General features: G+C 35.7%; 2 protein-coding genes across 6 annotated transcripts in view; one reads left to right on the top strand and one right to left on the bottom strand.

Annotated features, from left to right (window-relative positions):
• Positions 1–24,884: 24,884 nt before the first annotated feature.
• GPR180 (G protein-coupled receptor 180) lies at positions 24,885–53,753 on the bottom strand. Of its 3 annotated transcripts, none has more exons than XM_081046803.1 (9): positions 53,491–53,753; positions 49,852–50,010; positions 43,222–43,422; positions 35,589–35,769; positions 35,398–35,447; positions 32,190–32,347; positions 30,281–30,472; positions 28,231–28,308; positions 24,885–27,051 (listed from the first exon to the last, which is right to left on the bottom strand). In XM_081046803.1, exons 1-9 carry the CDS (start codon positions 53,633–53,635, stop codon positions 26,893–26,895), a joined length of 1,323 nt encoding a protein of 440 aa, XP_080902929.1. In that variant the 5' UTR covers positions 53,636–53,753; the 3' UTR covers positions 24,885–26,892. The 3 variants fall into 3 exon arrangements, with proteins under 3 accessions (XP_080902929.1, XP_080902930.1, XP_080902931.1); XM_081046804.1 differs by having other exon boundaries at positions 53,509–53,699; XM_081046805.1 differs by lacking the exon at positions 53,491–53,753 and adding an exon at positions 51,432–51,456.
• A 3,657-nt stretch (positions 53,754–57,410) lies between these two features.
• TGDS (TDP-glucose 4,6-dehydratase) overlaps positions 57,411–72,089 on the top strand; it is a 23,178-nt gene continuing 8,499 nt past the window's right edge. For 2 of the 3 annotated variants that reach the window (XM_081046258.1, XM_081046256.1), the window contains exons 1-5: positions 57,430–57,605; positions 59,720–59,786; positions 60,805–60,873; positions 62,133–62,223; positions 69,962–70,104. In XM_081046258.1, coding sequence (XP_080902384.1) covers positions 57,520–57,605; positions 59,720–59,786; positions 60,805–60,873; positions 62,133–62,223; positions 69,962–70,104 — 456 coding nt within the window. In that variant the 5' untranslated portion in view covers positions 57,430–57,519. Of the gene's footprint in view, positions 57,606–59,719; positions 59,787–60,804; positions 60,874–62,132; positions 62,224–69,961; positions 70,105–72,089 lie in introns of all 3 variants that reach the window. The other variant, XM_081046257.1, reaches the window with a different exon arrangement.

Here is a 72,089-nt window from a genome sequence, read left to right on the forward strand (position 1 = left end):
TCTTTTTCTCTTTCTACTCTCCTCTCTTTTTCTGCTTTTCGCCTCGCAGCACGCCAGCCTAAGCTGAGAGCTGTAATGTCATTAAATTGCAAATGCTTTTTCATTTCCGACACACACTGTTTACTTATCTGGCAAAAACATATGTTGGAAGGAATCCGTTAAATTCTGCCCATTGCCTTGGGTAAAAGTGCAATGGAAACGGACCCACCGAGCGTCCTCTTTCTTCTTCTTTAGCACTCCCCTTATCTACAAGACGGCTTCGCAGAAAACTGGCTAGTTCAATGAAAAATGAAGATACAGCGGGAGATTAGGGAAGAACACTGAGCACAAAATTCCTGGAGAGAGGGTCACTCCATTGCAAATGATTTCATTCCTCTAGATCTGCATAAATTACTATTTTTAAGGCATCTCCAAAGTCTGTATATTTTTCTCACTCTGTCAAACATTTAATTTCACGCCCCGTGTTCTGAATATGCTAAAATGCATATCTCTGATGCACCTTTAAGCCAGAAAAACGAATGCAAAATTGAAGATAAAATGATGTGATTTGCACTACAAGCCTATTACTTGAGGTATTTACATATAGTTTACCTCTGCAGTTCTGAGGATGATTTATTAAAAAAAATCTGGATTAAGCTCATATAAATATGTATAAATCTTTGTTTAGAAAATAGATTTTTGCAGCTGTTGTGTCAAAAAAAGTTCTTTAAGATTCTGTGAAGAATTTTCCTTTTAACACGCTTTAAGAGGGAAAATAAGGGGGACAGAATTTGACATTCTGCTTGGCGGGGGTGGGGGGTGGGAAGCATATTCCACCACCCAGCAGTTATAAAGGCTCCTTTATTGCGCTTCTTTGCCCACAGCAGCTTGACCCCTCCTCGATTTTTTATTATACTTATTTAATTTTCTTTTTTCCCCCTTTTTGCTTATGCCCAAATAATGGTGCCCTGGATTACTAAACTCAAATTAAATATCGGTGTTTGATGACTGAAACAATCATGAGCGTTTTGTACACACCCCACCCCACCAGCCCCAGTCCCTTCTCTTGCCTTTTCCAACACATTCTCCAAGGGTCCTTGCTGACACCAAGCCCTGGACCTGCTGGAAACGACGTCTAGTTTACTGATTTGAAAACGATCATTAACACACTGCAAGAATGATATCTTAAACTTTGGAAAAGCAATTTTTAAAATACTGGCATTTCGTTTAAACGATCCCCACATGTGCATTTTAGTCTCTCTCTCTCTCTCTCTCTCTCTCTCTCTCTCTCTCTCTCTCTCTCTCTCTCTCTCTCAAATCTAGAGTTTTGCTTCTTTGTCTGAAAAAAATACTTCATTTAGTCTGGCCTCTCGCATTCCCCTCTGATCCCCATCCTCTGTAATCATTGTGGGGGAATTACTCTTTTGCTATTTTTTTGTTAGGCTTTGGGTTTAGGAGAATTTAGATAACAAAGTTGACTAATTCAGAGCTGAACACACATTGGACTCTGCAAATATACCTTCTGCTACATAAGGGCAGGGCCCAGCTTCTGGCTGCACCTGCCGAGATGCTGTGGGAACAGCTGCTTCTGGAAGCAGGTAGTGGGAACAGCTATGTCTTCAAAGCCTGCATTAATCCTTTCGCAATTAAAACAAGAAAGGCATGTTTACAGGCATTTGATCGCTTCTGGTGGAGATAGGAGTTTGCTTACAAAGATTGAATTCCAGTTCTGGTGTGCTGCGCCTACTTAAAGTTGACTAATGACAATTTAAAAGAAGGAAACCACAGTCGTTTTCACAAGTTAAGAGTCATTCTTTTGCACAAAATGGCTTAACAATCCCCCCTAGTGGTCTGTTTCCTGTTACTGTGATTTATGAACACTCTACTTTCCCGAATTGTCCACTTGGTTCGTTTATAGGTTCATTGCAGAGAAACTGAAGGGGGAAAAAAACACACAACAAAAAACCGCCAAAACCCAAAGTCTGGTTAGTTAGAGTTTAGAGGAGCTTTCACTGAACTCCGCACTCTCCTAATCCTAGACTGCCTGATTTCTCACATAGTGATTGGACTAAATCCTACTACAAAGCCAGCTTTATGTCTTGAGGGTTTTCTCAAAACTGACGAACAACCTCAGATTTCTGGGTGTTCACATTCTCGTCACTGAAATAGACTAGGAGTGTGATGCCCTTGGTCTTTTCAATATTTTCAGTGGTGGTTTTGGGTTTCTGAAGGGAAAGAGTAAATTATAGAAATGGTCTGTGCCTTTTTTTCAGGAAGGTTTGGTCCAAACTAGATTACTTCAGTCTTTTAGAATAGAATTATCTTTACATGATGGAAAAATCCTATGTTTTTCAAGTGTCACCACTAACAAAATGCCTGGTCATCATTGTCATCCAGTGTTCAATCCTTTTCTTTACTCTGCAGACAAAGGTGGGAAATCTTGTTTCCTTCCATTTTTTGCAGAGAAGGTGAACTGCTTAACAATCCCCTCTGCTTCTTTCTAGGCCCCTGCTTACATATAGGCAGGCTCTAACTGAGTTGAGGCTACCTAAGTATTTCAAGCTTTGGACATTAAGACAAGGAGCCCCCCTCCCTCCCCTTTACCTGAAATTGGCTTTGTTTCCCTTAGGCAGGCTCCTAGTCATGCTCCTTTCCTGGACTGTGTAGAAGTAGAATCTAGCACATGTGGTAGTTTTGACCCTTGAGAACTCAGAGGGGGCAGTGTCAAAATTTTTTATGTGACTGGATGTCTTAGTCTATTTGACCTGCTGTAACAAAAATACCACAGATCTGGTGGCTTATAAACAGCAGAAATGTTTTGCTCACAGTTCTGGAGGCTGGAAGTCCAGGGTCAGGTGTCAGCGTGGTCAGGCTCTGGTGAGGGACCCCTCAGCCTGCTGACTTCCCACTGTGTCCGCACAAGGTGGAAGGGGTGAGGGATCGCTCTGCAGTCTCTTTTATAAGGACATGAATTAGAAATTCAACATAGGAGTTTTGGGGAGACACAAACATTCAGACCATAGCATTGGAATATGTGAGAAGAATAATGTTAGATATTTACTAAACGTGCATCTACAGAAAACAGTGCAAAATTATCCTGAAACCCTAAGCCCCGACCTCCAAGAAGCTTATATTGGGAAAAGTAACATCTAAAAACAAATCCATTGCTGACCTCCTTGTCCTTCAACCTTGAAGACTTTCAGAACTTTAAGTCCAGTTTTCCCTCAAATATTTATACTATTTCCTTCAACAACATTTGGATTTGTTTCATTTCCTTTCTTTCAGTTTCTCCAGTCTCCATCTGGCTCCTGAAGTTATCATTTCTTGCTAGAAATATCTCTAGGAGCCCTAGTACCTCCTTTTTACTTATTAATTAATTCATCTTCACCCCAGCAGCAAGAAATATTTAATTAATTATGCAATTTTCCTTCTCAGAAATGTGTTCTAATTCCCAACTACATCATCATGAAACTACACCTGGCTTTGAGGCCCCTGAAAAGGACTAGTCTTTTCAATCAACCATTTAGTAACACAATTGCCACCTTCCTCTATATGCTAGACTGCAGGTAGTTAAACCTTTTTCCTGCACCTTGAACCAAGACTCAGGGTTTTGCACCTACACACCCCGCTCCTGCAGAGGCATTCAGCATGAAGTTAGTGAAGCCTACAGTTTGAGGCCCATGGCTTGTACAGGCCACTTCTACGGCCTTCTATCTAATTTTCCATTAGTTTTCTTAAGGAGCCCCCACCCCAGTTATATAAGCTTCAGGTCCCACATAATCGGGACCTGCTTCAGCTTTCACCCTTTTTTATTTTTCCTAGATGTCGGCATCTACTCCGTCCAGAACCTTCTTAGGACTTGCACACATGCCTGCTCACGCTCTCTCTCTGAACTATAGATTGTACTTGTGTGTACTGTTAGTTTTAGGAGCTTGAACTTTTCCCCCCTTGCAATCATATTATCTTTTCCATTAGATGATATAACAAATGACTCTGCAATAGGAACTATCTCTTCTTTATACTCTGTACCAGAATACAAGCATTTTGGTTTAATATTTTTAACGTAGTGAACAAATATTTTGACCAATTGCTTCCAAGGAAGTTTGAAACTGTTGGTTTATTTCTAAGTATATCTATATGTTAAAGATCATTAAAGGCTAAAACTATAATTTTCCAATACCAGGATCACTCAAATGAAAATAAGTAAACGTTTATGGAGCATATTCATTGCTGTATCTTTAGACCCCAGCAAGGGTGTGTCATAAATACTTCCTGAATAAATCATAGGTAAGTCAGGACTGGGGGTGTAGGGTAGAGATTGTTACTCATATCCCAGGCTTATATCCCTGAAGAAGCCAGGGGAACTTAACTGGCTTCTGACATGGGCTGGATCCAAAAATCAATCTCTTCCTGTATTGGGTTCTAATTGTTGTGTGTTGGATTTACTCTCAGGCAGCTCTGATCCACGCACTTGCATGGCCTTCAGCATCTCGAAGCATACATCCTATTAGCTCAGAAGCCCCAGATTAAAAAACCCAAAAGCTCTTTCCCCCCTAAATTTCCAGCAAAAATTGCGAAATGATGTCCCATTGGGCCAAAGGGAGGCACAATGTGAGTCACCTGTCCCTCCTGACTTGTGCCTGGGGAATGGACCAGGACTGGGCCACGTGTACATCTGGGGAGAGGGAAGGGGCTCACTCCCACTGAAACCAAGTGGGCTGAAAAAACAGTAGGAGGTGGTTTCCTAACAGAAAATCAAGCAGGTCACTTCCATGTCTTTATAGAAAAATGTGAGGAATAATTACAAAGCAATGGAAATCTTTATAGACTGCTGGCTGGAGTATGATTTGGTAGAACCACTTAAAATATAGTTTGAAATCACCTTCTGAAGTTGAACATGTGAGTTGTCTATGACCTAGCTATCCTACTTCTCAAGTGTGACCCAGAGAACTGCTTTCACACATGTGCAGGAATGTCTATGGCGACATTATTCAGATTATCTGTTAGTTATTTGGAGTTATAAAAGGGGGTGATAGTCTATCATCCCAACCTCTCTTCATTGATAAGCTGGGATATTTGTATAAAGAGAAACATCCCCTCATCTACTAGTACAGTTTATATAGAAAAGACAGGGTATATATTTGATTTTTTCCCCCTTTATCAATGTTCAACATCATGACTTGGTTTCCTCCATGGTGACCAATTTTTTGGTATCCTTATGAACTCATGTATTTAATCATATTTGATGCATTTTAATTTATTGCCATTACTATTCTAATTTCACTCAAGTTATTCCATCTTTGGCTATTGGGAATCTTGTCCGTTAGATAAGACTCTAGTAATCTTTGATAGTTCCTTTTCTTTCTGGTTTGACAAGATGCTCTGTCGTCATCTTATACATTTCATGCCCCAAACCTGCAGCAATTTATCCAAGGATCTCTAATTTGAATGAGAAATGACAGAGGGAGATGGATAGAGGTACTACTGGACTCACCATTGCTTCTTGGCTCTTCCAGTGGACAGCACTAGAAATGTATACATATTAAAAACAAACTACATCAAGAATTCATAGTGATATATTTAATTTAAATTCAGTGCTTACAGGGTTTTATTTAACTTCTTTTATATTACATTGTATCTCTCTTCTCTGACATTGAGAATGTTAGTTCTCATAGCACTCAATATTTTATTAAAACAACTTGCTTTTAATAGTTGATAATTTTTACTAATTGAACAATTTAATTGGCAATAATGTTTCAATTGTTCTTACAGCTCTATTTATGCTCACTCAAAGAAAATTATCTTAAAGACATTGTTACTTTCCTAAATAAAATTTTAAATTGTAGTATTTAATATTTATCTAGTTCAAAACATTATTGGGATATTTTGTTTCTCTTCTAGTAATATGTAATGTTGCCAATGTTAATATTTTCCTGTTTGGAGTCTGAAGTCCAAAAAACATGACTTTTGACTTTTGGAAGGTGAAATTTAGTCAGATATTAGTCTGCTCACACATTTCACATGTTTTGCCAATGTAAAGCATGTGATACTAAGTTAGAGCAGTGATCATTTAGTCTTGCATTAAAGAATGTTTTGTGAGAGAGCCTGGGGATGGCTTACGATGGCATCAACATGAAAAGACAGACCCAGCCTTCTAGGTCCTCATCAATACGATAAAGATCTCATCAACCTACCTACTGTGTTTTCCCAGAAATAAGACCTAGCCAGACAATCAGCTTTAATGCATCCTTTGGAGCAAAAATTAATATAAGACCCGGTCTTACCTTACTATAATATAAGACCAGGTCTGTATAATATAATATAATATAATATAATATAATATAATATAATATAATATAATATAATATATATCATACCTGGTATACTATACTATATTATACTATACTATAATACCAAGTCTTCTATAATATAATATAAGACTGGGTCTTATATTAATTTTTGCTCTAAAAGACGCATTAGAGCTGATTGTCTGGCTAGGTCTTATTTTCGGGAAAACATGGTAGCAGGTTAGTGAGGAGTTAGGATTAAATGTTAGGATTAAATAACTTGTCTGAAGTTACATCATCAAGTGATAGAGCTGCGTGGATCCTTGAATTATAAGAGGCCAATGTCCATACAAGTTTCCACTAAGATAAACTGTTGTGATTTAAAATATGTGAACTATATACAAACCTAGCGCTCTGTATACTCATCGTTTATCTTATTTGTATATTTGCATACGTGTGTGCACATGTCCGTATGGGCATAAACTCATATACACATATATATGCTTATGTACATACACACATATGTTTATATATAAGTAAGATAAAGGATAAATGTGTAGAGAACTAGGCATATATATAATTCACAGATATACCCAATACAAATATATGGCTGACACAGCTTCTTCAGGTAATGAGTTTTATATATTTACTACATGTTTTAACAATTTGTCTTTTTAGATAATAAATCCAAGGAATAAGTTAGCCTTCTAGTCTTTAACCTCAGTTAAGTTCTCATTTGTGCTTAAGAAATATTAAATTGTGACCATATTATTATAGAAAACAAAATGAACAATTCAAAAATCAAGTCATATCAAGGGGAAAATTAAACTGGTCATTTATGAAAAATAAAGTCAATAGCTATTCTGATGTCAACTCTTCTAACCAAGATAGACTATAAGAAAAAGAACAATTTTCCAAGTAGCTTACACATTACAGGAAGTGTTCTGATTTCTGTAATCGTTACTTCTCTCAGAGTCTAATAGTGTAAAATCTGGCCCCTATAGTTTACGTTCCTGAGGTAGGGTGTGTCACTTTAATTTTAGCATTTCAACTGTAACTTTAAATTCCTTACGATTCCAATATCTACTGGATGAACTTTTAGGAAAATCTGTTGGTTTTTGTAATAAATTAGATTTCACACCTAGTGTATATTAAGACTCATTTGCTGCAATCTGGCCAAAAAAGAAAACACAAAAAAACCCCTAAGTTTTATATTTCTTGGTAGATGCAAAGAAAGTGAACTAAACTATATACTTCCAACACACTGTTCCACACATGTGGAAGCCAATGGATGAATACAAAACAAAATGAAACGAGACATAGCTGAAAAGTAGCTGCTTATGTGTTAATCACACCTCGAAGCATAATATTGTTCACTTTTTTTTTAAGTAACAGAAGCAATAAAATCCTATTATGGATTAATCTTGTGCCAAATTTTGTTTTTTAATCAAATCTATTTTGAGCTAAAGAAAATACAAAAATGCAAATGAAGGGCCTGATGCTCTGAATCTTGTGAACATGTAAGGGCTGATACACTTCAAAGATTTTTTTTTAAAACTCATAAATTAAAATCATCATACGTTACAGCAAAACATTCTTATATGTAAACCTTTAATTTTATATTCCATGTAAAGTTTCAGCCTAATAAAAGTCTTTAGGAGGAAGGGTTTTAAAAATCCTAAAATTAGATGTTTTCTAAATAAATCCTGGTCTAGTTTAATTTCTCACATGTACCAAAGTCAGACTGCAAGTGAGAACTCAGTTGTTTCACACAGCAAACAAAAACGACAACAAGAAACCATGTTTGAAAAGAGTCAGTGCTCTCAAATACGCAGCCCCATCCTCTCCAGTTACACACACCACTTGGACACACAGGGTGGGTGAGTTCATAGAAGGGCTGTTTGTACAGCATTCTCCTGTGTGCTTTTTCCATCTGGGATGAAATATTCATTAGGAGACCTAAACAAACTCTTCAGAACATTTTTATCTCAAAGTGAGAACATGCTATTCAAACAGGCTGCTAATGAAGCCATCCACCATCTTGTTTGATGTCGTTCCTGTAGTTAGAGGACGGTGAAAGGCTTCAGGCAATGCCTACTCTCGGTTGGCAACGGTTTTTACCTCTGTGGGGCAATTGTGTGGCATTGTGTAGCTGCAACACAGACTCTTTCTATAAAATGCCAACCCACATGCTGTAAATGTAAAATGCAGTGATATTCATGGACATCAAGTATATAATATCAGGTATCACATAAACTATATTTTACTGCATGAGATCATACTCTATAGAAGGACATAATAACATATCATTATATGGATGATTCTTCTTAGAATTCAAAGCATAAGAAAGAGTGTGCTTTTGACTGAGTCCTGAAGCCAGAGAGCACAGGAAATACTGGGAAATAAATGTATAGTCTTGATGAAATATGTAGAACAAGTAGTGTGTGCATACAACTTTCATAAGAATGTCTCACATGGCTTAGAAGTAAATATATCATAGGAAAGCATTTTATATGTAAAGATATGTTTGGGTATACACAAAACTATAAGTAAAATTAAAGTATATAAAATTAAAATTTTACATTAAAATGCAAAGATGTAATGATGCAAAAAAATTAAAATGCTCTTGTTATTTATGCAATTACTATTTTTCTTCAGTTGCATGAGTACAGTTATTCAGAAGATGTTTTTCAGTATTTGTGCTGAAGTGGAAAAGTGGAATGTGTGCTGAAGCCCATAGGTACTGTGTAGGAAATCACACCAAATACAGTATTCTACACCCAGGTATTTCAAACTCAATACCTTGAAAATTAAACTCACTATTTAACCCCAACAGAATTGTCCATAGTTATGTGTTTTTCTATTTCAATTCGTGAAATAGAAAACACATGATACATTATCTATGCTAGGCAGAATTCTAAGATGACCCACAAGGACCCATACTGTTGAGTGTGGGCAAGCCCTGTGAATATGATGGGAAATCAGTCCCTCAATTGTGTAACAATACAAAGCAAATGGGAAGGGATACTGAAGATGTAGTTCAAGTCCCTGATTGGTTGAGTGATAATCTGGTTGATGAGAAAGACTATGCTACCAATAAAAATCAGCCATATAGTGACCTAAGAAAATTGAATGCCCTTTCTTTCCCCTCCCTATAAGCCAGCACAAACAAAATCTGTGAAAGATTCCTCTGAACAAGTTTTTCCCCTCCTACTTCTCTCCCAAAGTGGCTATGAATGTGCTGGCAAGTCTGTCAAAGTGGCTTTTGCAAACACAACAGGCCCAGGATGTCCGTCTTCTATGCAGTACAAAATACTTCATTGGAAGTTAGTTTTAATTAAAAGAAGGGAGTAGAGTGTAGCAGCTAATAAGCTTTAGAGCCTGACACATTCAATTTTGTCAGTTAACTGTGTAACATTGGGTAAATTACTTAATCTATTTCAACTCATATCCTCTCAAGGTTGTTGAGAGGATTACATTAAATAAGTGTAGTTGGCCACTGCCTTGAACTCTATAAGTGATGAGTAAGTTGTCACTGCTAGTTTCTGTTTCAGATTTTTTCCAAAGTAAGTGAAGCGAATACTTATAAAACAAATATGCTAAAATAAGCACATAGTTTACAAATTCAGTGCACTTAAAATTACTTAATAACCATAATCTTCATCATATCCCTGAATGCTAGTAATATGAAACAGTGGAAAGGGCATATTAGACTGGGGGTCCAGAATCTAGTCTGGACTAGAATCTAGGCTCTGCCTCTATGTGACCATGTGATCTTCAGCAAATTGTTTACCCACAGACGCTCTAGATTTCTTATCTGTAAAACAAGGGGATTCTTTTAAGAAAATCTCTAAGACTCCTTTTGAATCTATGATTTTAAGATTTGACTAAATAATATAAGTGCTACTCTGCTCAGATCTAACTAGTAAAAATGTAGAATAAAATACTTCACATCCCCTCACTCCATTCTAGCACTTAGGGAAGGGGCCAAAGCTATGGCAAAGTAGGTGCCTGAGTCATTTAACCAAGCAGAAAGCTTTTACAGAAGAACTCTTACTAGCTACCCTGTTTCCCCGAAAATAAGATCTAGCCGGACAATCAGCTGTAATGCATCTTTTGGAGCAAAAATTAATATAAGAACCGGTATTATATTATATATTATATATATTATATTATATTATATTATATTATACCCAGGCTTATATTGTAGTAAAATAAGACTGGTCTTATATTAATTTTTGCTCCAAAATATGCAGTAGAGCTGATTGTCCGACTAGGTCTTGTTTTCAGGGAAACACTGTATAAAATGTTACACTTAATATGACAGAAACAGATGTTTCCAAACAGGTTAATTCAAGTGTCACTTGGATTAGCAGGAAGAAGTGGCCACTGATACACTCAGGTTTATCCCCCACCGTAATACCTTTATCAGTTGGACTAAATAAGTCTCCCAACAAATTATCACATAAAACCTTTCTACACTAATCTCGGTTGGAACTTCTACAATTTAATTGTTTGTATGGTGTAAAACAGTCTGGTTATTAAGGTTCAAATCCTGGATATTTTGTACAAGAAAGTCTCCTCATCCTTATATATTATATTCTCAGTTGAAGAGCATTTTATTGATTCTAAGGTGCATATATTTTTCAAATTTTCAGATCTTGAGACTGAATGCATCTAATGGTCAATGTGTTTGAAAAGCTTTGTGTCATAACTTGATTAGCACTTTCTTCATAAAATTAATGGCGAGTCTTAAAAGCAATCAAATCTTAGATTCAGTTAAATACAGTAAAATTCTGCCAACCTAATACAGGAATTTTTGTAAGGTTCTGAGGAAATAAAGGGTCTTCAAAAGGACTTGTCTATTGTAAACAGGAGAATGGACTGTGTCGTCTAAAGTTTTTAGTGTCTAACGTCTGTAGAAGTCCTATATGAACGCAAGATCTTATTAAATTGATTTCCCTCTGCAAAATGATGAAGTGTACTAACACAAGCTAAGGTAAAACCATATTGGCTGCTACAATTTCCTCATTGGCCAAGGAAATCAAATGCTGAAATATAGTTTCTTTTTATAAGTCTTCCTCAAATTGTATTTTATTCTCATAGATAAGTTAATATTAAAAAAGCAAAAATTTGATAAAAGCAGTTATAATTTAAATCAATATATAGATTGATTATATAAAATAAACAAATATTTATTTATAAAATATAAGCATCAGACAAAATAAAATTTATGTATGCAAGTGCATATGTCTTCATCTAATAAGCCATCTTCACAAGCTATAGACTTAATCTCATGATTTTGTCACAGTTGGAACATTTCTGGCACTCTTTTATGCACTGTTTAAAAAATAGTGACTAGAAATGAATGTTTTTTAAAATTAAAATTCTTTTGCAATTAATATTTTTTATTATAAAGGGTGATACATGCTTCTTGTAGAGAATTTAGAAAATGCAGAGAGGAATACATGAGAAATTTAAATCCCACCACCCTAGAATAATCCTCATTAAGATATGGACGTGTTTTTTTCAGTCTTTTATATAGTATTATGTACATTATTGTAAAATTGCAATCAGCCAGTATTGGTATATGTACACATATATAAAGCTTATATCAATGTTTTCACTCATGCTCATTTTATCAGGACCATTTTCTTATCAGTAAATATTCTTCAAAACAACCTTTGTGAGGTAGATTAGAATAATTTGGATAAAGAAAACATTGGATCTGTGCTTGACTTTTTACACAGTGGTTTCTGATACTGGATACATATCACAAATCAATTGCAGAAAAAGCTTTTAAATACAATGGCCAGATCCCATCCTCAGAGATTCTAAACAACTTCATCTGGGATGAGATTTAGGCAGAAATATTTTTTTCTTATGTAATTTTAATGCATAGCCCTGAATGGAAACTATTGTTTTACACCAGGATAAATAGATTAAAAAATAATTGTTAAAAAGAAGAATTAATGGGCTGGCCCGGTGGTTCAGGTGGTTGGAGCTCTGTGCTCCTAACTCCAAAAGCTGCCGGTTCGATTCCCACACGGGCCAGTGGGCTCTCAACCACAAGGTTGCCGGTTCAATTCCTCGAGTCCTGCAAGGGATGGTGGGCTCTGCCCCCTGCAACTAGCAATGGCAACTGGACCTGGAGCTGAGCTGTGCCCTCCACAACTAAGATTGAAAGGACAACAACTTGAAGCTGAAAGGCACCCTCCACAACTCAGATTGAAAGGACAACTTGACTTGGAAAAAAGGCCTGGAAGTACACACTGTTCCCCAATAAAGTCCTGTTCAAAAAAATAATAATAATAAAAATAAAAGAATTAGTGAATAAAATATAACTGCATAATTGTAGGGTTCTAAAGAACACTAAAGGAAGAAACACCAAAGGAAAATATTCATATACATAACTACATGAAAACTTTAAATTTCTGAATGGTAAAAAAATCACAAATAAAACTGAAAAGTGAATCACAAACTAGGAAAAACATTTCCAATATACACTATACACAAAGTGCTTAGAAAGTATAAAGAAGAAATAGAAAAGGTTAGGTATAGGTAAATCACCCAGAAAAAAAAAAAGTCACCATATATATGGAGATAAAAAGCATTTCCTTTTTAAATGAAAAATAAACTGATCTTCACTTCAGAATGTATTCCTCCTTTCCTGACTCCTCCCCTGCCACTCATAACTCACGGGCTACACAGTAACATTTACATTTATACCATGAACCTTTATCTCATTTAAAAAAATCAAACTCTAAGCAAATATATTAAAACTAAAGTATGAATACATAAAGAAGAAAATCACAGTGACACATAAAGTTCTCATAAAATCAGATGCAAAAGAACCTAGCACCACTTTATTACTGCCTGGGTCCAGCCCAGCACAGGTTCAACTTGCAATAAAAGGAAGTCTTTTCAATCTGCTGTGGTGACTTCACCCTTATTAGAATGCATACTCATTATTTTCTGATTACTCTTCTACATAAAACATACCATTTTGTACCTTGGTTTCCACACCCCTTGTACAGTATTCATATTTTATCCCTAAAGATTGTAATAAATCACTTCAAACACAATAACCCATTTAAGAATAGATTTCACAGGCAAAAAGGCACACTTTTAGTGATGTGTTTGCAATCATCAGATGCTCTAATTCTCCTCAAGCACGTATTATACAGTGTGTACACAAATGATACAGTAAAATAGGAGAAGCTATTACAGGCTAAATGAGTCAACTCAACCCGATGTGTACTTCCTGGTTGCAGGATGTATCCATAGGAACCCTTTGAAATGTTTTGTTTTATTAATTTGGCTCCTTTCTGTTTTTCACCAGTGCCAACCCTTTCAAGATAATGCAGTTTAGACATGTCACAGTTGTTGAAATTCATAGCATAAGCTTGAGCTGACAGTGGTGTATCATCAAGAACAAGAAACACCAAAACAATGTTATGATAAAGAGTAGAAGTATGAGAAAATAAAAAGACAGAGGGCAGAAAATATTGCCTTACCAACTTAACACAGAGCCCTGAAGAAAAACATCTGGTTTAGGGCAAACACTGATTCTTTGAACACTGAAGGGTTCACTGGACAGAGTGAGGAGTGGTCAGATGTGAAAGATGGGTTCCTGGAAGCTGAATAGCAGGCAGTGAAATGCTGATCTCTGTAAGGGAATTGATATTGAAAAAGGTAAGAGATCGATGACCTTGAAATCTAAATAGGAGCTATAATTTGTGATTTTTTGCTGTTGTGTTTAAAACTAGATCTTACCATGTCAGGAATGCTTTCCATCTTGAATTGTCAGCTTAACTTTACAAACCAGTCTATATTCTTTGAGGAACTATCATGGAATTTACAGGAGTTTAAAAGGATTGTTAGTTTAGAAATATCAAATTTCGACAACTATTGAGTATCGTTTATTTCTACAAAACTTGATTTCTTTACAAAAGGAAATAAAAAGTATTATCGTTTACTAATTTGATGAAGAACTTCAGTCATAGAGATTGGTACCTGGAAAGAAATCACTTTCCACTTTAAAAATCCACTCCCCCTCCTCCAAAAAAACCCTGTTACAAACACTAACTTCTGGGTAAGTCTTAAAAACTAATCTTCTGAAAGATCTATAAGACTCACAGGCTAGGCAAGAGATTTAAAAGTTTATTTTGTGTGGGTGTAATTTGGAATGTAGTCGTGTGTGAATTAGATAGAATCTTAAACATATTCCAATTACACCTACTTTCTGCTCTAACCACATATGTATGATCATTTAAAACAAACACTTTCATCTTATGGACATTTAAATATTATCTCCATAAATGAATGGATTAGGAATAACCTCAGGTTCACTGAAAGTTGTGCACACAAGCTTCAGGTCTATAAATAAAAAACATTGTACTGAATAGGTACAAGCACCACACATAATCTGTACAACCAGCCTATGAGTTAGTCATATTGAAGCCCATCTCTCACATCTGGCCCCTCCTTACTCTATTCAGTAAGACCCCTTCTCTGTGCTAAAAGAATCACTGTTTGCTCCGAAACCCAATCACATGAGAAAAATCACTGAAAAATGGCAGAGCCAGGATTTGAAATCATTCTGTCTTGCCAAACATCCATGCTCTTTCCAGGATGCCTTCTATATATGAAAGACTTTGGTAATTTTTATACCTAACCAGCTATCCTCTAAAACATCTCGTGGCAATAAACCTGAAATATACGTGATGCATAAAGCAAAAATTCAAAATAATACAACTTATTTTAAATACGTTTCAGAACAAATGCATGTGAGGCTTGTCTATCTGAGACATCCTCAAGGGATGAGAATCTGAATTATTTTCATTCTCCAAACTGCTAAGGTTTATATCCTATGAAGTACCTCAGATTTTTAAAAATCTCATTAGTTTGGGATAGTAAAACTTTCAAAAATATTTGAATATTGGTTCTACATCAGGAAATCTACTAATACTACTCACCATATTAATAGAACAAAAGAGAAAAATAATATCACATTTTGGATGCTGTAACACATTACACAACATCCTACATCTTTTAAAATTATTCTAATCTTTAAATTATGACACAGAAAATTGACTTTTTTAGTGTACAGTTTTTAAATTTTTAACACATATGAGTATATAGACGGATGTAACCACAACATAATCAGGATACAGGAAAGTTCCATCACCCTGGAAAAACTCCTTGGTGTTACTCCTTCATAGTCAGACTCTTCCCCCACTCCTGGCAACCACTGATCTTTTCTCCATCGCTGTAGCTTTGTCTATCTGAAAATGCCATCTAAGTGGAATCACATAGTATATAAACTTTAAAGACTGTCTTTCTCTTATTCAGCAGAATGCCTGTGAGTCTTATACAAGTTGTGTGAATCAATAATTCATTTATTTTCATCACTGATAGTATTTTTGGTATGGATATATCATACTTTGTCAATTCAGGACATCTGGTTTTCCAGTGTTTTATGATTGTGAATAGAGCTGCCATAAACATTTGTGTACAGATTTTTGTGTGAACATAAGTTTTCATTTCTCTAGGGTTAATACCCAAGGGTGGGATTGCTGTGTCATATGGTAATTTATTTAACTTTATAAGCAAGTACAAAACTGTTTTCCAGAGTGGCTGTACCATTTTGCATTCCCACCAGCAACACAGGAGAGTTCCAGTTGGTCCACATCCTTGACAAGACTTGGTATTTTCAATGTTTTATTTTAGCCATTCTGACAGATTTGTAGTAGAATCTCACCATGATTTTAACTTAAATTTCTCTAATGGCTCATATTGAACACCTCTTCACGTGCTGATTTGTCATCTGCAAATTTTCTTTGGTAAAGTGCCTATTCAGTACTTTGCTCCACTTTTAATTGGATTGTCTTCTCACTACTCAAGAGTTTTAAGAGTTCTTTATACATTCTTTATATAGAGTCCTTTATTGAATATATGACGTACAAATATTTTCTCCCAGATTATAGCTTGTCTATTCAATCTCTTAACAGTGTTTTTGCATAACAAAAGCTTTTAATTTTAATGAAGTCAAGTTTATCAATATTTTCTTTTTCTTTGAATTAAAGTTCATTGGGGTGACAATCGTTAGTAAAGCTACATAGGTTTCAGATGTCCAATTCTGTAATACATCATCTGTATATTACATTTTGTGTTCACCACCCAGGGCCAGTTCTCCTACCATCACCATATATTTGATCCTTTTTACCCTCATCGACCACCCCCCTCTGGTTACTCTCTGGTAACCACTAAACTGTTATCTGTGTCTATGAGTTTTTGTTTCTTCATTTGTTTTGTTCCTTTGTTGTTTTCAGTTTTATACCCTACATATCAGTGAAATTCTATGGTTCTTGAAATTTTCTGTCTGACTTACTTTGCTTAGCATAATAATCTCAAGATCCATCCATGTTGTCACAAATGGCAGTATTTCATCTTTTCTTATGGCAGAGTAGTATTCCATTGTGTATATATACCACATCTTCTTTATCCAATCATCTACTGAAGGACGCTTTGGTGTTCCCATGTCTTGGCCACAGTAAATAAAGCTGCAATGAACATTGGAGCACATAAATTTTTACGGAAGAATGTTTTCAGATGTTTTGGGAGTAGATACCCAGGAGAGGAATTCCTGGGTCATATGGTAATTCTATTCTTAATTTTTTGAGGAACCTCCACACTGCCTTCCATAGCGGCTGCACCAATCTGGATTCCCACCAACAGTGTATGAGGTTCCTTTTTCTCCACATTCTCTCCAACACTTGTTACTATTTGTCTTGTTGATGATAGCCATTTTAACTGGTATGAGGTAATATCTCATTGGAGTTTTTATTAGTGATGTTGAGCATTTTTTCATATGTCTATTACCATTTGTATGTCCTCTTTGGAGAAATGTCTATTCAGGTCCTCTGCCCGTTTTTAAATTGGATTGTTTGTTTTTTTGTTGTTGAGTTTCATGAGTTCCTTATATATTTTGGATATTAGCCCCTTATTGGAGGCATTGTTTGCAAATATATTTTCTTTTATGAATTGCACTTTTGTTGTGAAAGAACTCTTTGCCTAACCTTAAGTCACAAATATTTCATCCTATGTATTCTAAAAGTTTTATAGTTTTATGTTTTACATTTAAATCAACAATTCATTTTGAGTTACTTTTTGTATAAGGTATGAGGTTTAGGTTGGGTTTTATTTATTTTTGCATACAGATGTCTGCTAGTTCCAGCACTGTTGAAGACATTAATTTTCCCACTAAATGCCTTTGCACATTTCTCTCCCTTCTCTTCTATCTTTTTTGGAAGAGATTGTGTAGAATCAGTGTTACTTCTTTAAATGTTTGGTAGAATTCTCCAGTGAAACCATCTGAGCCCGGAGATTTCTATTTCAGAAGGCTTTTAAACAAGAATTCTTTAGTCGTTACAGTACTACTTTGGATATTGAGGTCATCTTGAGTGGGTTTTGACAGTTTGTGGTGCTGAAAAAATAATCCACTATGGGCCCATCCCTGCATGCTCTGGCTGGGTATGTCAAGAATGCATGCTCCATAAACGACTCTTTATCTGGGGCAAAAGCCCTTTCTCAGGGCTATTTTTGCAGAGAGCACGATGAGGCAATATATCTCTCTAAAAAAGCCAATTATAAAAGAGGTAAATTCCCTCAAAATCTTCAGTGTTCCTTGGGGGCTATATGACCCCATTGCATGTGTATAGCATCTGTCTAGTCACAGCTGCATTGCCCCATCAGGGGGATGTGTAAGCCATGCCAATCAACATGACGCTCACCAAGCTTGCTGTGCTGTGATAAAATCCTTCATCGCTGACCAGGAGTCTTGTGTGCTCTGCTGCCTTCATGAAGTAGTAACAGGTTAACTAGTTAGCTTGCAAGTAGGGTAAAATCTGATCCTTTATAGTTCTTGACATAGTTTCTAGGAAATTGGTTATTTAATCTAGATTGTCATACGTATGCTAGTGGAAGTTTTTCCCCCCCAATATTTCCTTACTGTCATCCCGTTAATGTCTGCAGAGTCTGCTATCTTCTCTTTGATTCCTGATATTAATTTGTGTTGCCCTTTATCCTTTGTCAATTTTGCTAAAGGTTTATTAATTTTATTGATCTTTCTAAAGAACCAGTTGTGGTTTCATTGATTTTTGTCTGTGGGTTTTCTAAGTTCATATCTGCCCTCATCTTTGTTTCCTTTTGCTGCTTTGGTGTTATTTTTCACTTCTTTTTAATTTTCTTAAGTTGGGAGCTTAGGTTATTGATTTAAGACTTCCATATAAACATTTAATACTATAAATTTCCTAAGAAATACTTTGTTTCCTTTCACAATTTTTGAAAGGCTGTATTTTCATTTTCAGTCAGTTCAAAATGGTTATTGGTTATTTTAAAAGTTTGGTTATTAATTTAAAGGTGGTTTCGATGTGCTTGTAGATTTTGCAGTTATTTTTTCCCTTTACTAGTTATAATTTTTTCCATATATATGGAAAAAATTACACATATTTTGTATAATTTCAATTATTTTAGATGTTGTTTTATGATCCAGGATATGAACTATCTTGATGAATGGTCCATGTGCAACCTGAAAAGAATGTATATTCTGCTGCTATTGGGTTGAGTGACCTAAATATGTCAACTAGCTTCAGTTGATAATGTTGTTCAGTTGTTCTGTGTTCTAACTGATTTTCTACTACTTAGATTACTGAGAGAATTATGTTGTGGTCTCCAGCTATAATTATGGATTTGTCTATTTCTCCTTTCAGTTTTGTTTTTGCTGTATGTATTTTGAAGATCTGTTGTTTGGTGTATATATTTGGGATTCCAATGTCTTCTTGGTGAATTCACCCTTTAATCTTTTCATTCTTTCTTTTATCCCTGGTAATTTTCATTACTCTGAAGTCTACTTCATTATTAATATAGTCTTTCATCTTTCGTTCGTTTGCATGGGTGTGTATTTTATTTTAGTCCCATTATTTTAACTTACTTATATCATTATATTTGAAGTGAGTTTCTTGTAGACAGCGTACAGTTGGGAGATTAAAAAAAAATCTGTTCTGACAGTTTCTCTTTTAATTGGTGTATTTAGAACATTTACATTTAATGTAATTATTGATGTGTTTTGATTTAGGTCTTTTGTTTTCTGCTTGTTTCCCTGTTTTTAATTCCTGTTTCTCCTTCCCTCTCTTCGTTTTGCTTATTTGAACATTTTTTAGTATTTCACTTTAATTTTCCTACTATAAGTTTTTATAAAACATTTGTGCAGTTTGTTTTGTTTTGTAGTTATTACTGTAGGGATTATAATGTACATGTTTAACTTTTCAAAGCCACTTGGAACCACTTCATGTGCAATGTGGGAATGTTACTGCATGTTACCAAAACTAACACTATTTTGGAAATACTAGCAAAAGAGGTAAAAATGAGATGTTAAAAATATGGAGAATAAAAGTGATCATTATTTATAGATGACATAATTGCTTACCTCAAAAACACAAGAGAATTAACTAGAAAATTATTACAACTGTTAGGAGAATTCAGTAAGGTGATTGGGAGCACAAACAAAATACAAAAATCAATAGCCTTCATGTGTAAAACAACAGGTGTATGTGAAATACAATGAAAGAAAACATTAAACTATCTGGGGGTATCAAGAAATGTACAAGAGCTACCTAAGGAAGTCTTTAGAAAGTGACAAACACATGCTCACATTGAAGAAGTGGAAAGGTATTTCATATTAGATTCTTATATCAGATCCTGGTATTTCATATCAGGATCACTATGGAAGCAACCACAGACTCAGACAGTTGATGATATGCTTGGCTAAGGAGCCAAAATGAGCTGCCATTTGTGGTATTAACATTCAACATGTTAAGAAAGCTGAATCTCCCTAAACTGATTTTGAAATTTAGTTAATCCCACTAAAAATTATAAACAGGATTTATTTTTCCTTTGAAAATCAGAAAAACTGATTCTAAAGTTTACATAAAAATAACAAGAATAATCAGAAAAATTATGAGGAAGAGCACTAAAAGGAAATTATCCATACCAGACAGTAAGGCTTTTTTTGTTTTGTTTTGTTTTTTTGTTTTTTAAGTGAGGCTTATTTTAAAGCTACAATAATTAAAAGTGTGGTATCAGATCATGAATTAATAGTTCACTGGAACAGCCTTAAAAGCCCAGAAATAGACTGACAACAAATCAGTAAAGAAACGGTGGATTACACAGTATGTGATGTTGTAGTAAGTAGGCCATCATTTGGGGAAAAAATAATAATTACATTGAATCCCTAGTTCAGATTTTACAGCAAAATAAAGTCCAGGTGGATCAAAAGTTTAAACATGAAAAATAAAACATAAAACTACTAGAATAAAATATGGGTGATTTAAACATAATTGCAAAGAGGTAAGGCTTTCCACATGTGATCCAGGTAGAACATAGAAGCCATTAAAAAAAAAACAAAACAAACCCAAAAACCAAAAACAAAGAACCCTGATAATTTCACCTGTATTTAAAGAAACAAACAAAAATAATCTACAAGCTCAACTGAGCTTCAGTGTGCAGTTTTATTGGAGTTTCATTACGTAGGCATGATTGATTGAATCACTGACTACAAGGTGGAACTTAATCTCCAGCCCTCTTCCCCCCCAGGTCAGGCTGATATCACTGTGACTTAAAGCCCCAACCTGCTAATTACATGGTTGGTCATTCTGGTATGGCTGGCCCTCATCCTGAGTTATCGTATTAGCATAAACCAGGTTCCACCATGAATAACAAGATACTCTGTCATTCTGGAAGTTCCAAGGATTTTGATCCTGGGAAAGGAGAGGGGGAGATCGAAGAGGAGAGTACAGAAAGAAGAGGTAGAGGGCCAGGCAAATTTTTCATTCCAAGGGTTTGGAGGCTACCTGTAATAGCAAAAGACTAGAAACCAACAATGTCAAGTAACAAAGGACTGATTTAAAAAGTTAAAATACACCTATATAATGGCAGTTTTATGCAATTGGTGAAAAGAATGGGCAACTCTGTAGGTAAGGATACAAAATAAACTGCTTAATGCACAAAACAATCCATAAGGTCTGCTATAATTTGTGTTTCATATATATGTATGCTTATACGTCCATGAGGCCATCTGTAGAAAAATAAACTAGAAACTGGTAAGAGAGGTTAGATTCAGAGAAGAGAAATGAGTGGCTGGGAGAAGGATGTTTTTACCCTTTTCAACCTTCTGAATTTTGTAGTGTGCCTGTATTACCTGTAAACAAGACTGAAACACTACAGTGCATTTGCACATTTCTCTGAGGATACTGAATATAATTTATAATTTAATCTTTTGATTAACTAGGCTATTGTCATGTATTATGTTAAACAGTGAAGCTCTAAGAGTCTATTAGGGCACACTATGTTGTTTTCATCCACACTGAATGACCCCAGGCTGCTGATTTGAGTGTCATTTTTAGTTCTTCTGTCTTCTTCCAGCTGCTTGACTACTGTCAACTATCCTTCCCTCCAACAGACTCAAACTTCACTTGAATTGGTGGTTTTAGTGTGGTGGGCTGAGAAACCAGACCAAAGGTCTTAATACACTATTATATAAAATAGGAGGAAACTGCCTCTTTGACAGCTCTCATATTTGTTGAGCTTTAGAGATTAGACTTTATAACAACTACTTGACTACTCAAGAGTTTTACACATTTTCAGTTCCACATGATTGAATAAAGAAAGATAAGGCATTATGGAAGTCACTATGAGAGATTCTGTTATTTAATAACGCTATATTGCTATGTTTGGAACTCTTTTTCCATTCATTCAAAAATATTTTTGAGCATCTAGTATGAACCAGGGAATGTTCTAAGTATTAGGGATACAGCAACAAACAATACAAGCAATGGCCAAACTCCCTTCGAGTTTACATTTAAACTTGGGAGAGAGGCAACAAACAAAGACAAAGCACTAAGTACTATAAAGAGAAAGGGGATAATGCCATAGAGCAATTAGGATGGGGAAGCAGCATTAGACAGGATGAAATATCAGTGAGGATGTGATCAGAAAGAGAACCATTAGGATAACACACACACACACACACACACACACACACATCTTTATTTAAGGGATTTGTTATAGAAATTATTGGAGGCTGTTCGTTTTGTGTCTGGTAGGTGGGAAGGGAAGATGGCTGTGAAGTGGGGGGAGCAAGGACACATTGGAACCGGCCACGATGAGTAGAACGCATGAGGACGAAATGGCACTCATACTAGTCTGTCGCCAAGTCTCCAACCTCAGCAACGAGGTTGTCTTGCAGAACCTGGCATCCTTGTCACAGAGTAAAGCACGCACCTGGCCCAGGAGTCAGACAGCTGAAAGCAGCAATCCAGCAGGAGCTGGTATTCCTGTGGGCCTCTCTGTTGGCCCAAGGCCAAGAAGATGAGCCAGCAGATAAGCAACAACGTGGGTGAGCAGCAACCATGTTCGCCCTGCTTGGACCTTTCAAGTATAAAAGGAATCTTGGTCTAGCTACCTTACTTCCTCCTTCTAAATCTCACACCAAATATCTCTTGTGACCCTCACTATCCTGGAATTCTGCAGGGTGAATTCTGAGGAACATATCTCCAACTGAGCTAAACGTGTACCATATAAATTCACAACAGCTGGTTAGAGGTCTCTGAAAGAAATCTGCGCTGAGAACCTGACGAATGAGGAGGATTCAGCCATGCAACCATGCCAAGATTTAGAAGAGAATATTGCAGGCAGAAGAGCTGGTGCAAAGGCTCTGAGGCAGTGACATAAATGAGGTGCTTTTTGATGATAAGGCTGGGGCCTGGTGAGAGGGAGAGTGGTATGAAATGATATCAGAGATAGAAGCAGGAACCAGAGCTTGTAGGACCTTGCAGAACATGGTAAGGAGCATGGATCACTTTTTTCCTAAGTGCAATGGGAAGCAAATGGAGTTTTTAACAAGGCAGTAAACATTTTTTGTTTACGCTATTGTAAAATAATATCAAACTTTAAAAAAAGACGTAAGGTTAGCACGAAGAATTCTATCATTCAGCTTTGCTTTGCAGAGCATGAATGAGCAGGGCCACTTTTTCCACGACTCCAGGCGTGGTATTGTATGGAAATGACATTCCTAGAGGACAAGGTACAGGACACCCTGGCAGTTGTGCAGAGTTGTGCATAGAGATGTCAAGTAGGGAAGCAGTAATCTACTTAGAGAACTAAGAGTTCAGGCTAGCATGCTCTACACTAGTTTTCAGATCTCACAGATAAACCAATCTCATTAATTTAGTCTCAATTCACCTCATGTTAAAAGAAAAAATGGTATTATTAATACTTCTTCAGATCCGGTCTCAATTGGTTATCACATCAATTCTCAAAAACAAACAGAAAAACCTCAAAGATGACATCACTAAGCTATTTAAAGAAAATGTTTCACAAATAATTTCAGATTTTCCAAGACTTTTCAGACAATATGCACAGTCTCGTTAGGGCAACATGTGGAAGGGGCCAGTGTTCATGATGATGTACAGGTCCTAGTCTTGTTATGTTAGAATTGGCCTTAGACTAGCATATCTTCTATTTTCATCAGACTTGTCTTACTTTATGTGAGATCATGAAAAATGTTCCTAAAGCAAGTTCTTCTGCATGGATTCTCTCTCCTTGCTAGCTGTCTGGCTGAAAGCCAAGGTTCAAATATTTAAATGTGCTGGGGTGTGCACTTATAGATATTCGAGCTCATTTCTGATTTTTGCATGATTCCAGGCTTAATGCTAAAATTAACCATTCATTCTCACTAAAACACACACACCTCATAGGTGCTCATTAAATCATGAGTAGAAAAAGGAAAAAGATGTCAGGTGACTTCAGAGGCATCATTTGTTCTTTCTTTTTTTAAAAAAAAAATTGACTTTTTTTAAAAAAGATTTTATTGGGGAAGAAGAACAGGACTTTATTGGGGAACAGTGTGTACTTCCAGGCCTTTTTTCCAAGTCAAGTTGTTGTCCTTTCAATCTGAGTTGTGGAGGGCGCAGCTCAGCTCCAGGTCCAGTTGCCGTTTTCTAGTTGCAGGGGGCGCAGCCCACCATCCCTTGGGGGAGTCAAACCGGCAACCTTGTGGTTGAGAGCCCGTGCTCCAACCAACTGAGACATCCGGGAGCTCAGCAGCAGCTCAGCTCAAGGTGCCGTGTTCAATCTTAGTTGCAGGGGGCGCTGCCCACCATCTCTTGAGGGACTTAAGGAATTGAACTGGCAACCTTGTGGTTGAGAGCCCACTGGCCCATGTGGGAATCGAACCGGCAGCCTTCAGAGTTAGGAGCACGGAGCTCTAACGACCTGAGTCACCAGGCCAGCCCTGTTCTTTCTTATACTCAGTCAAAGGGGGCGTGGCTAGTGCAGTAGGGCTTGGTGATGAGTGTAAAGGGCCTCATGCACAGTAGGCACTCAGTTACGTGGGAGCTAACATTACTATAGATGTCATTAAAAATAAACATTCTCTATACCTTCCTAAGTTTTAAAAAACAAAATGTTTCTTAAGAAAAGAGTTCTGATGGACCATTCATCTTTAAAAAAAAAAAGTAAAAATAGATTTAAAAAGCATTAGCTGACAGAGAAAGAAATGTAGAAAAGTTTTGATCTTTAATTAGAGTTTGCAGTATACACGTATCTTCCTATAGTCTGTGACATATCTCAGTGTAAACATTCAGAAAAACGGGGATGCTATGTCATGACTTATGAAATATAAATTTGAGTTTTGATTACTAAACTTATATACATTCATTGTTAACAACTGTTTTTACTTCATTCACAATGGCTCTTGAATAACAATCAGCAAATTCAACCATAAATTAAAAAATAAAGAAAAAAAGGTGTTACAGTTTCCTAAGTGCAAGCACAGTAATGTATTTCATAATTTCCTTCCCATTGTTGCAAGTTCATAACATTTGTGAAAAGGCTTCACTTTTTTTCAGCTTAATTAACTGCACACAGACATTTGAACACAACAGACAATAATGGGTTATTAGTGAGATATGGTAAGGGAAAAAAGGTCAGCACCACTCAGCAGATCATATAAACCTAAAATATACCCCACACTTTCTAGTCTCAACCTGTAGCTTTCATTTATTAAATAATTTACAAAGAACTGTCAGAGATGATTTAATGAGTAGGCTGAACTTCTTCGTCACTTTGCCATTTTGCTAGTAACAAACACATATATTTTGCCTTTAAAGTGAAACAGAATGCTATTCATTTCCAATGGGACTAAATGTAAGGGAAAAGCAAAAATGAAGCCACAGTTATTTTTAAGTTGTGTTATGTTATTTTAACTATTTAATTAAAAAGTTTAATTGCCAGATCAGTGCACCATTTCTTGCTTAAAAATGTTAATACCTTTGAAAGTAGATTAAAAGATATTTTTAAAAAATAAGCCAGAGGTAAAAATGAAGACTTGAATAACTTGAAAAACAGAAACAGAATCATTTTCAATCTGACTGTCTGTCAATGGGAACACTCACTTCATACAGCAGGTATCAACAACCACTTAGCAATTCTCTAAATAGGCACTTGATAGAATATATTTTAGCTAGCATACTCAATACTGGGGCATACGTCCACAAAAAATATGGCTTTATTACAAAGGATTCAAGATGGTAACTACTTAGAACCCAGTGCCAATATGGATTATAACAAATCCAATGAGTATTTTGTTTTTCAATTATTCATAGAAAATTTAATCCTGATTAAGTATCCTTGGGCAGGAATTCATGGGTAGTTGATGACTGAAACCACATTTATGTGAAATGCTTCTGTTAATTTAATCTGTGTATGTGGCTTAATTACAATTGGGGATTCAATGTGAAAGAAATGAATTATATCAGGATTAAAATTTTAGTACCCTATCATATAGTAGTTTTTCCTTCTTTCATTTTAAACATGTAAACCTGTGTGTCTCTTTGCCTAAATGTTCATATATTAAAAAACCTTTGTCCTTAAAACATATGTAATGTATCTAATTTTATTTTTCATAAACTGTAAAAAACCCTTTCCTAATCAAAACTAAAACCTGAACTCGGGCCAAAGTGATAGAAGAAAATAGAGAAAAACCCCACCCACAAATATTCATTTTCTAAAGTAATTTCATTTGCAGTTCTTTTAAACTATAATATGAAATGCATTTTCTTTAATGCATAAGAAAAGCAATTTTTAATCAGTGTACTACACTGATTGCATAATTGGACTTAGTTTAGATATATGTAAGCAAGCAATCATTTAATTGATTACTTTTTATAAGACTATTAAACCTGAGTTAACTATTGAGATAAGATGAGGCCTTATAAGTGGTGAATCTCTTACCAAAATATCATAACTCTTTTTGATTTTTATTTCCATATGGAAAATGCATAAATAATCTTGTAATAACACTCTTCAAAGTTTAAGTCTATTTAAAAACATGTCATTTATTTTTTTTTTCAGTTTTGTTACTGCTTAAATGCAGTTGTATAAATTACAGGCTCTGCTTTCTCTGTTCAATTTTTCATACCAAAAGTATGAAAAAAAAGTCACTGTATTCGGATCCTTATTGCACTCTGTTCAATCAATCCACTTATCCTTTAAAGAAAATCAAGTATCAGAAGTGAGGTCGACTTTTGTGTCCAGATGATATGGTCAGTGGTAGTGTTACTGAGGAAAGTGAAGAAACTTCCCAGTACAGACTGTGGGATAGAAAGAGTCTGTAGAGAATAACCATGGAAACAGACTGGCAAAGGATAACACCTATTGTAATAACCTGAAAAGAAAAGGGAATGTTTTTAGTGCATGTAAAAAACAGAGAAATTATATTCAATTTATCATGAATCTATATATACCTCATATGTATATATTATATATACATACATATCTATTTTACATATACACTATATATATCAGGGATGCCAAAAAAAAACATATACACATGACTTGTACTCATCTTTTGTTATCGGTATAATTACAATTTTAATACAGTTTTTCCCTTTCTTAAAATGTGTATACATGTCTCTCTCTCTCTCTCCCTCCCTCCCTCCCTCCCTCCCTCCCTCCATATACACACACAAACACACTCCTCATCCTCTGGTTTTAGCACGGGTACATTTTATCAAATAAATTTTCAATTGGCAAACATGACTAATGTTCAAAACTGTAATTGTTCAAAGGTAAAATTCCATTAACAGTTTAGAAATGCCAAAATTAGGTGCAAAAGAATAATTTGCTATGTCATTCTCTCCTTAGGGTACACACACTACAGAAACAATAAAAATCAGTTTCTGGTTAATATAGTAATAGGAATAAAGCATGCCCCTACCTGAATCTTGAAGAGTACTCTAAAAGCCCTTTCAAAAATTCTTAAGTCACTTCTCTATTTTTGTAGACTACCTTCCTACCTATTTACCCTCAGTAAATACCTCAGGCTCAAGACACATTGGTGTGTTCATACTGCATTACTTGTAAAGGGGTCCTGGCAGAACTCTACTTTGAAACGATGGAGCTGTTCACCAGTAAGTAGGTATCAACGTAATCAAAATGAGGCATACTTGAGTGTGGCACTCTAGTCTGCAGTCTGTTAAAGTAACTAGATTGATTTTTATAAATCTATCTTGATCTTTACCATTACACAGCAAAAAATTTTAGTCATATTTTTCTTAACAAAGATGTGTTATGAATTCTCTAATTTAATTTATAGAATAGCATTCTGAAATAGTCTAAAATATGAGTAACAAAGCTATTTTCCATCATTTTGCTTATAACTAACTTAAAAATTTTTTTTTATATTTTGAACTTCTAATTTATTTAATCACCAATTTAATATTTTATTTCAAAGTTTTATTTTAAAGAACTCTAGAAATCTCTGAATGGATAAACAGGCCTTTCCTACTTCAATAATTTCTCAATAAAGACTACAACAAACTTTTTTATCATGTATATTACTTACCTTATCTCTTTGGTAGTCATTAAACATGAAAGAAATACATGCAAGACCTGGATGGCATAAAAACCACAAGATACAGCCCTGAAACAAATAAAAAATAAGTCAAATAAGTGCAGCGATATCTTTATTTTCAGAATGTAGCAGACCAAAAACATTAATAGCATATTTAGGAGATCCGGATAGATCTCAATCAACTTTTAGAGTAGAACTTGCAATAAAATATAGAAATAATTTGCTGTTGCTATGACATTAATATTTTGTTTCTAATCAAATGGGTATTTTCTGGAATATATAAAATCTTAAATATTTTACATACACACATTTTGATATACTATAAATACATTAAGTAACAAATTAATAATTGAAGAAAGCAAGGTACAAATGTGTAATATTTCTGTAAAAAAATAAGCATGTATATTCATATTTGCATGTAGATATACAAAGAAAATATGTGAGAATACACAAAAACTGATAGTGGTTACCTATTTGAGGGTTGTTAGTACAGAAGAGAGTGGAACTGGGCAAGTAAGAATGGAAAACATTTTAACATTATACTCTTCAAATATTTCTTTTCTATTTTTCCTAGAACCATGGCAATGTATTTTCTTTTCCAAAATTAAATTTGAAATAAAATAATAAGTTAATAAATAGTAGCTGTTGAGATGCTTAGAGTATTGAAGGTAAAGAAAAAAATGTGTAGAAAATGTGCTTAGCATGCATGCTACTATTTATATAAAAATGGAGGGAAATATATAGGATGTATATTAAAATTCTCTGGGAGGATAGATTAAAAATTAATAACAGTGATTATATGAGGAGGTGATAACTGAATAGATGGGAGAGAGGTAAGAAACACATTTTGTTATCCTTTATATACTTTTGGATGTTTGAACCTATTCAAAAAGTTAAATTATAACATATAAAAATAACTTTTAAATTCAAGAAAAATGGTACTATTTTAAACAAAACAAAAGAAAAAATTTAGTTTCTAAACACCTTACATATACACTAAATTTTAAAAAATAGGCACTATGATCCCTGTGAAAAATTCAAAAGCAAATGACGTCTTCTTGCCTCTTTGGTGCTCAGAAGCCTGAAGGGGGTTCCTAGGGCTGCAGCAGCAGCTGTAAAACGCTCTACTCTAGGACCAAAGAAGGAATCTGGCGCTTCTTCCACCGCTGCCTCTGACTGCTCAGACTTTGTGCACTAGAGTGGGCTGAATAAACAGCTTATCAGAATGCTGTTTAAAGTTCTCAAGATGAAAGAATATGGATTGTCTCAATCTGACAGAAAAACAACCTCTAGGGAGGGAGGTTTGTAATGTTACTGCCCCAATCTCTGTCCTGATCTCTTCCTTTATTAAATGGGTATAGAAAAAAAATCAAATTTGCTCTTACTGTGTTTCCCCGAAAATAAGACCTAACCAGAAAATAAGCCCTCGCATGATTTTTCAGGAGAACATCCCCTGAACTTAAGCCCTAATGTGTCTTTTGGAGCAAAACTTAATATAAGACCCGGTCTTATTTTCGGGGAAACACGGTAGATCACACTATCATAAGAGGGACACAGAGACGGGGAATACAGTGAACATCTTATACGGATGCAGTGAAATGGCTAAAACAATACACACTCATCCTCCTGGTTCTATCTGCTTATGCTGAAGGATAACTCCTCATGGTTTATTTTAAACCACTGTATGATTCTGAGAGTAACAATTCGTAGTCAATTAATATAACTGTCTTTTGAGAAATGTAAACTGTATTTTAATTTCTAAAAAAATTCCAGTACTATAGAAAAAATGTGGAATCCCTATTGATAAAGAAATCGCAAGCCAGGCAAAATTGACCTGCTAAAAATTACATGAAAACTATTCTATGGGTTTATCTCATAGGTTGTGAAGATTAAATGAGGTTGTGAAGCACACAAAGGGCTTACAGTAGTGCCTGACACATAATCAAAGTTTAATGTTGGCATGTGGTTGCTTATTAACTTCCTAAAGAAAGCAGAACAAAGTTGATGCTCAGAAGAAGCCATTTTCCCACCAAACCCATACTTTGGCAAACGTGATGTAGAACTCCCTTTTTAGTGTACTTCTCTCCACTGTGATGATTTGGTAGAGTCCGCAGCCTAGGGACAACGCTAGGCAAATTCTTAAAATGATTAGAAGGATCCCCGCTAAGCTGTGGTGTGAATGGTAGCTGTGAGGCCTGGTATCTTCAAACTGTTCCCAAAATAGCAAAATACTCTGCAAAAAAATAATACATTTAGAGAAAAAAAATCATACCTACTTATGGTAAAGTATTTTTTCATCCCTTTTAAACATCTCTTTAAACAGTATATAAACATGCCTAAGAGGTTCTAAGCTTTATCAGACTATAAAGTTGTCAGTTAATAAAGCACAGGTGGTCTTTTCCTTGTTGACACCCTAAACTAGAGAATAAGATTATCAAATGAGACCGCCTACAAAATATAAGAAATGCTATTGCTACTGTGACTCAAGTAAGACATCTCTAAGGATGAAAATAAGTTGAAAAGATTAAGAGAATAAATATAAACTTTTTTCTAACTCCATCTCTTTCTTACTTCAACACTTTATTACCTACATTTCTAAACTTAACTTTTATCAAAAAAAAAAAAGTGCTATTATAGAACTACCATTTCCTGCTATCTATGTGAGGTAATGGATATGTTACCAGACTTGTGATTATCTCACAATGTGTATACATACGCGAAGACATGACCCATGGAACATAAGTATGTATCTACACAGCCTCTGGTTGCCTGTGTGCTCTGCCTTGTCGGGCTATGGAGGACCAGGGCCGTCCCTATTGTATTCTTCACAAATGCTCATAGACACTCTAGGGTAGTGTCATGATCTCAATTCTTAATTTGTATTTGTCTATGGTAATAAATTTACAAGGAAATAATAAAAATTGAATTTCAAAAAGGTATGAATTGAAAAATGAGAATCTAACCTGCTATTAACACTATTCTCCACAAATCCTGAATCAAAAACATTAAGTTGGTATAATATTGCCCTTACTGTAATCACTTCTAATTCAGTTCTTTCTCATTAGCCCTCCCTTCCTGGCATTATCTTCTTTCTAAATATCACTATCTATGATATGATCTCTTTCTAAAATCAATCATGTAAATTTAATATACCTAATTCACTCAGCAACTACTGTACTAAATAAATACTAGAGGTGCACAGAAGAATAAAGCACAGACTTTACTCTTTACTAATGAGTTTGGAATTTATTTAATAATGCATTAAAACTTAAAGTATAATATCCTTTACAGAGCCCAGGTATATATTTCATTCTCATCTATAGCCAATGATGGGCACAAACTCAGTACAAAGTTTTATGTCTACATCTTTCTTTTTGATTTTTATAAATCCACTGCACATAGGCATATGGAGATCCTAGAATAATGTCTATACTATTGGTAGAGAAGGAAAAAAAGGCTTAGAGGACCTTTCCAAAAGACCAAATTTATTTTTGTAATTGTTTTCAAAAACAAGATCCCATTCTCTTTTATTCTACATTTGGCTTTTTCATTGAGCTCAGATATTCACTTGCATTATTTCATGTATAAAGTAGTAGAATTGGACCTAACAATCCTTGCCTATCAATGAATCTCAAATTCATTGATTCACTCATTTAATGTTGAATACTTACTATATGTTAGAAAATATGAAAGAAAGCTATTAAGTAGGAAATGAGAATCTCACCTAATATTAAACATATTGTGCTGGAATAAGCTGATAGAAAGCTTAAATTACAATTAAATTCAACACTCAAAAGAGTAATAGATTATCTGACCTGTCACTCTTTAAGTTCACACTTTAAAATGACACATATTCCTCATGGGCCCCAGGTTTCCATTGTGAAATGAGATATGTTCAATCACACATTTCTGAATACTGAAAAGCAGAAACATTGAATGTCAATACTCACTTGTGTTATGACAATGAACACAGCAATGCCAGTGGAAGCAGGAGTAGAATCCCACTGGAGAGGTCTGCTTTGAGACTTTTTCATTCTGACTATTGTCCAACCCATGCACAGACTCAGAAGTAGGTATAACATTTGAATTTGGGAAGCGATGTCAAAAACTAATGGAAATGAAAACCAAAGTCAACCAAGGTTTCATAATACAAAGAACGATCCTTCTGAGTTGAGAATATATTTTTAACCACAAAGAGAAGCTGAAGAAATTCAGTAGTAAGAGACATTCATGAATAACAATTCTAAAGAAGTAAAATGTTGCCATTAAATTTGTAAATTTATGAGAACAGTTAAAACAAAGGCAACAGTCTTATTTTATGTACATAAACATACATGTACACATATATATGTGTATACACATAGGCTATATCATATATTTATTAAGATAAACTTCAAATCTTTTTGTTTCCCATTTTTCTTAGCTTTTCTAACTACATAATCCTGTTCTCTATATCTTACTATTTATTAAAAGAAACAAATTTTAAACATAACTTCTACAATGTAAAGAATACTGATGACTTCATTTCTCTGTTGCTAATTTTTTTGATGGCTGAACTACAATGTGAAGAGTATTTTCTAAAACTATTAATAAGAAATAGCATGACAATAAAATGCATAGCTACAGTAACATCCGATTAATTCTGTTGGCTTTGGAGTCCTGAAGACTCCAAAATTGAAATACTCCACGCGTTAGTGTGATGTGCCACCAGGTGGCCATCACTTACATTGCAGGGGAAGCCTCCTCCTTTAAAAAGGATGCCACAAAACTGCAAGCATCAAGTTCACTGCTACAAGAGAATAATGCTTTAATAGTCGATAAATACTTTATGTTCCATGCACACTTATTTTAGAAGCTAGTGTTTACTGATTTTAAAAAAATTATCACTTTCTTATCATAGTATATTTTGATGTAAATTCTGGAATAAACATGATCACAATTTCACAAAATTAAAGCTTTCTTCAAATTGCCATCCATAACTATGATGTGTACAACTTTTACTTGTTTTATATAAAGATATTCTTTGGGAAACAAATAAAACTAGTTATAGTACAATATTATATTTAAAAGTTACAAGCCAAAAACCTATTAATAATATACTTTTTCATATATATATTTCGATGTATTTCCCCCCTGTTCTGCCATTCAAATTATAACTGTATACTCTACATTTATACTTGTAATAGTGAATTCTGATAATGAACTGTCACTACATTTGAATGATATAAAATGGCATGGTCTTTCAGATCAAGCACAGTTTTCTTTCATCATAGACTTTAAATGACTTTGATGCCAATTATTTTTATTAAACATTTCACAAATACATATTCAGTTACTTAGATAAAGAAATTATACCCAAAGGAATATTCCTACATAAATTGCTAATTAACAAAAAAAAACCTACATGGGTGGGGGGGTTAGGAAACACCTGATTTTCTGGCTCCTTTCTTTATATACTAAATAATGTACATATAGGTATAATACTATAACTGTGAGGATAAGCAAACACTGCTTATTTGTTGTTTAAAAATAACCTAACTGTAGATAAAATGTACAGATCACACAAAAATCCCATTATGTGGGATTTGATTAAAAATCTCGAAATTTTAATCATTTAACTAACCAAACTTGTTGTCAGAACTACCAAAATGAGCAACATACATTTACTGTAGTTTTTTAAAAAATGCTTTTGCTTTTTAACCTACAGTGAAGATGCCAGACAAATACACTGTTTTATGTATAGCAGATACAAAATTTCAAAAGTCCTTCTTGAGTTTAATAGCTTTGCCACTGATGGGCTTTTGTGTCTTTTGCCTCTTTAGAGGCAAAAATTGCCTCATCTAAAAAGCATAAGCTAAATTATTTCTAAGGTTCTGTCCAGCTTTACAATATTCTGTGATTCTGTCATATATCCTGAATTACCTAAGAGAAAGGAATGGGAGAAACCAGGGTTCTAGAATATGTTAAAAAAGGAGAAGCAATTCTTGTTCATGCTCAGTAGGTGAACAGTACGTATTCTCTTCACAAGGAAAATGAAAGGTTTTAGAAGTTTCAGAATCTTAAAATAGGCAGCTAAATCAGGATAAGTGGGTCCTGAGATGATAACAGAGATTACCATAAAATACCCTTTTAAAGAGTGATGAGATTAGAAGAGAAATATGGAAATATAAGGAAAAGTAAACCCAAGAATGGTGCTATATTCAGAATCTGAGTTTTTAGAGCAAATCTCAACTAGTTTTCCAGGACTGAGAATAGCATATGACCTGATGTCCCTATGAAGTTCCCTTTAAAAAGTCATGCTTATAGACACTTTTAAATATTATTTTACATCATGCTTAACTCATAAGAGTTCATATATATATATATGTATATATGTACATATATACATACACATGTATATATATATATATATGTAAAATGGGGGTGACAAAAAATGTATAGAAGTGAACACTTTGGTCAACGTTGCTCAGGCAGTAGTTTGCAGTAATCAGAAGTGTCTGGACCCTGACGGTAACAACTCTGATGAGCACCTCTTGTAATTGCAGAAGTCAAACCTGACTTGTATTCATCTTTTGTTATTGGTATATATTAAGTATTACAATTTTAAGAGTTTTTCTTTCTTACAATGTGTATACTTTTTTTGGCACCGTGTGTGTGTGATATATCTGTGAGATCAGCTCAATTATAGGTATATTCTATGGCTCTGGGTCAGAATAGAGAAAAAGAGTAAAAAAGGGATGAAAATAGGGGGAAGAAACTTCAGCGTGGGGTCAGAAAACTTGGGTGTGAGTCTTGATGCTACCACTCCATAGCGGACTCACATTTAGAAATTTGCTTCATGCCACTGAGCCCAGATCCTTTATCTGAAAAATAGAGAAAAGCAAACCTACACTTCACTGAAGTTTTATAGAGAACAAAATGAGAGAACGCATATAAATATGCTCTAAAAACAGAGAGCTGCACACATTACCTATATTAAGTAGAAACTAAACAGGACATATGGGCACTAATCTGTAGCCCTGTTTTCAGTCATGCTAAATTCAAATCAACCTTGAATAGAAAAATTGTATTATGACAAAAAAATTTACAAAGAAGGAAAACAAACAAGAAGCAGATAACAGGTTTACATTTTTAAAAAAAGCTCAGAAAGATACTCACATTCTGCCAAACTTCCCATAAAAGGTACCCCTATTCCATCTTTGGAGTAACTGAGGAATTGAAGAGGAGAGTATTAATGTAAATTACAAATGTGAAAAAAATTGTTCATATCAAATCAAGCATAATTTTGGTGGACTAATTAGGATTAATTAGACTTAATGATGGGCACAGTTTTAGTGGTTGTGAGTTACCTGGAGAAATGAATGTAATTAGCTAAAGCTGAACCAGCTTGTAACAGCAATGCAGTTGTCAGAACTTTTAAAATCATGTGCATGGGTCCTCCTTTTTTAATAGCCTGCCACAATGATTGAGCATAAATGCAAGCAATCACAAAGTACACTAGGACTAGGAGAAAAAAGAACTCATGTAACCCTGTGAAGAGAAGAAAGGAGTTTGCTTCAGTAAAACAAGCCAGTTATAGTGTTGGGTTGCTTTCAAATCTTCCTGTCAACATATTTCTTATTTTTTAACTGGAGTCAAACCATTCACTTTTGTAAGAAAGAAAAAAAGAAGATTATTGAAACTTAAGAATTTTATACTTTTGGATAGCTTTAACTATAAGTAGGCAGATTAAACTAAACTGGTTAAAGTCAATCTATAAAAAAGCATGGCGGTCACCCAGAGAATAAGCCCAAAGCCTAACCATAAGATCATAGTTTTGTTCAAAAACAGTAAATTAAAACAATGATTTCAGCATTGGTAGACATACTTTTTAACTCCAAAGTGGATTTCTTTCGTAAGACACTTGGGCACAGATTTAGTCCGTCAACAATTGTATAAAACACCTTGACAGTGGGTCTCAAAGTGTGAGCCCTGGGCCAGCAGCAACAGCATCACCAGGGAACTTGTTGGAAATGTAAATTCTTGGGCCCCATCCCAGATCTACTGAATCAAAAACTCTGAGAGCAGGGCTCAGAAATCTGTGTTTTAATAAGTCAGCCGTTCAGGTGATTCTGATACAGCTAAAGCATGAGAACCACAGCTCTGGAATGTACCATGATCTTAAGTTTCCATTTGGATAAAGCTTCAATATCCTTGTCATGACCAGAGTCCCCTTCTGAAGTGAACTATCTTCAGCTCTTATGAAAGAGGAAACACTATGATGATCATGTGACTGTGTTCCACAGTTACCTTAAATTATAACACCTGGCTAAATGGCTACCAATCCAAAGACTAGCCATTGGCCAACAGCATACTTTGGTTCTCAAAGGTAAGCTAAGCTAATCATATTCTCTTGGGAAATCAAACCATAAAGAATGCTAAGGATTTGGCAAAAGAAACTGAAGTTGAAAGGAGTTCATATTGGGATAGGCCAAAGGAGTCAAACCAAGCCACGATAAAATAAAAATTTTGAGTACACTGAAATACTGAATGAGCAAAGGGAACTGGATGGTAAAGACAAGAACAAATGTGCAGATTTTATATTAAAAATCGTGCCTGTCATTAAGTGGCCTCTAGTTTCTACTAGCAGCTTTTCAGCAGTCTTCATGCATCCTCAAGATAAATACCCATTTTTCTCTGCTACTTGGAATCTTTTGACTGTGTCTTAATTTTTCAGAAATTTCAGAAAAATTTTATAATAAACTAGAGGGCTAGCTTTGAATTGAATGGCTTACATTTATTTGGTTACATCTAAAGCTAGTTCCTAATACTATTAGGACTTTTATATTTTACCTAAATAACACTACAGTACAGTGACAGTGGCTATGAATAGACCTGTCTCTATTGAAATCTGTGGAGGATCAGTCTAAATTGCAATCACTTCCATTCCAATTGTGAATCTGCTCCAATATCTCATTTGGGATAAACTCCAATCAATAGGCAGAGAAGGGAATACTTCCATTATATGGAAAACAATTTTAGAAAAGCAATTCAGAAGATACAAGTAGTAGGGAAAATAGTCAATAAATAGTCCAATCTCAATCATAGTTTTGGCATGGTTAGGAGAAAAAAAAAAGAGGTTAAGTATTTCAACCACTGGGGGTCTCTCCTGCTCTACATTCATAAATGCTGGTAGTCCACTATATATTCCAAGTGAAAAGGCATATTTAGACTTCAGGAAGAGATGATGAAATAACAGAAAAGGCATATTTTCTTTTAAAAATTTCTTATATAGACAAGTATCCCAGCTTTAGAAATAATGGGACAATAAGCCTGGGATTGTTATGGTAATGGAACAAGATGGAAAATATGCTAAACATATTGTAACTGTGTCAGTAAAATTCTTTTTGCTAGCGCGTTTTAAATCTTGGTTTTTATCTCTCCTTCTTGGTATAAAGAATTAAAGATGGAATTCTATTTAAGTTTTTATTTATAATTCCTTACAAGATAAAGTTGCAGACCCATTAGGTTACAAATCCACCATGAAAAGAAAATCCTTAAATGATTTACTGACTAATCAAAATAATATAGGAAAGAGAGAAACTTTTGAAAATAAGACATGTCACCAGCAAAAAAATGTTTTAGAATTATTCAAGATTAAATGTATCTTTTAGAACATTATAATCAATAAATTTTGAGATAATATATCAAATAACTTCAACTAGGACATTTGCCCTATACTTTGTTTTTACCTAAATTATTCCTACCTTGACCCTGTCCAAGGATAACTTTAAAGATAAAATATTGGTTCTGCACTCACTGTTCTTTTAAATAAATCACTTCCAGAAAAAAAGTCTGTTTTTTCCTCTTCGGTTAACAACTTTACTTTGGGTCTGCCACCATCCTTCACAAGAAAGCAATCTGTTCACTTTGAAATTAAAATCTAATTTTAAAAGAGATAGATACTAGGCATTAAATTTTACCTACACATGAAATACTCTTAAATGAGCATGCAATAGGTGACAAACACGTACGTTTTTACAAAATGTACAGACTTTAAGACAAGCTTAATGGGAAGAAGCATTGGAAAATTCAGTAGGATGAAAACTTATAGGACAGCTTCAAAAAATTCATCTCTAGCTAACTAATAGGATATGGGAGAAAAGAGGGGAAGAGAAGGGGACAGAGTCATTGTGTCACAGAGCAGCACCTGGAATACTCTTGCTTACAATGCTTGCTGTCTCAGAGCCCAATGTCCACCCCACCCTCCAGTGTCTCAAGATTTTTCTTTTTTCTTTCTTTTTTTTAAAAAGTTTATTGGGGTGACAATTACTAGTAAAGTTATACAGATTTCAGGTATACAATTCTGTTATACATCATCTATAAATCCCATTGCGTGTTCACCACCCAGAGTCAGTTCTCCTTCCATCACCATATATTTGATGCCCTTTTCCCTCATCTACCACCCCCTCTGGTAACCACTCAACTATTGTCTGTGTTTATGAGTTTTTGTTTCTCATTTGTTTCTCTTGTTTCAAGATTTTTCTTGATTCGTCTAAACCAATCAGATAAATTCCAATACCCTTGCCAATAAGAGATAAGCCTAACCCATTACTTTGACACGTTAGTGTACCCTTATCTTCTTTTTGACAACTTCACTTACATTTTTCTCATGATGTTGTAAAGTAAAGGCATGTGACCCAGTTCTGGTCAATGAAATGTGACAAGTGAGCCTCTGGGAAAGGTTTCCTTGCTCTTAAAAAAAAAAAGAGATATTCAATTTTGCCATCCCTCAAAATCCCTCAGTATCCAAGGAGGATTGGTTCAGGACTTCCGTGGATATCAATAATCCGTGGATGCTCAATCCCTTATATAAAATGGCACACTAAAGAGATGTGAGATGAACAATGTTCAAACAACAATTGCTAGAGAGAGGCTGAGGATCTGGGAAAGTAGCTGGTGGCTCCAGCAGGGTATGCCTACATATCACTTCATTCGCATGGATTTAGCGTAATGCTTGGCATATTGGAAAATTTAAGTTTTTCTGTTTGGAATGTTCCAGAATTATTATGATTATTTTTTAACATTTTCAATCTGTGGTTGGTTGAATCTGCAGATGCAGAACCCACAAATACAGACAGCCAAAGTTGACAGTCACAGGATAGGAGAGTAGAGAGATGCTGAAAAAAAACCACCCTGAACAAGCTTTGGAAATTTTTGGTGTGTAAGATAATTAATTTCCTTATTGTCTATACCACTTGCATTAGTGTTTTCTGTTACTTTAGGCCATAAACATTCCAGTGTATTATCAGCAACATGTTACCAGAGCTACATGGAAGACCCAACCCCATTATCTGTTGGGATACTAGAGTAGAAAGGGACAAGAAAAAATGAACATATCTGGAATCTTAAAAATAGTGAAATGGCAGATTTTATATACCAATAAAAACCAGTCTACTTTAGATGGTAATGCTTTACCTCTCAGAATTCTGGGTACTTCTTCTTTTGGTTTCTAACAACAGCACACATAAAGTTAATAAGGATTCTAATATTTTTAAGAAGCAGTTTTATTTTATTGAACTTAAAGCATGATATTCCTATGTAGCATTTTGCCAAGTGGCATCAAACTTACATTCGTTTAATTATTTTTTAATCTAGACCATGCCTGTAAAACAGAGGATAAACCAAAGTCTGGTAGATATAAAATACATAATTAGTTTGAAAGAAAAGAAATATAAAATTTAACCAGAATAACATGTAACATTAATTGCAACTATTTGCACCAGGTTATTCTAATTCAAACCTCTCAGCTATATGGTTTAACAGTTAATTCTCAGTAGAAAGCATAACAAATCAATTTTCCCTATTCATGGCAGAAAATTAGACAAACGAGCAAAAGTTTCTAAAATGAACCAATTGGGTATTATTCCCTTGAAACCAATTCCATACCTGAGGCTACAAAGTAGGATGAATCCCTCTTAAGGGTATACTTTAAAAGCAATACATTACCAAAACAATGTGGAATATGGACTTTTAGACCAGTGGTTCCGCACATTAAAACAACCTCAGAGCTCAGAGAGTTGGTCACAACTACACATGCTTGGCTTCCACTCCAAAACCAAATCTAAGTCTCTGGGGGTGGACTTTTTTTTTTTTTTTTAAAGTTCTCCAGATGCATACACAGTGATGGGTTGAAAACGACTGATTTAGACTTCAGTGTAGAATTAATCACATTTTGTGGCTATGTTAAGGCCTTTAGGCACTTTAATCAATAAAATGATGTAATCCTTAAGAATTAAGCTAGTCACATAACATATTTGAATACTTTTGAGTACTTCTAGCACTTTGATAATCAGTCCCTACAGACCAGCGTCACACAGAATCCCATGCTTAACGAAAATACATACTATATATAGTAAGGTTTTGTCCCTCACTTAAATATTGTTGATGACATGACCAATGTAACTTTCCCCATTCTAGTATAAAAAAAGAAAAAAAAAGAATTTTAGACATAATATAAGCATCTAATCAAAATCAGTCACAGGAGAAGATAGGTCAGAAGAAGTTAGGCCTCAGAACCTAATCATAATGGTTAGTATGAACCCTAAAGAAAAAGCTAATCATAATTCAGGATGTTGAAAAAAATACTAGGAGACATGGGCAAGGTCCTGAATCAGCCCGGGTGAGTATAACTGACATTCAGTGGCCTAAGCATGGCACAGGACACAAATTTGATCACTCTATGGTCTATGGTCAATGTTCAAGTCAAATTGGGAATGAGGAAAGTGATCAGAAATGGGAACCCAGATAAGGAAGCAAGAAAAAGCATATCAGAATCCAGTAGCATCTCCTGGATTCATAAAATAAATAAAACAACCTCTTACGCCAAAGGCCTACTTCCTAGAAGACAGTAGAGGGATGGTCTATTGATCTGGACTCTACTAGAGGCAGTAGGGTTTGCATGTACAGCAACTGCAGCAGAGTATTAACTGCTGTTGAGCCTTGACCAGTCCTAAAAATAAGTATCATATAAAATAATGAGGTCTTAAGGTCAAAAGGGGCCTTAAAAACAATTTAGTCCAACTATCAATCTAATGCCAGCAATAGACATGGGTTTTATCAATGTCTTTCCATACTATGAAAAAAAAAGCCAACATCTTTTATAAAGATAAAAGAAACAGTAGAACAGTAGGGCTGAATTAACTTCCAATAACTATCTACACTGATCTAAATTACCATTAAGTGAAATTTAACTGTTAAGTTTAAACTTTGCATTCAAAAACTTGAGTAGTTTACCCTTATGTCATTTCCTTTACAGAAAAAACTTAGAATTTACTATTTTAACACATTTAGCATCCCACTTTCTCTCTCTACCTCTCATATTCATATATACATATATATACATATATACACATATAGATAGATAGATAGATATATACATATATACACACACGTATATATGTATATCAGACCAAAGGATATTAAAAGTTTATCTTTTTATACATTAAATTGTGACGTATTGTCCATAACACATCCTCCGTGAGTTGCCTTTCTACCTGTGGCAATTTACACCTTGAACTAAACAATCGCTTTGGTAAAATGTAGCCTCAACTCCTGCCCTCCCTCTACCCACCCACCTTGATAGCGAATGAAATGTAATGAGACTGAATTTTAGCAGATTGACTCTTCCAAATGGGTAATGAACTCATGAATTCCTTTTCTTTTTTTCTTTTTTCTTTTCTCCCCTTCTTCCACCTTCCCTGCCCTACTCCCTTTCAAGCCATTGTTTCTCAGTCTTGTGTAGGACACAGCTCTCTGGCCCATGCTGGTTTTATGAGCTTTGCAGCCCCCCCAGGCAGTCGGTCGCCAGTTGTTGATCCTCGGCTGCTAGCTGGCTGCTGGTCACTCATGGGGGCCACCAGCCGCTCATGGCGGCATAGCCCGTGGCAGCACTCAGCAGCCCACAGCTGCTCAGGGCAGCTCAGCTCCAGGGAGAGTCGTTGTTCACAATCTTAACTGTAGAGGGCGCAGCTCATTGGTCCATGTAGAAATTGAGCTGGCAACCTCCAACCAGGGAGGAGCGTGATGCTCCAACCACCTGAACCACCGGGCTGGCCCCCTTTTTCTTTGACAGATGTCCTACAGATCTAGTTTTCATTCTGACATGTTAATTTACAAATGTATTAGGATCCTTTATGGCATGTCTATCATGAATCACAGGAAGTCATTCATTTCTGTTTGGGCTACGTATCTCACTTCAGTAGTAAAGTACACAATCTAAAATTTTGATGAAATATTTCATAGGAGTAAATCTAATTTTGGAAAGCATTATAAACTTTGATCACTCCTACTGTGTTTCCCCGAAAATAAGACCGGATCTTATATTAATTTTTGCTCCAAAAGACGCATTAGGGCTTACATTCAGGGGATGTCATCCTGAAAAATCATGCTAGGGCTTATTTTCTGGTTAGGTCTTATTTTCGGGGAAACACGGTAAAATGGCTGTAAGCACCAATAAAGGTAATCCTTAAATCTGCTGAGACAAGCTACTGAAAGGATAGTGAGACAAAGTAGCAGTTTCTAATCTCTATCATTGAATTTCCAATTTAGATTTCTCAACTTATTAATATTTTTCTGTTTATAAAAATGCTAGGTTATCAGTAAAAAAAGATTTAAAATATGTAGAGGAAAATAAGACTATCCATAATTCTAACCACCCAACATATGGAAATAATCTGTTAATTTTTTTTTATCACTTTCTATTTATCCTATGCATTTTTTAACATAGTCTTGAAATCATACAATATAAAATTTAGTGTTCTGCTTTTTTAACTTAATAGTATGGCTATTAAAATCCTGTAGAAGATTCATTTAATCATTTCCCTACTGTTCAACACATATGTTGTTTTTTAAATTTTAATATTCTAAAAACACAACATGAAAAACATTTGTACATAAATCTTTTTCTGTATTTAGGACATATATTTAAAAGTATATTCTTACCAGATTCTCCAGCACTAAAATGATCAAGTGGATTCCCTTCAGCGTCCGGGTTTAATAACATCATTTCAAATGATATATCTTCCACCTGAGAATTCTCATTGTCATCTTTGCATGTGTACTTGTCTGCATAAAACACGTACCACATTTGTGGATACGGAATCTGGGACACTGTCAGATTATGTTCAGTCTGATTCACGATCACTTTAAAGAGAAAGAAAATAGCACTTTCAAAGCAAAACTCTCAAATGTATTAATTGTTTTAGTCATATAATCAATTTGAAGTTAACATTCTCTTGTTGAGTTCTTACTGCCTTAGAAATCCAAACTCTGTTGTAGTATTGGTATGTGGCCTGTAAATCATAAAGCAGATAAAAATACTGTATCATGACTAAAGGGATCACTATAAAAGTGCTATGATTACACAAATGAGTAGAATGGTCTCACAGAAACTCTCAATTTTAATTTTAAATATTGCGAAAATTTTCAAGTGGGTTAGTGACATTAAAATTTTTTTTCCACACAATACAAAAGTTATCATTTTAATGATTTTTAAGTGTTCAGTTCTGTGGCATTAAGTACATTCACAATGCTGTATAACCATCACAGTGACATTTTTGAAAATTACTTATTTGAATCAAATTTAAAAGGGAGTATTCAATTTAGGAAATCACATCTAAAAACTATGACCGACAAATACTTTCAAAAGATTTTCCAAAACCTTTTTCTGATTGGTAATTCTTTAAAAAAGTATCAAGTGGAAAAACAGAAACTATAGGAATGTAAGACTTACTCTGGGTTAGGTCTAAATAGTGGTGGGGAGAGGGGCACATGAATGTTGGCCTCACACAGATCTGTGCTTGAATCCTGGCTCCAATACTTACCCTCTGTGTGACCTTGAGCAAGTTACACAAGCAATGACACTCACTTTCTTCATCTGTAAAATGAAGATAATACTGAGAGCAAAGAGCTGATGTAAGGACCAAGTTATATGAGTCTCTTTCCATGGTACTTGTCATATAGCACTTGCTGAATAAAGGTTAATTCTCCTTTTCCTTTCTTTAAAACAATGTGGTTATATTAATAAGTAGTTCTCAATCCAGGGCAATCCTGTTGCCTTCCAGGGCATTTAAAAATGTGTGGGGACAGTTTTGTTGTCACAATAGTTGAGAAGATACTTGGAGGGGGCTATGCTAAGCCTCATGTAATTCAAGGTAAAGTCACACACAAGAAAGACCTTCCCTCTCCCCTCCCCCCACCCAAAGTGCCAATAATACCTCCTTCTCTACAAAACACTAAATGTCTAAGATCCCTTCTCAATTTAAAACTGTGATTCTGACCTAAGAGGTACTCACTAATACTATCACAGTTATAGGAGAGTAGTGCCTCATCTGCTGTGTACAATAAAAAGAGTAGAAGAGTTAAATGAGCAAGTCTTAGCCCTACTACTTACTAGCCTTATGACTCAGCAAATAAATTACTTAACCTCTCTAAATTTGTTTTTCAGTAGTAAAATTAAGATACCTGTGCGATCTAGCTCAGATTCTTGTGAGGAGCAAATGAAACGGTATACGAAAATCTTATGTAAAAAGTCTGATTTTGTCCCAAGTCAAGTATTCTTAAAATGTAAGATTATGATGGGCCCAATTCCCAAATCTAGACTGTCCCCACATCGCAACTAGTCTTGATCTTATTCTCAACTGAAGAAAAACTTTCTAATAAATAAAAGACATGCCTTAACTGGAAATTTGCATATGGAAGAGATTTTAGAGACCATTACAAAATTATTCACTTTCTTAGGTGTAATATGGTAAATGTGGATAGCGAGAAGAATATCCTTATTCTTACAAGATGAAGGCTGAAATATGGTGGGTCGAATTGCTCATGACACCCACAGCTTACGTTCATAAGGCTCCATTAAAAACAAAAATCACACACATAGAAATATAAAGCAAATGTAACAAAATATTAACAATTACTGAATCTAAGCCAAGGATATGTACTTTCAATGATATATACTTTCAAGGATATATACTTTTCAGGTTGGTTGTACTATACTTTCAACTTTTCTGTACGATTGAACATTTTCCTAATAAAAAGTTGGGAAAATGTTATCTTTATAAATGAGATACAGATATATCTAGTCAGAATTCAAATTTTGAGTACTTGGACTTTATGATTGGGAATTTCATTAATAGCAGTTAAATTGGACAAGATGATTTTATCAACAATACCACAGCACTGGCTTTTTTTATTATCTTAATTTAGCTGACAGTAATACTGTTTTCTTTACTATATAGCTTCTGGAACAATGTAACAAAGACTCTAATTTCTGTTAAATATTTGAAGACCTTTAATAAGAATGCAATATATAATCAGTAAGTATTAATAGCTCAGAAATGTACAGCTTGCAATTACGTAATCTGGACCTCATTATATAAAAACTCTGCTAAGATGTTGTTCTATCACTTACACTTTTTCCTCATAGATAAAACAATATAAAAATTAACCACTATATTTTCACCAATATACTTGTTAATGTTTCATTTTAAATTATGCTGATTTACATCAAATTAAAACAATAGTGTGTTTCATAAAGTGATAGTGACTTCAGTTTTTGTCTTACTGCCTTCTGCTGCAGGCCTGGGAAACAAGCCTCTTGACAAAACTGTGTGTTCATTGTTTTTGAGACAAAAGACTACAGCACAGCACGCATATTCTATGCTGATGTAATTAGTACTTCAAATACGAACAAAACTAGAATTGTAGGGAATGGGGTTGAATAGCTAATTATTCAATTATATTATAAAAGTAAGTAAATATTGTTAACAAAAATACACAGAATAATAATATACTAACACCTTTAAATGACTTATAAACATACCAAATGTAGAAAGGAAACATATGCATATAATGTACAAAGACATCCCTTAATATGTATATTTTATATACAAAATTATATTTAGCTCTTTTAATCTGACAGCAAATTACTCTGAATCTCCTTGTTAATTTATTTTACATAGAAACTTATTTTCAGGGCTTTTAAATGTCTTGTTTGCTTGCTTTAAAAACCTACAAAATAGTTTCTATAATATTTTTAAGCTGATGTTTAATGAAATTACTAAAAGAGAACAAAGGAAGACAGAAAAATAATTTCTCAAACATTAATTTGGGAGAATGTATATCACAAGCCACATTTGACACGAGGGGATTTTTCAAATCTGATAGTCTTTTCATAGTTCAGAAGTAGTAAGGTTTTACATAGGCATTAGGCATAGTTAATGAACTCATTACCAAGTGGGTGAAAGGCTATTAATTCTTAAAAGTCTCATTAGTGGCCAGGAAATTAGAATTATTTCTACAAAGATGTATTGAAAAATATTTGGTACTGCTACACTGTCATGAATTTAAAGATATGCTTTTTGTTTCAGTGCACTAAAGCTCCTAACTTAAGACTTGGCTTTTGTAATTGGAAAAAAAATTGATGAAATCTGTGGAAAGTGATATATCTCACCAGAACTTAATTTATTTCTGGCCCCCAAATTTAACAAAAGAATCTTCTTCTTTAAATGTTCGTGTTTCCTGAGATCTTCCATCCCAACAATTCCAAAGAATACCCTTACACTCGATAGAGTAGGAAAGAGGAAGGGAAAGTAGAAAAAGAAACAACACCAAGAAGTTTTATAAGTTATAGCCATATACTGGGGTGCCAAAAAAATATATACAAGTGGACACTTTGGTCAACGTTGCTCAAGCAGAAGTTCACGGTAATCAGAAGTGTCTGGACACCAATGGTAACCACTTTGAGCACCTCTTGTAATTGCAGAAGTCAAACATGGCTTTTGTTATTGGTATATATTGAATATTACAATTTAAATACAGTTTTCCTTTCTTAAAATGTGTATATATATATATATATATATATATGTACCCTCTGTACACACACACGCGCATGATATACACACACACATACATACATACATACATACATATATATATATGCAACTCCATCCTAAAGAGTTATAATTACAATCACAGCATTTTAGGATTTTCAGAAAGCTTAGAGAAAACTAGTCTAGCTTCCTTGTTGTGTACAGTGTGATAAGTAAAGTGTGGCTCAAAGATAAAATTTTGTGATAAGTCACTAGCAGTGAGTCTCAGTCTAGCAGTCTTTCCTTTGCATCCGATTGTTTCTCTGTACACATAAGTTCTATTACTGAAGGTATATGAACATACCCAAATTATGATTTTGCAAGTATATATAGTGTATGGTATAATACTGACCATGTGATACAAGAAAATAAATCGATTCCAATAGCTCTAAGTTTTAATCTACCTGGTAAGTTTTTATTGGAGAAAGAAAAAGACTTTGAGGTGCCAAATAGAAACAACCTACCAACCAAAAAACCCTTTAAGCACTAAGCTCTGTGGTAATTCATCCTACCAATACTTAGTAAATGCTTAACTCGGCAGTAGGTATCCTAAATTCTCATTCTCATAGTATCATGTAATTAACATTCATAGTACTTATCATAATTGCAATTTCACATTTATTCACATTGATGTGATTCATTCCTGTCACACCCACTAGTGTTTTGGACTGGAATAGTGTCAGTATTTTGGTCCGTGATTTATAACTAGTGCCTAGCATAGTGCATGAAACAACAGAAGTGCTCAGTCAATGAATGAATGAATGAATGAATGAATGAATGAATGAATGAATGAATGAATCAATAGACCAAAAGAGCCCTGCTGCTCTCACTGACTAATATTCTAACAAATAAATAAAATGTAAAGTGGTAACTATAATAAGTGCTCAGGAGGAAAACAAGAGACTATAAAAACACAAGTGATAATGTAGTGGAGGGAAGAGCCAATGAGGGGAAGGAAGGACAAGTAGAGGAAAAGCCTGTGCAAAGGCTCAGGATAGCACTAAAATAAAACAGGCACTCCAGACAAAATGAGGCAGGAGGGGGACAACTTTGTGAGATGAAGCTGGGGGCCGGGGGCTAAGCAATGACTGGACTACGATGGTTTTGCTGATCAGGTTAAGGAGGCCTGTCTGTGCTCAGAGCAGGAGGAAACCACTGATGTATTTAGGGGTGTGGTGAGGAAGTGAATGTGACATAATGAAATACGCTGTTCAGAAAGATTACTCTGCTTACAGCGGGGGGTCAGCATGGCTACAGGGGCCAGGTAGGAAGCTACTGCAGCAGTTCAGGCAAGAGGTTATGGCCACCTAGAATAACAATAATGGGGGTAGAGATGAAGAAAACTAGTGAATTCAAAAGATATTTAGCGATAATTTAGTTATAGGTTGGAAGGGGATACAGAGGTCAAAGAGGGGAGTGTTGGAGGACACCTTGGTTTCTAGCTTGTTTACTAGAAGGATGGTGGCACTAATTTCTAAAACAGAGAATATTGGAAGAGACCAGGTTTGGATGGGCAAGAACTTTTTATACACGTGAAACACTTAGATGAGCAATTTGGTATAGAAAAGAAAGGATAACTGATAATGAGCACTTGCATGAATTTCTCAGGTAAGTTCTGAAATTCAGGGTTGAGGTAAAATAGTTTATGTAACTGTCTCTTTGATATCTGAATCCACTCATTCAGACTTCTGCATACTATCAATGTCATCTCACAAATCTAAATAAAAGATCCCCACAATGGGTGGCAAAGATTGGGGACTTCACCCTTCCCCCTATTCTAGCTAGCTGCCTTGTGAGGGAACCAGAGAACTGCCAAGGCTAGGAAGACTGGATGTTTTGAAATGGCAGTGTTTTATGTGACTAGACTAAAAGAAGATTCAGAGACACAATATGCAGAACATGGTAAGGGAAATATACAGGTAAAAAGGGGAGAGAGATAATTCTGATTTTTTTCTCATGGAGGCTTCACATCCTAATGTCTCCTACAACCAACTAACTTCCAAGAGTAAAACAGATAGCATGGCACATGCTCTTCATTTCTCTATCAAAAATATCTACACTCACTCTGGATGGCTAACACCCTAATGCATGTGATAGTGTTGATGAGAATGGAAGAGCTCAAGGATTCAGACAACTAGGATAATGAAAGTAGGGCCTGTCTAGAGGCAGACCTAAAGGTTTACAAATGATGTGGGGCTGGCACATCCCAAAATGACATATTGTGTCATCATATGACTACATCCCGAGTTCTAGTAACATGTTGCAAAACAGCATCACATGGGCTAAATTACACAATTAACTGAGATAATACAGCTGTAGTTTTAGCTCAGTGCTGACAGTTAAGAAGCAGTTAACAAATGTTATCATTGACTCTATGCTGCCACTGGGTCAAAATATGTCTGCCATATTGGTATGAATTATGTGACCTGTAAGAAGTATGAATGAGGGAAAATATGCCCTTATAAATTATCACATACATTTTTAAAAAAATTTGAATGATAAAGAGGGGAAAAAGGCATTTTATCTTTTGATCAAGGAAAAGGTTCGTTTCCTTAAACTTCAGTTTAAAACACACTAGACAAAGTGTCATCACAGTGTGATGTGTGCTGTGTCAGGAAACATCTTGGCTTGTAAACACTGTATTTCAACACTAAGGAGGAAAAAACATATCTAACAATCAAAGAAAAAATTATATACTCACTTGTCAACTGAGCTTTGGATAATTTTTCACTACAAGTATAACCATGACTGCTTTCCTGAAGCGTTAGCCATTCCTGGGCTTGGAAGAGGTAGAGTTTAGCTTCTTTTCCAATAGCTACTGCTATGTTGTTGATTCTGACACACAGAAGAGCATGGTCACCTGGACATTAAAACAAAAATTACAAACTAGTTTGGTCTTGTACAAAAGTGAGGCGATAGGACAATTCAACACCTCAATTTATCAAAATGGGAATTTAAGAACACAATTTTTCTTAAATCTCACTTAACTAGGTAGATCATATAAGAACATCCCATTCAGAAGCAAGACAAGAAATTATGCTCATCAGTGTGTGCTGTTTCCTTATACTTCAGCTGATAACTAATGACATTTCACTGAATAAACAGCAATATATCCTATATCTGGACCTTTACTATAATAAAATTTTTGCCTTATTTTACAACCACGCCACATGTCTTTAACATCTGTTCATAATATATAGAAATTTCTTGCCTGTTTCTTTTGTTTTTTAATATAACATGGCTGTTAATGCTTAATTATACTTTTAATGTAAAAAATAAACATAGCTAATAGCAAGAAAGTTTAATTACATTAATCCTGAGGTAGACATTTAACCTGACACAAAATTTGACATGACTTTTACAATAAAACTTTCAGAATATACGTTGCAAGACTACTATAGAATGAGCCGTGCTGCACACACCAACTACATTTAAGACCTAGAAATAAATGGCAAAAAATAGTTGCCTCTATGGAAACGGACTTGGTTAAAAGTAAAGCAGGAGACTGTTTTTTGCATTTTTCATTTTAAGGTTTTCTATTCTTTTTGCTGTTGTTTTCTATTTTTGTTATTATAATTATCACTTTGATTATAATTATCACTTTAATACATAATTTACATTTATAATATGTATCAAAGAATGTCTGTCTCCTACATAAATTGATTACATTATAAATTATCAAGTCTTAAAAGTGATTTTAAGACCCTATTAACATCTTAAATCTCATTCTGAATTAGAGTTCATTAGTTTGGTATAGTTTTGGTTATTATTATCTTACCGAATTCGAATGCACTGATAATTGGTAAATATATATATACAGTGGGTGCCCAAAAAATGTATACACATGACTTGTATTCATCTTTTGTTATCGGTACATAATGAGTATTACAATTTTAATACAGTTCTTTCCTTTCTTAAAATGAGTATATATTTTTTTTGCACACTCTATCACACTCTGTGTGATCAAACAATATGGTAAATGTTTAAATAAAAAAAAATGATTACAGTAAAAGACACATTGCCATTAATCCCCCTCAAAATACTCCCTCTCGCTTTGAACACACTTATGCCATCGTTCTTGCCACTTTCTGAAGCAGTTCTGGAAGTCCTCTTTTGTGAGCGTCTTTAGTTGCTCTGTCGTGGCTGCCCCAATGTCCTGAGTAGATTCAAAACATTTTCCTTTTGTGACTTTGGAAAAGAGAGAGAAATTGCACAGTGCTAGATCTTGTGAATAAGATGGATGAGGACACACTGTAATGTTTTTGACAGAAATTGCCGTACCAGAAGCGATGTGTGACATGGAGCCTTTCCATTGTGATCACAAAATATGGTGAATGCTGCTGCCGAGTGCCATCCCATGGAAAGGCAGGGATCTTCAATAAGGGAAGTGGCCCGTTCAACCTTAGTAACAGTGTGTCACAAGTTTCAACTCGTTCAGTGCAGTCAGTTGGGTGTGAGCTACAGTTGAGAGAAAGTGTGTTTTAAAGTGTGCCATAAATTATCCTCTATTGTGACAATGCTCCGTGTCACACATTGCTTCTGGTATACAACAAATTCTGTCAAATAAAAACATTACGGTTGTGTCCTTACCCACCTTATTCACTGGATCTGGCAAGGTGCAACTTCTGGCTCTTCCCCAAAGTCAAAATGATTCAGGACATCAACGCAGCCACGACAGCGCAAATAAAGACACTCAGGAAAGAGGACTTCCAGAACTGCTTCAGAAAGTGGCAAGAACGATGGGATAAGTGTGTTCAAAGTGAGGGGGAGTATTTTGAGGGGGATTAATGGCAATGTGTCTTTTACTGTAATAATTTTTAAAATTTAAACATTCACCATATTGTTGGATAGCACTTTGTATACACACACACACACACACACACACACACATATATACATAGAGACAGAGAAAAAAAAACACATGGAAAACTCTATTCCTCAAATTTTCTTGAGAAATCCAGATTTACTACATGCTTCTCTGTTTACCAGGTAATCATCATGAAATATCAGGATTATCTAAGTCTCGCTTTTAGACGTGAGTAATAACTACCATGTCACAGCTTCTATACATCCCAGATTTTCTGGCACTGTCCCGATTGTGCCATTTATTGTAGTGAAACTGCTCACTGTCAATACTCAAAAGTATATTTATAGCCAGTTGATTAAGAAAATGAGTATGTTAACTAAAAAATAATAAAACTGTTTCTAGAGTTTGTATCTCATTCACCCAAGGTCTATTCCATACTGGATTTTTGTAAAACTGAGTTGCATCGCCTTTTCTCAGCTATTTTGAAAAACGGATTTAAAAAAAAGAAATTCAGTTTCCCCTCTCTTTAACCACCAATTCTGTAATTTTCCAATAGTTTAAACTGCTTTCCCACACCAAATAGCTTCTGATTTCTGCTATCTTCTAAACATCCTCTCTGGGACAATATTCTGATCTTGCATCTTTCAATGCTAAAGGCCTTAATGACTTAGGATCCTAACCTCATAAAGGCAAATAATTATTTGAAACACAGTAGTAGCCAAATTAAGAGTGTACCAAGAGCATGTATCAAGAAACATTTTGAGGATGCAAATACAGCAAAAATTAGAATAAACTGTAAATTAATTCATTGAAGAATTATTGATTTTTGAAGGAGACCAGAAGGTAAGAATCAAATGCAGTTCTAATTTCAGAAGGGCCACAGAGGATACAAATTATGAAGCTTCCAGGACACACTTTACATACATTTCTGTCAAGTTAATTCTAGGCCTCATGGTCCACATTAAATCTACTCCTGTAGTAGCGAACCAAATAGTGACAACTAGATTAGATTCTCAAGTGTTTTACTTGGCTTCCTCTCCACTGCAAGTAGGTTTTATTACATGATCTTACAAAAAAAAAAAAAAAAACACACACAGGAAATCTACGTTCCGGGACTTAAATGCGCACGTAATTGCAGTGCCTTAATGTATATAATCAGGCTGAGACAGAAGTGAGCAAATGATGCTTCTCTGAAAGAAGGATGTCGAAAAATACAGCAGTCCCGTCATCTGTACATTTGTATGGGGAAGGCTGGGGAGGCAGTCCTTCGGGTGCAGAATACAGTCCGTCAGCGGGGGAGGATGCTGACAAGGATGGAGGGAGCAGCAATAGCAGGGCTGGCAATAAGCGCATCCCCACGACTGCAGCGAGCTGCGGTGGGGGAGGGGCTGCCGGCGACGCTGGAAGTCCAGATGAGCTGGGTGAAATTCCCGGCCTGGCCGCCTGGCTCCAGGTGTTCCATACAGGGCGGGGAGGCGCGGCCCATCGCTTATGTCCACCAGCCTTCGTCCCTCTCCCCGCCCCCGCACCTACCGTGGAACTGGAACTGACCGATGCTCTGGCCCTGAGCGTCTCGGGCCGCGGCGCTGCTGAAGCTGCCCCGCAACGTCTTACCCTGGCTGCTCGGCGGCCACCAGCAGCAGGTGAGGGCCACTGCCAGCAGCCGCAGCCCACCCATCCCCGCCTGCCCCTCCGCACCCAAGCTGTGGCCTCTAACCGCCAGTGACCGCCAGTCCCACGTCGGCAGCTAGGGAAGGGGGAGGAAGGAGCAGGACCCGTGTCGCGAACCCGCCCCCAAGAGACTGACAGCCAATGAGGCGGGCCGCTCCGCCACGAGCCAAGGATATTCACCAATCAGAGTGTGAAATGGGCGGGACGTGCTCAGCGCGAGTCCCATCATTCTCCGGCCTGTTGGCTAGTTCCCGCCCTTTTTTTTTTTTTTTTTTTTTTTTTTTTTTGATGGGGAATCTAGAGGATGTTACTTCAGGATAAGGAAAAAGTATTGCCCTAGTCATCCCAGGGAGTGGTGCCACTGCGCGTGCGTGGAAGCGCCGGCATTAACCCGTAGGGCTTTTCAGAGGCCTGTGGGATTCCGAAAGAACTAAGAAAACACAGAACTATTTCTGGTGAACAAAGAAAAATTCCCCGCAAGGCCCTAGGTGCCTAAGCAGCCTATTGGACGTTTCACTTTAATGTCTCAAAACTACTTAACTGTACATGTCCGTTCAACGCATGACCTCTCTTGGCACCTCCAACCGATTTTTTTTTATCCTAGGTTCTCTCTTCTTGAATTATGTCATAATACCGCAGGCCAGGCAGCTGGGAATTATAGCGATGTGGATGATGTTGGATCTGCTAGCAGTTTCTGAGTGTGGGCCGGGATCCTGTCTTGTGAAGCCCAAGAATGGAAACATGGACCAGGAGAGGCAAAAAGTTTTAAAAAGAGGATAATTTATTAGAGACAGGAGAGGAAGTTGCAGCTCCCGATCGGGAGGGGGTCCCGAATGGCGGTGCCCTATGACTGAGGCAAAAGCTCTTACTTTTATACCTTCCCTTGCCTGCTTGGGAAGGGGAGCTGTTTGAAGAAGGGAACTGGCGCCTTCTAATGAAATTCGTCTACCAGGTTTGTTCTGCTTGCCCATCCTAAATGAATTAGCAAAGTAACCCACTCTTTATCAGATCTGCTCCATTTGTCAGGCCAAAATGAATTTTATGATTAATCTCGGCTTTGTTACATTGTCTTGGAGCAAAGGAGTGATTTCAAAACCTGAAGTTTTAGGATATGACTGTCTTTGTTTATTCCACCAGGGACCTCCCTGTCTATCTAGGGACACGTTAACTCTCCTGTATCAATAGCGACCCCAGAGCCCTTACACTGCTACATCCAATCAACTATTCAACAGATGTTTGTTAGCCTGGGCGGTGATGGTAGGAAGCAGCAGCCACTATTCTATCCAGGTCAACATGGTATCACCTTACTTGGCCTATCCCAATTGACCTGATACAGTCTCAATTTTCTCCAGTTGGCTACACAAAGCCCTTCTCTACTGTAAAGCCACAGAAAGCTTTGGGAAAAGCAATTTGACTGCATCACTTTTCTATAAAGAGTCTCGATTGCCTTTAGTACACAACCCAAACTCTTTGGAATATAGCTTTCAAATCTCACAAAGTTCCATCTCTTGACTTTTTCTTTTTCTTCTTCTTTTTTTTTAAATCTCCATCCTTACCTAGCCACTGTCAGTTTGCTGAACACTTCAGGTTCTCCCCTCTGGGCCTATTGCAATTGCAGTTCCCTCTAGCAGGAATACTTGTCTTCCTCTACTACTCAGCCTCCACATCATCTTCCTTTTTCTACTTTACTCTTTTCCCCCCAGGCTCTTTTAGAAGCCTTTCTCAAACCCCCAAGTTAGCGTTAAGATGCCCTTGGAATGGAATCCCTTACTTCTCTACCCAAGCACTTATCACAGGTATTGTAAATGTCTATTGATTTATCTGAATCCCCTACTATACTATAAGCTCCAGCTGGTCTGTCCCCATGGAGTAGAAGCTTAACATTATTTCATGAATAAATGCATATGAATTATTTTCACTAGACAACCAACAACCTTTTATTACATATAAGCATGTTCTCACAACACACCTCACCTTTTAGAAAAAAACCTTGGGGGAATGCTTCCTATCATGTAGCCAGAATTTCCTGGCAGACCAGGAATAAACTGGAGGTATTAATTAATATTATGAGATTTTTAAAAACACATTATACTTTAATTACAAAAGCAATTCATGCAGCTTAGAAAAAATTCAGTCAAAAGTATATGAAGTATACTTTCCCTGCCTATACCTGATACCCAAAGGTAATCCTTGTCCATAGTTTAGGATGGATCCCTTCAGATATGCGTTTACAACATATGTGGTATTTGCAAACCAAGAACAGAAATAAAATTTGTCCTGGAAAAAAAATCAGAACATGGGCTTTGAATGCTGTGAGAACTATTCCTGTCTCTTCTCTCTTCTTGTTAACAACTTTGTTTTTCCCTCTCATTGAAGACAGGCCTTTTGATTCCTTCGTTCATTTGAATGAATATGGCCACCAGCAAGTCCAAAATTTGTAGATCCTAGAGTTCAAGAAGAGCAACCAGACTATTCTAGAATATCAGTCCAACTCCAAATCCCAGGAAAAGGCTTCAATTGGCCTAGGGTGAGTCAGATGCCCGTACTGTGGCCTGCCTGGAGTGGGTCAACTTGGGAAGATGATAAAGGGTGGGAAAGTCTGGTCAGATAAAATTGTAAGTATCCACTACAATAAATTTGGATTTCATTTCAATGTTGGTACATTCTTTTAAAAGGCTATATATCAGCCCATTGTATTTAAAAAGTACAACAGTATTAGTAGACATTTATATTGTGTCCAGTTTTTCATTACTACAAGCAATATAGCAATGAACATATTTGTGTTTTTTCTGTAATTGTCTATATTATACATCATGGAATTTGGGGATTGCAGGGTATTTACATTTGAACTTTGCCTATATATTACCAATTTGCCCAGCAAAATGTAACAAATGACATTTCTACATTTACTGGGTATTCCCATTCTTTTTAGGTTAAAAAAATACCGATAAGTTATTTATTCATATATACAACAATATTTACTGATGGTTTATCCTCTGGCAGGCTTGGTCCTAGGGCTTTGGGGTTATATCAGGAAACAAAGTCCCTCGCCTCATGGAACAGGACAATGAGCAGGGAATTAAACATAAATGTTGATAATTGCTATGGAGAAAAATAAAGAAGGGTAAATTGGTTTGGCAGGGCTGGGTTAGAGTTTGCTACTTTAATTAGGGTGATAAAGGAATAGGGTGACATTCAAGCCGAGAACTGAAGTAAACTAGGCAGACGTCTGGGGAATGAGCATCCAGGCCTAAGGAAAGTAGCATGCCAGGCCAATTTAAGGAAAAGCAAGGACAGTCGCTGGGGTAGATTGAGCAAGAGGAAGAATAGCAGGAAAAGATCTAACGGTAGGACCTAGGGAACATCTTTACGATGATTGCAAGCAGCTTGTGCTGTCTGTGATAGCAATAAGAGCACCAGCAAAAGGTCTTTTTGCAATTAATTCTAACGTCCCATCTCCATACTTTGCAAGAGAACTCCCCAGGAGTTCTAGCTCAACTGGTGCATAATCTGTGGAGGTCGCTGTAGTACAAGAATAAAAAGAAAGTAATCATTCACCAGCTGTATGTCTGAGTAAAGCCCAATTCATGCTGGTGACACCTGCCGGGACAACGTGGCGGACCCCACTCTCCGAGACGCACCCACTCCGCCCCAGCGAGCCAGGCGTCGCTGAGAAGCCCAGGGCCCGAGCCTGCGCGGCCGCGGCCTCCGCCCCGCCCTCCGCCCCGCCCTCCGAGGGGCGGGGACTAATCGGCCGCACCCGGGAAGCCGCCCCTGCGGGCCCCAGTTAACTTTGTCGGGAGAGGGGCGCGTCGCAAAAAGTCGCGGCGGCACCTCCCTGCGGTACACAGACTTGTCGCTTTACGGTTCCAGGCACCGCCGAGCTGGGAGATGTCGGCGGCGGGCTGGGTGGAGCCCTGGGGTCCTCCCGGCAGCTTTGCGAAGCGGGTCCTGGTGACCGGCGGTGCTGGTTTCATGTAGGTAACAGCGTCGCCGGCCGAGTAGTGGCTCCCCCAACTCCCACCTTTTCCTGCGGCTCTGCTTGCCCGTGGTAACTTGGGACCAGCTTTGGGTGTCTAATAAGGGGAGGGTCTTAATGCACGACCGGGGTCATCCTACCTTCTAGCCCCTCCTCGGCCTGCGAAGACCTAGTTCCTTGGAAAGGGCGACTTTTTTTTTTTTTTTTTTTAAAACGCCTTCCTCCCAAAGCAAAAGTGCCGCGGTCCTGTCCTCCCTCCTGCGTCACCTGAGATGCGCGGTCACTCTTCTGATTGTGCCCACAATTGCTGTAAGCTTCTCACCAGCTCCCACCCACCACGATACACAGGCCTTGTACGTACAGGCGCCAAAGAACGATTTTTGGGCTATGACAAGGCATTTATTTATTCAGCTGACTTAAAAATCCTCTCTTGGTACTAAACTTTTGATGCCTCTTTTCCCTCTTGCACGTACCACATTCAGTCAGCAAGTCCTCTCTCCCTACTTCCAAAGTATGTGCTCCAGGCCACGTCCCCCCTCCCCCCACTACTCCCCCGGCCCCCCCCCCCCCTTGCCCAGGTCACTGTCTTTTGCCCAGACTGCTACTGTAGCCTCCCGATTGGTCACACGGCCTTGCACTCTTGTTCCCGTGTGTTGCTCAGACAGAAATCAGTGTTTATTAAGTAAAAGGGCTTAGAGTTTTCCTCCAGAGGTTCTTGTCAGGCTTAGAATTAAACTCAAACAGTTTACTGTATCTTGAAGACTCTCAAGTGCCCAAGCATTACTTTTCCAATCTCATCTCCAGCCATCCTACCCCTTGCTTTTTCTGTGCCTGCTACACTTACCCTCTTGCAGTTCCTGGAACACAGGAGGCTCCTTTCTCCTGTCTTGAGGCCTTTGCACCTACTTCCCCTTTGCTGAGGCTGTTTTCATCACTCAATTCAGATGTTTACTCAGACATCACTTCAGAGGGGCCTTGTCTATCTAAAATAGCCCCTCTCCCTACTAACGCTTATCACTACCTAAAATTATTTTGTGTTTTTGTGGTTAGCTGCTAATTGCCTGCATCCCCACTTTAGAATGTAACCTGAATGAAGGCAATGCTCACTCAGCATCTGAAAGAATGTCTGACTCATTTTATAAAGGTCTTTAGTAATTGTTTAAATGCATGAGGACCAATAAGAAACTCTCCCAATGTTTAGTGGAAGAAGAGGAACATGGGACTCTTCCCCCTACCCCCCAGCCCATTATCACATTAAGTCACCTCTCCTGATGTGACAGTACCAGGCAGGCAAGGTTCATTTAATGAGCATGAGCATAAAAGGGCAGTCCTGGTGTGGGAGTGCTGGTCCAGAAAGGCTACTCTTGGACAGTGCTGTGAAAGGGCTGTCAAGTACACCGTTTGAGTTCATAATTTGGTCAAGGGTTGCCTTTGTTCCGGGGAGCCCAGTTTTTGTGTGTATATGGTAAAATCTGCTGGATCATCTCATTTAGATACGCCTCTGGTTCCACTTCAGGGTCCTCGGAAACCCATCCAACTCAGGATGGTTTCAGCTGTTTGTTGTTAGCCTTGGAAACCTAGGTTTAGTCTAGGACACCGCCTCCCTCCCCCACCCCCCGCATTTATACCATCAAATTCTTGTACCTAGAGATAACAATTGCAGTAGGGTTACTATGAACATAGATAGCTACTATGCTTATACTAAATTAATTTTTACATAATTATACCTGTAGTCTCTGAAAAGGCACGCTATATATAGTTGCAGCCCATTTGCCCTGACCACCATTCATTGCATCCTGCACACTCAAAGCATGCATAGACAGCATCATTTGGTTAAGCTAATTTTTTCTTATACCCTGGACCAGTAAATTTTCTCTTCTCCATAGTGTAAAGGGAGTATAAAGCTTTGTATATCTGTATATCAATATGGTTGAGAAAGTTTGTGAAAAGTGTGGTGTGTGTATATCCAGTATAAGTATGTTATTCCTCTTCTCTTCAAAAATGTGAAGGTATTTTTTAATAGTTTCCTAATACTTGACGACTTAGGGTAACAATCAATAATTTAGGGAAAAGGTTAAATTTTCTACTAACAAGTTATACTTTTTTTTACAGTGCATCACATGTGATTGTCTCTTTAGTAGAAGATTATCCAAACTATATGATCATAAATCTAGATAAGGTAAGTTTTAAAAAGATGAGCTGCATGCACTGAAACTTATTTACATTTTTAAAAAATGTTAGAATCCTGCCATGCTGACATTTTCGTTTTTTTTTATTTAATTTTACCAACTTAGGGGCCTGTATAGTCATGTGTTTATGCCATATTTAATTGTACGTAAAATCTTTTGAAACTTTTTTATTTATTATTCTAGCCCATAAAGGTTTTAAGTGCAGTATTTTCATTAAAAAAATAAACTCCACCCTAAATTTATTTAGTATAATCTTGTGAATATTAACCTTTTTTGGAGTCAGGATACTCTGATTATTTGATTTTATTCTTTTATAACTACTACCTCATGGAAACTTACATATTTTTAAAATAAAAATGCAATTAATTTAGTTTTGAGAATTTTTCTATAATAATTGGAGTCTCTGGAGTCTGAAAGCAGTGATTGGTAATCACTGATATTTGGACTTTAAACACATGATGCAGTCAGTTACCTTCATTTCATAAAATGTAATAGTAAAAATGCATAGTCAAAGAATAACCCATAAGTTTTACAAATTTTTACCTGCCTTACCATCACGGACAGTCATTTTATTCCCCATCTTTATACTGATTTATCAACAGTTAATTCAGGAAAAAGTGTAATGAGTTAAAATATGTGTAACACTGGTGTAATTGTTTTCAATCACTAATTCCTTTCCAGTAAGAAATGGTAAATTTTTCTAGCCATCAGGGGCTGGAGGCAAATCGGGGCAGGAAAATTTTTTAAAGGAGAGGTTTATGAAACGTGATTTATTTATTTATTTATTTTGTATTTTAAAAAAGTAACAAGCTTACATGTTTTTTGTTTGTTTTTTACTTTTAAGATAACAGAAACCTCTAAAAACACAAAGAGCAAAAACTTTAAGAAGACATGTTTTTGTAGTACAATAAGATCATCTATAGTCTTTAAAATAAATTGATATAGGAAAAACTATTACTCATTCGTTGTGTTGTATCTCCACCCTCCCTCCGTCTTACTTATTTTAAGCTGGATTACTGTGCAAGCTTGAAGAATCTTGAAACCATTTCTAACAAACAAAACTACAAATTTATACAGGTATGAAAGTTTCTTATAATTATATAATTGTATACTGTACCTCTTTAGTGATTCAGACATTATATCTTCCTACTTTACAAACTTGTGAAATATGGGTTTGGAAAGCATGCTAATTAAAGATCTTTTCAGTTTCCTGTAGTACCACATGATGTAGAGAATACTACTTTTATATTGATACCATATATAAAGTTACATATGATTTTTGTTGCCTTGGCAGATCTATGAGTAGCTGATTGAACTTACATACATGGTTTGTGATTTTTAGGTCCTCACTATCTTTCTTAATAAGGCCTTGCTGGGATTTAAAAGACTGGTATAAAGTGGGGTGTGACTCAGGCCAGCAACAGCCAAAAAGGCTACCATACAGCCCATGGGATAGTTTTCTCCCATGAAAGTTGATTGATTGGCTCTGGAAGACCAATTCTTACTAACCACCTTTAGAAGAGTTTAAAGTATAAACAAGAGAGCCCGGTTATTAATTTGCAAATGGAAATTTTAATGGCAACTATTTGTTTTATGATTTGTGGTTTTTTTTTAAAAAAAGTAATTCTAGAAACTCTCTTTTTAACCACAAATCTCAAAGAATATACTAAGCAAATATTTCATAATTCTCTTTGTCCGTATGAAAGTGTTTCCTTCTGTCACCAAAGAATTTTTGAGAATACGTATTTTTAGAAATAAATATACATATAACATCAAAAGTACTTGTAAGTTTACTTAGTTGTGATTAAATACATTTTTCAAAATGTTATTCCAGTTCTTGCACTTACTTTAAATATATTTCAGTAATAGTTATCTCAAACTTTTAAAAATATGTTTAAAATTTTTCCTGTTAACATAGTGACCTTAGATTATCAAGAATGTTGTCATTTTTTTCCTTCCGGTTTTTGTAAGTCCTTTATATATTCTGGGTTAACGCCTTTTGCCACTACCTTTTTTCAATCTGTGGTTTGCCTTTTCACTTTCTTAATGATATCTTTTAATCTTAGTAGTAGTTGGGGCTCAATAAAATACTGTTTCAGACATTTATTTGCAAAAACGTATTTTGAATTGGATATCTTATATTCTTGGATGCTGGAGAAATTCATCATTACTGTATTTGACCCCTTGGTTGAATTTTTAAGATATTCTCTATTAAACTTGGCGGGGCAGATTAATTCTTCTTACCATTTTTTGTTGTTGTTCATATAGTAAAATGGTTCTTACAAATGATTCTTACTCAATCAAACTTAGTTTTTTCATGTTTGCTTCTGATATAGGGTGACATATGTGATTCTCATTTTGTGAAACTGCTTTTTGAAACAGAGAAAATAGATATTGTACTACATTTTGCTGCACAAACACATGTAGGTAAGCATTGTTTTATGTTACAGTTATGATGGGCAAATTTTTATTTCCAGTGGCTGACTAGTCTAAATCAAAGTCCAGTAATGGAGTTGAATGGGGTTGGTACTTAATATATATATGTCTTTGAAAGAGCATATACCATACTCTATCAGAAAAACAAGCCTGTGGTCTTTCTGTCATCAAAATACTTGGAGCTTTTTGGGTCACTTTTATTCGTGTGGGTTGAAATGTAACCTTGGATGCTGTTTTAAAACTTTGGGTTTAACCAAATTCAGAATAGTGATTTCTGCTTTCTTCTGGGAATATGAATGTATTTAAAATGTATTTTTTATGTTGTTTTGCTTAAGCTGGCTCTTGCCTACAAGGTGGAACATTGTATTATCATATGTATTGTTTTGTCCATCTGATACTTTGTTTAACATTTTATATTGTGAAATATATATATTCAGAAGAATTTAGAAGTAAAGTTAAATGAATGCTGATACTGTGAATACCCATGTAACTGTCATGTAAACAAAAGATAGAATGTTGCTGAACATTTTTTAGTAGCAGTAGTATTACTACTGCCTTAATCTAATTTTTTAAAGGTTTTTTTTATTGGGGAAGGGATACAGGACTTTACTGGGGAACAGTGTGTACTTCAGGACTTTTTTCCAAGTCAAGTTGTTGTCCTTTCAATCTTAGTTGTGTCAATCTTAGTTGTGGAGGGTGCCGTTCAGCTTCAAGTTGTTGTCCTTTCAGTCTTAGTTGTGGAGTGTGCAGCTCAGCTACAGCTCCAGTTGCCATTACTAGTTGCAGGGGGCACAGCCCACCATCCCTTGCGGGACTCGAGGAATTGAACTGGCAACCTTGTGGTTGAGAGCTCACTGGCCCATGTGGGAATCGAACCGGCAGCCTTCGGAGTTAGGAGCATGGAGCTCTAACTGCCTGAGCCACCGGTCTGGCCCCCTTAACCTAATTTTGAAGTTGCAATTTCCCTTGGTGTTCTCTACAATTTTACTGTCTATATATAGTATTTATCCCTAAACAGTATAAGTTAGTTTTACCTGTTTTTAAATTTTATAAAAGTGTATATATAACGTGTAGGTTTTTTGGTGTTGCTTTTCATCCATATATATTCATCCATGTAGTTGGGTATAGGTATGATTTGTTCATTGTGACATACAATATTCCATTCCAAGTATATACCACAATTTGTGCAGCAGTTTTACTCTGGATGGACATTTGGATTGTTTATACTTTAAGCGCTTGTGAACAACACTACCATGAACATTCTTACACATGTGTCGTGCTACACATAAACATACATTTCTCTGAGTATATTACTAGAATTATAAGATTTGCACACTTCAACATTGAGATAACGTCCAACTATTTTCTGAAGTGATTATACCAAGTTTCTACTCCTCTAGAGGTGTCAGAGACGTGTTGCTCCAGATCTCACCAAAGCTTACTTTTCTCAGACTTTTCCATTTTTGTCAGTCTGTGTGTAGCGCTATCTCATCGTGTTTTTAATTTGATTTCTCTGATTACTATTGAAGCAGTGTACCTTTTCTATGTGTATTGGCAATTTAGATTTCTTCTTTTGTAACATGCTGTTGAAATCTTTTGCTCTTTTTAAAATTGGGTTATTTACTTTTTTCTCATTGATTTGTAGCAGTTTTGTATATATATTCTGGATACCAGTCCTTTGTTATGTGTGTTACATATATCTTCTCCCACTCTGTGGCTTATCTTTTCATGTTTTTTTCTAGTGTGTTTTGATGAACAGGTGTTCTTAATTTTCATGTAGTTGAATTTATATATTAGGTTGGTGCAAAAATAATTGCAGTTTTGCAATTATTTTTAACCTTTCAAACTGCAATTACTTTTGCACCAAACTAGTATCTTTTCCTTTATGTTATGGTTAATGGTTCTTGGGTCTTAAGAAATTCTGTGTTGTCCCAAGGCATTGAAGATAACCTCCTATATTATCTTTGAAAAGCTTGATAGTTTTGCTTTTCACATTTAGATTTGTATTGCATCTGAAATTGATTTTTATATATGGTATGAGATAAAAGTCCAATTTCTCATCTGGAGTCAGACATGCTACCCTTGCGCTACGAGGTCCCTGATAGGAATCCAATTTCATTTTTTTCTATTTGAGTACCAGTTGGACCCTCTACCACTTACGGAAAAGTTCGCCAGTTTCCACTGCCCAATCATATATCAAGTATCTGTATATGAGTATCTGTTGAGTCTGTATCTGTTTGTTTCTACCTGTGCTGATTACACAACTTATGGATTACTAATATAGTGCTTTGAAATCTGGTAGAGCAAATTCATCTACTTGGTTGATGATAAAATAGTTGTGCACTCCTTCTAGCAATTATGAACTGCTTACCAACATTTGCTGTTGTTAATATTTTGTGGTTTTTGTTTTATTTTTCCCTGATTACTAATGAGGTTAAAAACCTTGTTTATTGGACTATCCTACCCCTTTTCTAATTGGCATGTCTTCTTTGGAAAGTTTCTATTTAAGTCTCTTTACCATTTTCTAGTGGGTTGTCATTTTTATCCTCAGAGTTTTTGTAAGTCTTTTATGTAGTCTGGGTTCAAGCCTTCTGCCATTACCTTTTTCCAATCTGTGGTTTGCCTTTTCACTTTTTTTGGGGGGGGGAAAGCTGTGGGGTGGGGAATAAAATCTTTATTGGCTCCATGTGAAATTACATAAACTCCATTCCCCTACATACTTAACAGCTTCATGTTCCTTATGTTTCATTTCTTCAAATACATCTTAAGTTGCTTATTTACACAATAAAAACAATGTCCCACATCAAAAGACATACTTTTCTAGTTTAAAACAATTGGAATTAGTCTCAGAAGAGCTCACTTAATTGAATTTGATATTAGATCTTTCTCAGATTATTCTGTGGCATCTCCCAATTTTGCATGATGCTTGTAGTACCCTTAAGCTGTCAATCAGTTTTTCTGGTCTTTATTTAAGGTCCAAAGAGAAAAGATGGAAATGGACTGAGATAAAAAGGATAGTTTTGTATATGTTCATGTAGTGGATACATTCAAGACATAAATGTGAGAGAAAAAGTATCTCTGCAACAAACTGTCTCTGCTCTGGGTTAATAGCTCACCTCTCTGAGCCTTGATTTTCTTATCTCTAAGACAGACACATCCTAGAATCTTTCTGGCTCTCGTTTTAGTCCAATGTTCTACAGTTTGGTTTTAATTTAAAATGCACAACCTGAAATGTCTTTTCACTTTCCTAATGGTGTCTTTTATCCAATTGAAGTTCTTCATTTCAATGAAGTAAAGCTTATCAACCTTTTTCTTTAGGATTAGTGCTCTTTCCTACCTCCAAGATCATGGAGATATTCTCTTTTACTCTCTTCAAAAAAGTTACAGTTTTGTCTTTTACATTCACATTTCTTCTCCATATCAATATAAGTTTGACTCAACATCATTTATTGAAATACTCAATCTTTCCCCCTCCCCCTTTATTGTAGATGGAGTGCCCATTCACTTATGGTTCTATTTCTGGGCTCCTGTTCTATTCCACTGCGTTTTGTCTGTCCTTACGCCATTAACACACTGTCTTAATTACTGTAACTTTATAATAATGCTTGATACAAGCAAAGCAAACCCACCTTTTTGTTGTTACAGAAAATATCTTTGACTTTGTTGATCTTTTCTATTGTATGCTTGTTTTCAACATGAGTTTCTACTCAAAACTTTATTATTTCATTATTTCTAGTTCATTTAGATTTTTTTCTCTATCTTCTTGTGATAATATTTCACTTATTTTCAGCTTTTCTCTAATACATACATTTTAGACTACAAATTTACTTCTAAATACCACTTTATCTGAATCCCACAAGTTTCATGTACATTATTTTCTTTCTTTTTTTTTTTTTTTAAGGAATTGATTTCTTTTTCAATCCATGGGTTTTGTAGAAGTATATGTTAATTTCCAAACACGTATGAATTTTCTTGTTACCTTTTTATATTGATTTCTAGCTTAATTGTAATGCTTAGATAACATACTGTATGATTTCAGTTCTTTGTGCTGCAACTTCCTTTTTGGCTTAATGTATGGTCAATTTCTGTAAATATTCCATGTGTATTGTAAAGAATGTGTACTCTGCAAATGTTGGGTATGTTGTTTTTTACACATCCATTAGGTTAAATAAAGGTGGTTAATTGTGTTCTTTAAATCTCCTGTATATTTCTGGTGAATTGAACCTTATGAAGTGATCTTTCTTCCTTGGTGATATGTGCTGCCTTGCAGTCCATTTTGTTTGACATTAATATAGCTGTGTTATTTGGTTATTTTTATGATACGTCGTTTTCTGTAGTTTTATTTCCAACATTTCCCTGGCTTTATGGTTTAGCTGTGTGTCTTATAAACAACTTGTGTTTGGATTTTTTAAAAATCCATCCTTGGTATTTACCCTAAGCATTGAGTTTGTTGATATATTTGGATTTATTTCTACCATCTTACTATGTTGTTTCTATTTTTCTCACCTGTTCTGTTTCTTTAAAAAAATTAAAAAAAAATTCTTTCTTGCCTTTTAAAAAAATTCCTTTTTAAAAAATCCTTGCTTGCTTTTCTAAGGGCTTGACTAAGGAACTTTTCTTATTCCATTTTTCTTCTACTAGTTTGGAAGCTATATATTCTGTTTGTATTCTTTCAGTGGTTACCCTAGGTATTATGACAAGCATAATTAGCTTATCAAAGTCTAAAATCCACAAAACCATTGCCTTCTTCCAAAATGATTTCAAGGATCTTAGACACTTTAACTCCACTTATCTATTCCCAACTCTTTTTATCTAGAATTTGAAGTCTGTCTTGCTTTTTTTCTGTTCCACTGGAAATCATTATTTCTATTTTATATAGTCAATATTAATTTGTATTAGGGGTTTGCAAAAATGATGCTATTCTAATTATGTTATACATTCTTCATTTATTAGCTGGAATCCCTAATAAAAACAAATTTTCTTTACAAATTGTTGGGTTACCCTGAAATTGAATTGATGCAGAAAAGGCAGGTAAAATGCTTGATGCTTTTTGTTTACTTGCTAGGTTTTATTATAACAAACTGGTTTCCTAGCATCCCTTTTTTTTTTTTAGTATCATTATGAATTCATAGATTTTTACACATTTAATCTATTGTGGTTATTGTTATTTATGTCCAAATTGACCCGCCATTGGCCGTTGAGAACCTCTTCTAGTTGTTTCCTAAGTCCTTTGGGACCCAGCCTTAATAGTCTTTGATAGTCATCTTATTCTCTGGTGTGGCAGCTGGCTCATCTTCAATTTTTCTTCCCCGGATCTGGTATCAGCCCCTTCTCTACAGAACCCTAGCTCCTTTTGGTGGGAAATGCTATTTACATTACAAACGCTTGTTGCCTCTTATTGGACATAGTTTCTAGGCTTTTTCAGTGGACAGAACTAGGGATTCTGTATTTATTTGCTTATTTATTTTAGATGAAATATATCATGAGTTTATATTGAGATGTCCAAATCATATTCAGTTTTTTTAACCTCATTGACCTTAACATTTATATCCTTTTTCCCTTTCCCTAAAAACTGTGATACTCGATAGCACCATCATAAGTACTTATTTCACTTTATCCCACAACACACACGGTAGTACACGAATGACAATACTAACATTATATCTAGCTTTTTTTTTTTTTTTTTTTTTTAACTTAAAATCCTTTCAAGAATTGCAGGGAAGTGCAGGGTTGTTCTTAAGTAGTTCCCACTGGGTATATGGTCAAAATATTTTGTTTTAAAGTAACTTGAAATACTTCTTCTCTGCATGGTTCTATAACCAAGTAAATAAATACACAGCTTCATTTGTCTCTTTTTGCTTCTGATTTTTAGAATTGCTTTTCTTCTTCTTGATTTAATCTTTTTTAATTATGCAAAATACGTACATAGTTCTAAAGTTAAATTTACCAAACAAGGTATATTTAGAAGAGTCTAGTTTTTGTCCCTGTCCTTTCCACCGTGTTCTCCTCCTTTTTCCCTTATAGATAATTTTAAATGCTTTATTTTACAGTTTGTCTTTCTTTTTAAAAAAGATATATAATCTACTGCCCTTCTAAGGGAAAGGTAGCCTACTATACACGTCTTTCTCCATCTTTTTATATAATACAGTATATCTTAGGAGATCATTCCATAACAGAATGTACCGATACTCCACATTCTTTTTTCTTTTCATACTACTCCATTGTGTGGATGTATGATAATTGGGCTGATTTCCTACAGTTTGCTATTTTAAATAGTGCTATAGTGGATAGGTTTGTGGGTGTCTTTTTGTAGTTTTTTCAATTGTTGTTGGGAGAGATTTCTAGAAGTACAATTGCAGGGCATATTTGTTTGCTAGGGCAGCCATTGCAAGATACCCCAGACTAGGGGCTTAAATAGCAGACATTTATTTCTCAGTTTTAGAGGCTGGAAGTCCAAGATTAAGGTGCCAGCAGGGTTGGCTCTTTTCTCAGGCTTCTCGCCTTGGATTGCAGATGGTCATCTTCTCATTGTGACCTTACATGGTCTCTGTGTGTCCCTAGTTTCTCTTTTTGTGTCTAAATTTCCTCTTTTTTTAAAGGGCATCAGTCACTTTGGGTTAGGACCCACCCTAATGGCCTTATTTTAACTTAATCACCTTGTTAAAGGCCCTGTCAACATATAGTCACATTCTGAGCTACTGGGGTTTAGGGCTCCAACATGAATTTTGAGGGAACACAATTCAACCCTGTTACACTGGGATGAAGGGTAAAAGCATATGTAATTTGCCTAGATATTGGGAAATTTTCTTCCTTAGGGGTTGTAAACATTTTGTATTTTCACTTCCAATGTATAAAATATCTTTTTCCTCGTGGCCTCACAATAGAATGTGTCAAAATTTTTTTTTTTTTAATTTTTGCCAATCTGATAGGTAAGAAGTGGCATCTATGAGTTTCTAATTTGGATTTTTCTTATGATCAGGTTTAGCATCTTAAGCTTAAGGACCTTTGTATTTCTTGTCTAAACTATTTGTTTATGTCTCCTACCCATTTTACTATAGGGTTGTTCCTTTTTATTTTTTATAACTTCTTTATAGATTGACTATATTAACCCTTTGTTTCTGAAAAATTCAAATATTTTTCCGTTTGTCATTTGTCTTTTTACTTTGTAGTTTTTTCTGTGTGGTTTTCTTTTTTTTTTAACCATGAAAGAACTTTTATGTAGTCAAATTTATCAATTTCTTTTCTTTTGCTTTTGTATTATGAGCCATAGTTAGGAAAGTTCCCTTCATTCCAAGATTTTATAGAATTGATTCTTTAAAGTGAATTTATTTTACAGTAATTTAACCAACAGTTATTATTGTTTTCAGTAATAACAGATTGAGCTGAAAAGCCTAGCACCCTATTAGCAGACACTGGAAGTTTCAAAATTTTTTAAATTTAGGAACATTTTAAATTTAGATATATCATTTATTTTTTCCTTCATAGAATTAAAAGTGTTTCCTACAGATTTAGCACTGATAGTTTTCTAGATTCTAAGAATTTCCACGTACTGTGTAATTTAGGCTTAAAGAAATCATAAATAGCAATGTGTTTTTATGTTATTTTAAAAACTATTGCAGTTGTGAATGAAGAGAAGTGAACAGAGCTTTCCTTAATCCTGAGTCTACCCTTAGGTATTTGTTTTGTCCCTTGGGTGGAATTGTTCTAGTTTTTTTTCTCCTTTTTTTAGATCTTTCCTTTGTACGAGCCTTCGAATTTACGTATGTTAATGTTTATGGCACTCACGTTTTGGTAAGTGCCGCTCATGAAGCCAAAGTGGAGAAATTTATTTACGTTAGCACAGATGAAGTGTATGGAGGCAGTCTTGATAAGGTAAGCTTTAAGAAAAATCTCTATTTCACTTACTTTTAACCATAGACCATATAGCAAACCTGTCTTATTAAAACCAACTCTGGGCTTTTTTCATCCTCTGATTATACATACTTGGGGGAACCTTCCAAAATGTTATTCTATTGTGTCTTCTGTTCAGATCAAATAATGCCAACCCACATGGCAACAACTTAGTCTCTGTACAGATTTACATGTAATTTGACTGACAGTATTTTGCGAGAGCAGCAGATCTCATTTTTTGTCCTCATCTTATATACATGATACATGTCATTCCATGGGCCGAAGTATATGTAAGTTGGGCTGCTCACCTTTCTTTTCTACTCAGGAAAGAACATCGGACTGTCAAGGAGGGAGTGTGACATTATTGTAGAAACTGGAATCTGTTCTCCTTTGTTAATCATTAGTAAATATTATACATTTTATGCAAAAAGATGGTTCTATGTTCCAATCTATATATTTTTTTAATTGATTGGGGTGACAATTGTTAGTAAAATTACATAGATTTCAGGTGTACAATTCTGTATTACATCATCTATAAATCCAATTGTGTGTTCACCACCCAGAGTCAGTTCTCCTTCCATCACCATATATTTGATCCCCCTTACCCTCATCAAAAATATGGAATGCTTCACGAATTTGCATGTCATCCTTGCGCAGGGGCCATGCTAATCTTCTCTGTTATTGTTCCAATTTTAGCATATGTGCTGCCGCAGTGAGCACCAGTCTATATTTTTCATAGTCAGTGTTTACAGTAACCTTATTCTGTTTTATTTATTTTTTATTTTTACCAAACCACATACATAGTATAAAAAATCAAGTAGTTTGCAAGCAACTTACATTGAGGAAAAGCTGACCCTGACCCCTTCTCTTCAATCTACAATCCCACTTCTGAGAAGCAACCATTTTCAATTCTCTTTGCCGTTTTTATGAGGTTAACTTCTTTCTTCTTGTACCCCTGTCACCCTACTGTGTCAGACATGACACAGCCAGAGTGATTTTTAATAACATTCCTGAGGCCTGCAGTGCCAGAAGCAGAGAACACGTGCAGCAGAGGTCACACTGTGGGGAATATCTCTCTTCCCCATGTGATCAAGAAATTACAACCAACAAAAACATACTAGAGAGAGAAAACTGAAAAGTGTAATCTGGAGAGTGAAACGATCCGGGAAGAATCTCTTTTTAGTTCTTTGGAAGAAGGTGGAAAAAAGAAACTTCTTTAAAAGTGGCAGTGGTATCAATTCCTCAGGCAGGCCTGGTTTGTTGAAAAAGAAGAGCAGGAATACCTTAAAACTGAAAGGAGAAAGGTGGCCCCTGGTCCGCAGTGGGCTCTTATCCTGCCCACAGTCCATCCTCCGATGTTGCTGCCGTGCCTAAAACAATAACAGGTAAATAAAGGTGTGAATGAAGCAACCATCACTGGCGTTCTGAGTAGGAGAAACAACGCACACCATCACCAGGTCAAAGCAGCATATCTCCAGAAAAAGGCAAGCCCCTGGATGAAGCTCTGAAGAAAGCCCTTCCAGGTCACTGCAAGGGCTTTCCTTCGGCTCTACTAAATACTCCAGCCCGGTTGGATGCTCATGAACTTTGTGCTGCCTTGATTTACATGAAGTGAAAATAGAAATATAGTATGCATATGGAAAAATTAGGAAATCCAAGACAATTTCAGAAATAAGGATAAAAATAACAAAATCTCTGTTTTGAGCTTCACAGACATAATGTAGGTGAACAGTATACAATGGGAACTTTTTTTGTTTGATAAAATAGAAATTTCATATATTCCCTCTCCCCCCAAACCCCACAAAAAAATGTGAGATCATGAGATTATTCTTCCCAAAGCCTGTTAATGTCTGGACAGTGGCCTTGACAGGTGGACAGGTTCCACATGTCTCTGGCCTCCCTCTGGCTCCTCAACCTCACATCCCATTTCTCTTCCCTCTCACGAAGCTTCTTGTAGTTCCTTTGAA

Source organism: Rhinolophus hipposideros, assembly GCF_964194185.1.
Source record: "Rhinolophus hipposideros genome assembly, chromosome: 4".
In the NCBI taxonomy this organism is placed as follows: Eukaryota; Metazoa; Chordata; class Mammalia; order Chiroptera; family Rhinolophidae; genus Rhinolophus; species Rhinolophus hipposideros.

Excerpts from the sequence above, each read along its gene's own strand:
- GPR180 (XM_081046803.1), bottom strand. The coding sequence starts at position 53,635 with ATGGGTGGGCTGCGGCTGCTGGCAGTGGCCCTCACCTGCTGCTGGTGG. Across the intron at positions 50,011-53,490 it reads CGGTCAGTTCCAGTTCCACG|GTGACCATGCTCTTCTGTGT; the intron begins GTAGGTGCGGGG and ends TTTAATGTCCAG. Across the intron at positions 35,770-43,221 it reads TTTTAGTGCTGGAGAATCTG|GGTTACATGAGTTCTTTTTT; the intron begins GTAAGAATATAC and ends TTCTCTTCACAG.